The sequence below is a fragment of the Nyctereutes procyonoides genome, unplaced genomic scaffold (genome assembly GCF_905146905.1).
Source record: "Nyctereutes procyonoides isolate TBG_1078 unplaced genomic scaffold, NYPRO_anot_genome, whole genome shotgun sequence".
NCBI classification, from domain to species: domain Eukaryota; kingdom Metazoa; phylum Chordata; class Mammalia; order Carnivora; family Canidae; genus Nyctereutes; species Nyctereutes procyonoides.
This window is the reverse complement of record NW_026575125.1, coordinates 1,743,005-1,815,093: the sequence shown is the minus strand read 5'-3', so window position 1 is coordinate 1,815,093 and position 72,089 is coordinate 1,743,005. Positions and strand designations below refer to the sequence as shown.

The 72,089-nt window shown below is 48.9% G+C and overlaps 1 protein-coding gene across 1 annotated transcript; it reads left to right on the top strand.

Annotated features, from left to right (window-relative positions):
• Positions 1-42,384: 42,384 nt before the first annotated feature.
• Positions 42,385-68,800, top strand: MXRA5 (matrix remodeling associated 5). The gene is made up of 7 exons (XM_055337848.1): positions 42,385-42,548; positions 44,547-44,762; positions 50,067-50,196; positions 50,428-50,818; positions 52,945-57,909; positions 60,648-61,548; positions 65,707-68,800. Exons 2-7 carry the CDS (start codon positions 44,557-44,559, stop codon positions 67,613-67,615), a joined length of 8,502 nt encoding a protein of 2,833 aa, XP_055193823.1. The 5' UTR covers positions 42,385-42,548; positions 44,547-44,556; the 3' UTR covers positions 67,616-68,800.
• Positions 68,801-72,089: the final 3,289 nt, after the last annotated feature.

The following is a 72,089-nucleotide window of genomic DNA, read 5'->3' as shown; positions in this document are numbered from 1 at the left end:
TATCTATCTATGTATCTATGTATCTATCTATCTATCCATCATCCATCTATCTTACTAGGGTCTTCTTTTGTCTTGTTTTGTTTTACTTCACGTGTTAATGTTCACGCTGCTGACAAATTTCAGGCTGTGGAATTCCTAAACTGATGTTTCCTCTCTGGCTTTATTCTTCTCCATGGCCTTAGAGTGCAAGCATTCCTGGCACTGCAGTAAAGCTCACAACATTCCCCACGCGGTGCTTGGGACCTCCACAGACACCATACATGGACCGTTCCAGAACAATCCGATTTCTCCCACACAGTGGCCCATGATGCCTTGTGCTCCGCCTTCCCCATCGTCTATAAGGTGTCACCTGCCCAGGGCCTCTGGGGATTTATGTCACCCCTTTCAAATAGCTTATCAGAATATGCTTGTCACAATCCCTTTCTTTTTAGAATTCCAACCAGGAACCCCAAGCAGGGCTGAACAAACATGGCAAAGCAAGTCAAGTTGGACATGGAGCTACTTTGACATTCTCATCCTCCTGTTAATGTAGCTAGAGTCCTGAGAACATCATCCTTGTCGGTTAGGGTGGCCACCTTCAAATCACCTTTCCTTGGCAATGAACTTTCTCAAACATTTGCTATCATCACAATATAATAACTCTTTTTTTGGAAAAACCCCAAAACCCACTTATGAAAATCAAGACATTCTCATGCATAGATTCTAGATTCTTCTGGTGACCCAACTTATCCTGAGGACCTATAACAGGTTGGACAGGTGAGAAGCAGAACATGTATATCATCTCAAGTAATCCTAAAAACAATGGATCAGGCTGGCTACTGCTGACAGACTCCCCCTGGATTCCTGAAAAGCAGAGCCTGGTGCAAGGGTTACGTACTAACCCTTTGGGAGTCCATACTTCCTTATATGGCTGGACCCAAGCATTCCAATTCACTAGAATTCCTTCTCCTGTTGTTTCTTTTATTTTTTTAAAGATTTTATTTATTTATTCATGAGACACACAGAGAGAGGCAGAGACACACACAGAGAGAGAAGCAGAGTCCCTGCGGGGAATCTGATGTAGGACTCGATCCCAGGACCCCAGAATCATGACATGAGCTGAAGGCAGACACTCAACCACTGAGCCACCCAGGTGTCCCTCCTGTTGTTAAGTTCTTAACATACTTGTAGCTCCCTCCATATGTGCATCCCCTTTTCTCTCCAGGACCCCATAGCACCCACTTTTCAATCTCTAAAGCCACCCCAAGTTAAACTGGTCTTCCCTTTGTCGGCAGCACACCGTGAAGTGCCCGCTTCCTGTCCTGCCATGCAGAGGGGAGTCCCGTGCCCTCTTCTCCCCTGAATCAAGCAACGAATCCCAAATGCACAACGGCTGATGTGATAAACTCATGATATTGTACATATTCTTGCTGAGTCTCAGTTCTCCCTCCATTCTGACAACAGACCTAGATTGCAGTGGTTCCCTAAGGAAAGAGTGACAGCTAGCATTCACTTAGGACACACCGTGCACTTGGATTTTAGGAGCTGCCTTTTGTATTACCCCAATCAGGAGTCTCAACAAAGCTCTGTTAAAGCAAATTCAATATTTATTTCACACACACACACACACACACACACACACACACACACACACACAGTGAAGGTCCAGGAACTTGGGGAAAAAAATCAGTAAGAGAAGAGCAGAGATGGAAATTCATGTGACAGCAAGCCTACTGTAGAGACACTAGGGTGACCTTAATTCAGGCCCTATAAAGTGACTTGAGAACAAAATATACTACAGAGAAATCACCTACTTTAATTCCATAGGATTCAACACTACAAAATCTTAGTGATTCTCCCAATCCTGAGCTTATCAATTGCCGGTGGTTTTTAATGCAAAAAGAAACACTCTTTATGGAGCCAGGGTGTCTTGAGTTAGGCAGACTCTGAGCTTACTTTTCATCCTGTGTTCTCCATTTAACTTCTAATGATTTGGGTAGATAAAGAAAACTCACTCAGATTGGAAGAAAATGACCCAGGCACCCAGCTTGTCTCCCCAAGGGGCTGCTGATATGAGCGCCAGCTTTGTTCTGCATTTATGTTGAGATGCAAGAGCCACTTGGGTTGATGTTTTTTCCTTCCCCTTGAAGGTTTTTGACCTTGTTCCATCTTCTACTCTGTCCGGGAGGGATATTTTGGAGGCCTATTCATGCCCACCGGTGTCCCCTTTGCAGAACTTTGGAGAGTCCCATTGTCCTCCCAGTCAACACAGTCCATACAGGTGGTCACCATGAATGCTGGAAGCCCATTAATCTCCCCTCCTGGAGACGTCAGCAAATGCCCAGCCGCCTTGCTAGTTTGGGAGAACGTGTGTCCTCCAGAAATTACAGGGCTCTCTTCCATCACTAGCACGGGAGAGTGGAAACAATTCCATGGCGAAGCTTTCGTATTTGAAGCATGGAAGCTCGTGAAGGAAGATTTAAAGCACGCCGTGCCACAAAACAACACTAACCCCGTTTCAACCTGGACTCCTCGGGCTTCGTCCTTCCTCTCCCTGGACAGAGTCTGGAGTTACTTTGTGGTTTTCAGAACCACAGGATAGTGTGTTTATAATATAATATCCCATTACACAAATTATATTACCGATGAGCACTGACATTTTGGTGGAAACACACAACGAAAACGATGCTGTGGGTGGTTGTTGCTTCCAGGGTATGTCTTTCATAATATCCAATGTCAGTGCCAAGGTAAGAGAAAAAAGGCATCCGAATAATCATTTTATGTTGCTCCTGGTTTCTGCTAAGAGTAGGCTTTTTTTTTTTCTTCAAGGCTCTTCTCACTTTACCCTTTACATTTTAATGCTTTATTTAATACCCAAATCTAAAGTATAAGCATTGATTAAATATCTAAGTATATTCATATATTAAATTATAGGTGATCATTTTTAAATATTACACATGTATATAACTTATATAGTCAATATGTATATCCACAAATATTAATAGAACCATATCTTGGGGCACCTGGCTGGCTCAATCAGTAGAGCATGTGATTCTTGATCTGAAGGTCCTGAGTTCCAGCCCCACATTGAGGGTAGTTTATGTTAAAAACGAAAACAAAACAAAGAAACCCTCCAAAACAACATGAGGCACCTGGTGGCTCAGTCAGTTAAGCATTTGTGCTCAGCTCAGGTCATGATCTCAGGGTCCTGGGATGGAGCCCCATGTCCAGCTCCCTGCTCAGTGGGGAATCTGCTTCTCCCTCTCTCTACCCCTCCCCTCACCACTTGTGTTTTTTCTTTCTCAAATGAATAAATAAAATCTTTTAAAAAAAAAACCATCACGGGGATCCCTGGGTGGCACAGCGGTTTGGCACCTGCCTTTGGCCCAGGGGACGATCCTGGAGACCCGGGATCAAATCCCACGTCGGGCTCAGGCTCCCGGTGCATGAAGCCTGCTTCTCTCTCTCTCTCTCTCTGTGACTATCATAAATAAATAAATAAACAAACAAATAAATAAATAAATAACCCATCACAAAAAAAAAACCACATAAGCATACCTTAAGCTATAAATCCGTTTAGCAGATCATTGATGTTAAGGATCCAGATACACATATCTGGCATTATCTATCAAACTCATTTTCTTAAGAATCTATTTCTCTAGTCGTACAGGGAAATTCCTGTCATATTTAAAGGTTTTCATGAGCTATCTCTGACTCTTTACTCATGCAACAATGTGCTGGTGTTACTCTCAGGTAAGTGTCTGTGAAAGATGCCCATTTGGCATCATTAAGTGGGTGCATCACAAGTTTGTATTTGCAATACACCGAGATGAAGGAGGTTGTTAGACATTCCCATTCTACTTTGGAGGGAGTTTCAAATAATTTTATGTGTAAAGAGCATGCAAAACTGCTTTTCTTCAGTTTTCAGGAAAATGCTGTTGACTGTGCATTATTGACTGTGCATAAACCCAAAGGTTTATACTTGGAAAAGCAAACAGTACAGGTCATAAAAGTCCACCAGGTGGTTTGTCCTAAAGAAAGAGAATCAGCCAAAAATACAGTGATGTCTAGGACTTGATCCTTTACTTGGTTCATTGCTATGCTCGTGGCCTCCTAACCTCGTGAATCTGGAACTACCAACTTCTCCACCTTGCAATCCTGTCTGATATATTTTGTGCAGAATAAAATACGCTGAGAAGCACGGTTCAAACACATGCCAGAATAGGGAAGACAAAAACGGGAAAATATGGGTACTTTCTACCCAGATTCAGCCTACCATATTCACCTACAGTATCACCCAAGGGAAGAGAATGCATTTTCATCAGTAACAGAAGAGAGCAAGTTTTGGCTTTTGATTCCAGCCTACTTTTCCACCATTTATAAAAGCCATAACACTCCCTGCATACGTATTATGTTTTCCCCCCCAATAAATGATTTATTTTACTACCGTAACCCATATATTCGTTGGTTCTGATTCTTCTTTGCTCTCATTCTGATATTTTTGCATAGGAGATGGGCTCTTATTTCTGTTTCTCCCTAAAGACATTTTTTTTCTTTATTTATTTTTTTTATTTATTTATGATAGCCACAGAGAGAGAGAGAGAGGCAGAGACACAGGCAGAGGGAGAAGCAGGCTCCATGCAGGCAGCCCGACGTGGGATTCGATCCCAGGTCTCCAGGATCGCGCCCTGGGCCAAAGGCAGGCGCCAAACCACTGCGCCACCCAGGGATCCCCATTTTTTTTCTTTAAATAACATATTTTTTTAAAACCAGGGGGTGGATTGACTAGAAGATATTCTATTCATTTAGATTATCTTGGAAATATTTCAATTGAAGTTGCAAAGTAGAATTTTATTCTAAACGTGGCAGTTTTGCATGTGGCATGGCAGCCGCTGCTGTTGGGGGTGTTTTAAGCATTGAGAGGTAAAAGTAATGAATGCAAGTGTCATCTTTAAAAATCTCCAAAAACCTCTCAACCTTATCGGCTACTATTTTGATGATCAGTCTATGGCGTGGATAAGGCAATGAGAGAAGATGACAGTGAAGCTTACTTAAGATTTTGTGCCAGTTGAGTGTGGCCATGGGATTAGAACACACATATCCACTATGTCAAGAAAACAAACTCTTCCCTGCATCACATCATTAAACTCTATTCTACTTAAATCTCAGAACTTCTTGACCCTTTTTCTTTTTTGCACAGAAGAGAGTTGACATAGAGGTGGTAGGAAAATACAGACGTGGAGACAGACGTCTTGGTAGATAAATTCTTACTCCCTCTGAGGGTAAGTGTGAAATAACTCCTGCATTCAATTATGATCTCTCATGACATAAATCCTTTAAAAATGAACCTGCAAGTTACCAGATCATCTGTTAAATGGTATTGGAGGTGGAGGGTGATGGGCATGAGTGCCATGGTGACGTTGGGCTCTTCATGAAAATTGCCTCAGGGTGGTTTTCAAGGGATCTTGGCTTATTTTTTCCCAGTGAGAAAATAGCTATTTCAAATACACGAAGCAGCCAAAAAGAACATAGAACGTGTTCGGATCGTACATGTTGCTTCATGCCAAAATTTCAGCCACAGGAGATGCTTGCAGATTGAATTTTCATAAATGGGGATTGATAGCAGACCTCAAATGGGCAGACAACATACACAAGAATGGATAGGATTCTCTGGAAGTAAAGGAACGAGAAGAGGCATACTGGAATAATTACGAGAAGAACTGAAATTGCCTCTACATTAAACTATATCCCTCTTTAAACACTGGCTTCTCCCATATGTGTATGGCCACCTGTATAGTAAGCCGAATACCACCTTTAATAAAACCTTGATTTTGACTTAGGGTCCATAGATTTTGAGAAACAATAAATTTTCTATGAAGGGAAGAGAGGATTAACATATTCTTTTGCTCAACTGTAAGTGAGGGAACAGAATTCTGGAGTCCCTGATACAAATATTCAGAATTATATAATCATAAACTTTACGCCATTAAAACATCTTCTACAAAGAAGCATTTTGGTGCAAGTTAATTTAGAATATTTAGTGCGGTAGAATGACCATATGATCTAGCAGTTCCATGAGTGGATATTTATCTAAAAGAATTGAAGGCAGGAACTTAAGAGACATTTGTACGCCTGCATTCACAGAAGAAGGATTCACAATGGCCAAGAAGTGGAAGTCTCCAAGGATCCATGGATGGATAGATATGATGGATGGATGGGTGGGTGGGTGGATGGATGGATGGATGGATGGATGGATGGGTGGATGGGTCGACGGGTCGATGGATGGATGGATGGATAAATAGCATGTGGTCCATGCACACAGTGGAGTATGATGCAGCCTTGAAAAGAAAAGATGTGCACTGGCTATGATGTGGATGGACCTTGAGGACATGGCGTTCAGTGACATAAACCAGACACAGAAGGACAGATCCTGTGTGACTCCACATATATGGGGTCCATAGAGGAGTGTCATCCATAGAGAAAAAGTAGAAGGGTGGGTGCCAGGGACTGAGGACAGGGATGGGAAGCTAGAGTTTAATAGGGACAGAGCTTCAGTTTGGGGAGATGGAAAGTTCTGGAGACAGATGGTTGGAGGGGACGACTGAGCAACGAGGTAAATGTGCTTAATGCTACTGAGCTCTTAAAAGTGGGTAACATAACTGGGTGACGGGCACTTGGGGGGCACTTGATGGGATGAGCACTGGGTGTTATTCTATATGTTGGCAAATTGAACACCAATAAGAAATAAATTTATAAAAATAAATAAATAAATAAATAAATTTATTAAAAAAGTGGGTAACATGGTCAGCTTCATGTTCTATAATTTTCCCACAATAAAAAAATACATCATACAAAATAAATATGAAATGAGATAAAATTAAAAAAAAATCAAAACCATAAGGTGAATTCCTTTCTTACCAAGTAAGTATTATCGCTGCACCTTCACCTGGGTGTTTGTGGGGCTCTGAAAGTCGTTCGTCAAAACTGAAAGGAAATCCCATTTCCATTGAGATGCACCCCAAGCCAAGTCTCTGCAAGCCCTTGACAAGCAGAGTTTAACATGTGACATCTTCAAATATTTTTCCTCATTAGCACAGATCCCTGCTGACACGTTGCACAACTAATTGACAGCCCCATATCGTGTAGCCTCTCCACATGGGACTTGCAGCCAGGCCCCTTAGGACTCGCTGCCAGTTTGCGATCTGTGCACGATGCTCCCCTCTTCTCTTGTCACCCAGTGAAAAACATCTTTGAAATACCTCAAACACAAGGGCTCTTTTTGCTTCTTACCCCGGCACTCCTGAGCCAGCTTTGGCTCACGTCCCCCCACAGGCAATGGCGAAACTTACCACTTAGGAAAACCTCAGACTAAAACTATCTTTTAAGCTCCCTTCTCCCAGTTTTGACGGAGCAATCTGGCCAGGACGTTTGGGCGGTTATAGAGAGAGAATAATACTCCCATTCCCCCACGGGGCATCAAAACTTTACTGAGCACGTTATCACGTTCTGAAATCAGTAACCCCCCCCCCAGGAAAGGATTTTATTATCACCATCCCCATTTGGGGAGTTGCAGCTTTGATACTGCAGCCCTAGCAGACTAATCCACCACCCACCATCTGTGGTCCAGCACAGACGGCTTTGCCTTGTGTAGAACAAGACTGTGTGGGGTCCCTACACGGAAGAGCAGCAGACAGCTTCAAGCTCCCACCGGACTCACTCTGTGGCCCCAACGTTGACGGCAGATCTCCAGAGACAGTGTCTGATGCGGGCAATGGTCCAGGCTGGTTCTGCGTTTGGTGTCCATACATGCACGGCTGGGTGGAAGATGGGTAGGAGAAAAGAGGATGTGTCTTGCGGGGTCTACCTGGGGCATCTTAGGTGGACAGGGCTCCCCGTTAAGTGCCTCTGAGCACCTCAAGGATCATCGGTGACTACACTGGCAGGATTTCCAGTCCCATTGAGATGTAACTACCAGGAGGAAATATTTACCACGATTAAATTCCTAATAACACTTCATTTGGACCATATCAGCTCCCAAAGACCGAGGTGATACATCGACTGTAGAGTCTCCATACAAATGGCCTTGTGATTCATACGCTCCTGCCTTTTTCTCCTCTTGTGTAAAAAACACTCTGAAAGAGACAGTATTTCTCTAAGAACTGGATTTGTCGAAGGCATGTGCCTTTATTTATTGCAAACGGAGTCCAAATGGTAAATTTTCATCATCCCCTTCAAACTTTTTATTTATTCATTTATTTATTTTAACTTTTGGCTTGATGGACCTCCCCCCGCCACTTTTAGTTCTGAAGGCACATCCAAAAGGTACACACAGAAAACAATTTAACGAATTTTCTCTTCCTAGAGTATTTTGGTGAGCTCCGATGTCACCGCCGTCATCCTAAATTTATGTATTTTCACAAAGAAAAATATATCGTCTTACAGGCACATAAAGATAGACTTACAGTCAAATAAAAAAAAAAAAGGCGACCTGACCCAAACGCCAGAGGAATGAAGAAAACAGACTCTCCTCTTTCTCTGGCCACTTAGAAATGTGTTCAGTTATTTTTATGGCTTCCTTGAGCCAACTTACAATGATGGAATGCAAATGATATTCGAGTTGGATAATGACAACCCTAATACTTGTGAAGTCTGTGAAATTCACGTGTGTCTTTGCTCTAGTGCATCCCAAGTATTGTTCCCCTTCGGCTCTCTCAAGACCTTTTTCTTTTTTTTTCAAGACCTTTTTTTTTTTTGGCAGTCACGTGATGTTGGTCATCCCCAGTCATGTCTGAAGTACTGGCTTCCAGAACGCACGTCTTCAAGCTCGGGTCTGGGTCATTCCTTCTAGGCTCCTCTTTGTATGTCATCCGGTTCCTAATACATGGACCAATGTGCTTTTATTTCCACCCCTTGTGTTCAATTGCATGGTTGAGAGCTCTGATCACCACCTTGCAAACATCCTTAGCTCAGAAATCCTTGCTCTGACGATAGGACCTGATAGTCACCCTCCTTAAACCCACTCTGGAAATGCAGCTGAGCTGGGTGTGGCTGGAGGAAGAAACCGCACCCTTGCACCATTTTCTGTGTGGTACCACTCCCTGCACACTGCTGCCTCAGGACACTTCTCATCGCACTTCCTAAAATCATTATTTTCCATCTTGTCTGCTTTCCCGTAATAGTCCAGCATGCCTGCTGCAGTCTAAGTCAATGATCTCGCCTTAAACCTTATGGAAAACATAAATTCCTCCAGCAGGCATCAAGCACGCCTTCCCTTTATCGAATGCACCGTTCCCCCTGCTATGGCATTTACCTTCTCTCTGTTGCCTCCAGTTCAAAAGGAAGAAGTGTCCGAGATGACTGATGCTGACATTTCCATCTATATCTCCTACCCCCGGAAACTCCCACAGGGCTGGTGCACACTGTCCATGGAGCATCTCCTTGGTGACTCCCGACTCCAGGGTCAGAAAACACCTCCTTTTCCATCGTGGAGAGCAAAACCCTCATCATTTCTCTGAAACTGAGAAAAGGTTCACCTCAAAGACAAAGATAAATCTTTCCTTGAGGCCTAATGAGAACTAGGAGCCAGACACCATCCAACCTTCCTCCGCCCACCCCTACCTCTAATCCCTGGTAACCGCTTTTCTACTGTTTCTATGAGTCTCATTGTATTTATTTATTTAGATTTTATTTATTTATTCATGAGAGACACAGAGAGAGAGAGGCAGAGACACAGGCAGAGGGAGAAGCAGGCTCCATGCCGGGAGCCCGACGTGGGGCTTGACCCCGGGACTCCAGGATCATGCCCTGGGCCGAAGGCAGGCCCTAAACCACTGAGCCACCCAGGGATCCCCTCTCATTTTATTTAGATTCCACATGTAAGCAATACCATCCCCTATGTGTCTTTTTATGTCTGACTTAACAAAACGTCCTCAAGTTTCATCCATGTTGTCACAAACAGCAGGATTTCCTTCTTTATCACAGCTCAGTGATATTCCACACGGTCTTCACTCATTCTTCCACTGATGAACACTTAAGTTGCTTCCAGGTCTTGGCTCTTGTCAGTAATGTGGCAGTGAGCATGTAAGTGAGATGCCTCTTTGACATACCATTTCTGTTTCCTTTGGATACAGTTCCAAAGGATAAAATACCTGTAAGTGGAATTACTGGATTGTATGGTATTTCTATTTTTTTTAATTTTTACTTATTTATTATTCTTTAAAGATTTTATGTATTTAGTCATGAGAGCACAGAGAGAGGGAGAGAAACACAGACAGAGGGGGAGCCAGGCTCCCTGTGGGGAGCCCGATGTGGGACTCGATCCCAGGACCCTGGGGTCACCACCTGAGCCAAAGGCAGATACTCAACCGCTGAGCTACCCAGGCATCCCAATATTTCTATTTTTAACTTTTTGAGGAACCTCCACACTGTTTTCCAGAGTGGCTGCAGCAGTTTGCTTTCCCACCACCAGCGCATGAGGGTTCCTTTTGTCTCCACATCCTCTCCATCACCTATATTTCTTGTGTTGCTGATTTGAGTCATTCTGACAGACGTGAGCAGATATCTCACTGTAGTTTTGATTGGCATTTCCCGGATGCCAACTCATATGGAACATCTTTCCATGGGTCTGTTGTCCATCCAGGTATCTTTGGAGAAATGCCTGTTCATGTCTTCCGCCCATTTTTTTAGTTGGGTTGTTTACTTTTTCGCTCCGAAGTTGTGTGAGTTCATCTCATCTTTCTTCAAGCTATTAGTTTTGAAAACCAAAAGTGCAATAGTTTGAGAATGACCTCTTATTAAGTCACCGACAGGGAAGCAGGATGTGAAATGAAGGGTGTCCCAGACACAGGAACTCACAGCTAACCATTCCAGCTCAGGCTTGTCTTGGAGTTCCAACAGGGAATCAGAACATCATGAGCAGAGTTCCCTGATACAGTAATTGATCTCAAATTAAAGATTTAATTGGATCCTGAGAAACTGTTTAAAACTGGCAAACCACTTGGTTGCTATACCTTTGTTAACATACTGGAAATCAAATTAGTTAGCAATGGTCTGTACTCAAAACCTACTTAGCATTTTTTTTAACTTGGATATTGAGTTAATGACAAACCCTTGGCTTAAATTTCTGTTCAAAAAATGCATTGTCTTCTGAAAAGTGGATAGGGTGAGATTCACAAATGCATATATCGTCACAATAATTAGTTGAACAGCCAGAGAATTGGTTTTCCAGATTTCATAACCTGCTAGACAGGAACTCCAAGAAGCAGAGAAAGTCCATATGTGTTTTTATTGTTATGGAATGTTTCTCCTTTTGCAAAGTATTACCAAAGAGCAAAGGAAGCAGAATTAAATGTTTTCGGGGAAACAGGTGTATCTACTATTATACCTTTTTTCATCAACATCTCTCTCTCATGATTGTTCTCACTCTCTGTGGGATTTATGGAGAACTGAAATGAGTTTTACCTCAAGACCACAAAATACACGGCAAAAAGAGGGCTGGATTTTACCAGTTACAAGGATTTCCACACCAGGGGAATCAGTAAAGAAAGTCTCTTTAGGCAAGTGTTAATAGTTTGTTGACCATCTTTTTTAAAAGATTTTATTTATTTGACACACACAGAGAGAGAGAGAGAGAGACCAAGGTCACAAGGAGGCAGGCAGGAAGGGAGAGAGAGAAACAGATTCCCCACTGAGCAGGGAGTCCAATGTGGGGCTCGAATCCAGGACCCTGGGATCATGACCTGAACCAAGGACAGATGCTTAACCGACTGAGCTACCAGGTGCCCTTTTGTTGGCCATCTTAAGTCAGGACATTCTAAGGGCTTAGTGTCTCCCAATGGCGAATCCAGGTGGTATAACCAAACCTAAAACAAAATCACTAACTTGAGAGGTTATATCCCTGTGATGCATCTGACTGGATATTTCCATCTGTGTGTGGGTGTGTGCAGTTGGGTGTGTACATCTGAGTTCTAGGCCAAGGAGATAAATGGAGCAAGGGCAATAATATATATGGTGGAAAAGTTTGTAATTGGCTAAATTGTCATTTCCCATATTCATATGTTGAAGCCCTTGCTCCCAAGACCTCAGAATGGGGCTGTATTCAGGGATGGAGCCTTTAAAGAGGGAATTAAGGCAAAATAAGGTCACTAGGCTGCATTTTAAACCCATAGGACTGGGGTCTTTATAAGAAGAGGGGATGAGGACACAGACTCTCACAAAGGGACGACCATGTTTGGACACAGGGAGAACATGGCGTCTACACACCCAGGAGAGAGGCGTCATGGGGAACCAGCCTCAGCCCACCTTGATCTCTGACTCCCAGCCTCCAGAACCCTGAGAAATTAACATCTGTTATTTAACCACCCAGTTTGTGGTGTTTTGCTATGGCAGCGTTACCAAAACACTACAAAGCTGTAAATGGCTGTTGGAAAACAAACAATGATGCCAAGGAGGATCAGGATCTTGCCGTTAATGAAGGATAGAGAGGAGGAACACCATCCACGTTGTTTCCTGTTTCAGCTTGCCGACATCCTGGGCTCTCAGGGTTAAGCGAAGCAAGTTTTCTGGAGTATTTTGGCTTCACCCTCTGCAGGAGACGTGGTTACAAAAGGAGAATGAGTTGGAGACGGAACATGAGTGAACGAGTAGGAGCAAACAGCCAATGGGAGAGGGGGTGTAGGAGCACAGGATGGCTCTACCATTGTACTGCCTTGCTAGCATTGGCCGATTTCGTTATGTTCCTGTTGCTACATCATTTACACGGAATGCAGAAAAGCAAAAATATATATATATATATATATTTTTTTTCAACATGAAATGCTGATATGCATTGAATGTCCAGGAAAATGACTCAGAGGTCGCTTTCAAAGGGGAGGCGTTGACATTGTACCATCCCCCATTCTCACTTTGGGATGTTCTCTTTATGAGGACTGGCAGCTTGAAAACCTATTTCACTCTCAGAATCTAGTCTGTCCTACCTGGGATAACATTTCATTGAAAAAGAGAAAGGGGGAGAGAGCGAGTGAGAAGAGTGAATTGTGTAGGCAGTAAATAATTGCATGAGGTCACTCACAAACTCATGGACCTGGTGTATACATTGTAACACCGCTCCCTTTGTGGGCCTTGATTCTTTCTTTTAAAATTGGAATTCAAACTTATACGCCGCACAAATATGTAAATCAGAAAATATAAAGCAGCATTGCATATGGTATATTTGACATTGAGGGGAATAATATCCTTGTAAAAGACTATTTTCCACGTTTACTCTCTCATATTAGAAAAGGCTCATTGGAGTTTCCTGATATAACTTTGAAATCCCACCCGCTACTCTCCTGGGTGCAGATTTTTTTTTAATTTTTTTTTTTTATGATAGTCACAGAGAGAGAAAGAGAGAGAGGCAGAGACACAGGCAGAGGGAGAAGCAGGCTCCATGCACCGGGAGCCCAACGTGGGATTCGATCCCGGGTCTCCAGGATCGCGCTCTGGGCCAAAGGCAGGTGCCAAACCGCTGCGCCACCCAGGGATCCCCTGGGTGCAGATTTTTACACTTACAGGTTTGCACGCTTAATTTCTATGAAAAGACAAATACGCATTAAAGAGAATTAAAGGCAGGCTTCGGAAGGTTGGTGATTTACAGACTCACAGTGGCTCAGGAGATGGAAACACACAAACACGAGTGCACACACATGCACACAAACTTAAAGTGAATTAGGATCATGTTCGCTTTGGGGCAAGAGGAGCCCAGCTTTCAGGGCAGATTTGTTTAGTCCCTGGGTCAGAGAGCCCACCACCGGGCAATACTGCCTTACACACACAGGTTTGGCAGGCATATGGGCATGTGCCCTTGCTATGGGAACAAGTCAGCCTTCCCTCAGCAAATCTTGATAAAATTTGAAGGAAATTATAATCAGTTCAAAAAAGAATCCATGGTGTCCATCACGTAAAATAAAATCACGTGATACTGGGGGGACTTCTTTCCCCTGTGTCTTCAGGGTGATTCAGTATCTTGAAGACGCCCTGACGTAAGCACATGATGTGTTTCAGAAGTTGCTTGTGTTCGCGGCCCCAGTGCGGACCCCTGTCCCGGAGCGGATGTGGTACTGGGGAGACTGTCCTGTAAGACGCCAACACCTTGAACTCCGCATTCCTCTTCAGCTCTACAACTTCTCAGTGACACAAGTTGACGGGAGGGTACCATTCAAGCTCTATGGAAAAACCAGTTGAGCAGATGTCCCTCAGACACGCTTTAGCTGGAATTTTTGCTCAACTTTGAGAGGCACAGACTTGCAAGTTGCATGTCCGGCAAGATCCCAGAGTCCAGATGCTGAGAACAAACAAGCTCAGGAAAGTCTCGATTGTGTCTCCGCATGAGCACAGGGGCCCGCGGCAAAGTCTCGTGTCTGATGAATGTCACCCCAGCCTCTCATGGAAGAAGCCTGTGAGACACCTGTGACTGGGACAAAATTCTCCCCAGAAAATGTTTCTACTTTGACACCGACGTCCACACGGTCGTCAAAGCCATAGGACACAGAGTGCCGGCCAACGCTGATTTTCCTGCATGCATTCATCATGCATTTACATTTATTTAACTCATTTATTACTTCATTTCATTCATTTCTTGGCACCCTGTGCCACTGTTTCGCTTTGCCCACAGGGGCTGTCAAGAGAAGTTCACTACTTTCAACACTGAAAATCGAAAACAAACCATCAGAAGTCATCATGCCTTAAAAGCAAACTCAGTGTTCCAGAATGGTTGATTTTACCGGGTCAATGTCTGGGCGGGAAAAAAAAAAAAAATCTCTCTTTGACGAAGATAAAATGACTTGGCAGCTTTCCATCCAACCCGCAGGATTGGAATAGGTACTTGGGCAAGAACAGTCTTGCAGAAGTTTCATGTGAACTGTTGGTGGAACTTTTTTGTTTAAAAATAGTGCTATAAAGCAAAACAGGCTGCTTGTTTTTTAACATATATACTCATTCCAACCTTTTCTTGTAACATGAACCATGTAGGAAGCATCTCTGCAGACATAGGCACACACAGAAGGCAGACACCGGATGTCCGTGGTACGTACACACCCGTAGGTGTGGCCAATCTCGTGTTGGCTCTGATTTTTTTTTAATTTTCTTTTTGTCTAGAACCAATTAGAACCTTGATAGGGTCTGAGTAGATACAGCAGCAAACTTGGGGCATTTCAGTTTTTAGGGTAAAAATCAGGAAAAGTGTACAGCATCCAGCCAATGTTCTGCTCTTCTCCTTCGCCTTCTCCTCCTCCTTCTCTTTCTTCTTCTTCTTCTTCTTCTTCTTCTTCTTCTTCTTCTTCTTCTTCTTCTTCTTCTTCTTCTTCTTCTTCTTCTTCTTCTTCTTCTTCTTCTTCTTCTTATTCTTCTTCTTCTTACTCCTCTTCCTCATCCTCTTGTCTTCTTCTCCTCTTCCTCCTTCTCCTCCTCTTCCTCCTTCTTCCTTTTCTCCTCCTCTTTCTTTTTAAGATTTTGTTTATTTATTTGAGAGAGAGAGAGCACTAGTGGGGAGAGGGGCAGAGGCAGAAGCAGGCTACCCACTGAGCAGGGATCATGATATGGGACTCGACCCCAGAACCCTGGGATCATGACCTGAGCTGAAGGCAGACGCTTCACTGACTAAGCCGCCCAGGTGCCCTGCTCTGCACCTTCTAATAAAGTGATTTTCATCCCATTTGGAAAAGCAGTGAGCAGAAAATTGGAGATGAGCTTTGGGTGTGTGGGTGTTTGTGTCAGCCTTAGCTCACCAGGACCGCCCTTTGATCTCTCTCCTCTGCCCTAGGCTCTCAAATGTCCCCCACGGTGACCCTTTGGCTTTCTTTGCTCCATCTGCTTACTAGGATCAAGTGACTCTGTGCTCCTGAGGAACTCTGTCCTGCAAGGACCACCAAATTGTATATGTGAGGCATCTGCCGATTCCTGTGGTGTTAATTCTAAATAAATAAAATCTTTTTTAAAAAAGATTTCTTTATGACTACAATGCCTGATAAAGTCTACAAACCTCTCCTGCAGCTATGAACCCTTTATTAATCACCTAGTTCACTTATTACAACATTTTTATTTAAAAAATGCCTGCTTGTTGCCTACTCTGATGTGTCTGAATGTTCCTGGTTACACTCAAGACCTTTGTAAAATCTATTCCCCCACGCTTCTGGAAGCAGCCTAAGAAACTAACCCCGCATGCTGTTGCACACTAAAGGTGCACCCACCTATCATGAGATCAAAATTAAATCTGGTATTTCACATCAACGCATCTACTAGCCTCACGGACACTTATTTAAATCCCATTTTTTTATTTTTATTTATTTCTCTTCATTTTTAAAAGATTTTATTTTTTATTCACAAGAGACACACACAGAGAGAGAGAGGCAGAGACACAGGCAGAGGGAGAAGCAGGCTCCCTGAGGGGAGCCAGATGCGGGACTCAATCCTAGGACCCCAGGATCACGACCTGAGCCAAAGGCAGACGCTCAACCACTGAGCCACCTGGGAGTCCCAAACCTCATGTTTTAAAATCAGAAAGCAAATTTATTGTGAGTCCATGTCATTACACACTTGTTCAAACCCATAGACTGTACAACACCAAGGGTGAATCCTAAGGTAAATTGTGGGGGATGTTGATGCGGGGAGGCTGTGCATGTCTTTGGGCTGGACCCTCTGTAGGAAATCTCTACTTTCCTCTTAATGTTGCTGTGAACCTAAAACTGCTCTTGAAAAAAAGTTAAGGGACACCTGTGTGATTCAGTTGGTTAAGCATCTGCCTTCACCTCAGGTCATGATTTCAGGGTCTTGGGATCAAGTGTGGGTCGGGCTTCCTGCTCAGTGGGGAGTCTGCTTCTCCCTCTCCCTCTGCCCATTGCCCTGCTTCTGCTTGTCTCTCTGTGCAAATAAATAAAATCCTTAAAAAATAAGACAAAAAAAAAAAGCTAATTTGCCTCATGCCAATCAAATATTTTTCTCCATTTGTCATGATCTTAGGAATAGTTGTAGAAAGAGTTGAACTTTTCTTTCTCTCTCTCTCTCTTTTTTTTTTTTTTTGTAAGAGTTGACCTTTTCTATTGATTTTTTTTTAAAAGCTTGAATCTTTTAAATAAGCCGAGTTACATCTGCAGCACTGGGTTCTTGACTTGGCTTCTAGATACTGGGTGAATTTTCTTTCCAGCCCTGCTGCCCAAAAGGGAGAACAATCTGGGGCTGCAGACTGTGTCTTTAATATCCACCCAATAAAGCAAGGACTTGCAGGCTGGTCGGCCTCAACTCTTGAGATGTTATCTCTAATCAACCATCTTTGGACTTTGTTGGGCTTTGGACAGGATTCAGACAGATGCCACATGCCAAGGACTTGGCCCAAGGTATGTACACATATTTTCCTCCTATGTGTGTTTCCTAGGGTTTGAGATGGTGCCCACAGCTGGATGAAGTGACTCTACCCTCCCGTCACATAGCGTTGTCCAAACCAAATACACACATCCTCATTTCTCCTAATATTGGTAGAATTCCATATGCAGGTATACATACTCAAACCACCCTTTTTTCTTCATATACTACGTCCTCCAGGGGGGTTCTGAAATACCACCATGGCAACAGTTGGAAAACTTCAATACCGCTGACTCTTGAGCAACACGGATTTGAACGACACGAGCCCAACTATAGAGGAATTTTTTTTTTCGACAAATACAACACAGTCCTATAAATGCAATTTCCTCTCCTTATGATTTTCTTTCTTTTTTTTTTTTTAAAAAGATTGTATTTGTTAATTTGAGAGAAAAAGAGAGACAGAGTGAGAGCATGAGTGGTGGGGAGGAGCAGAGGGAGAGGGAGAAGCAGACTCCCTGTTGAGCAGGGAGCCCAACGCGGAGCTGGGTCCCAGGACCCTGAGATCATGACCTGAGCCAAAGGCAGATGCTCAACCAATGGAGCCACCCAGGCGTCCTTTCCTTATGATTTTCTTTTTTTTAAATTTTTATTTATTTATGATAGTCACAGAGAGAGAGAGAGGGGGGCAGAGACACAGGCAGAGCGAGAAGCAGGCTCCATGCGCCGGGAGCCCGACGTGGGACTCGATCCCGGGTCTCCAGGATCGCGCCCTGGGCCAAAGGCAGGCGCTAAACCACTGCACCACCCAGGGATCCCTCCTTATGATTTTCTTAATGACATTTTCTTTCTTCTAGATTATTTTGTTATAAGACACAGTGTATACTACAGAAAACATACAAAATCTGTGTGAATTGACTATGTACGTTCTTGGTAAGGCTTCCAGTCAACAGTGAGCTGTTGGTAGTTAAGTCTGGAGATAGTTGGGTGGGTTTTCAACTGTCTAGGAGCTGGAGCCCCACACCCCGTGTTGTTCAAGGGCCACTTGTACAAGGAATGCATAAATCAGGAATACAGTCAGCAGTCAATGGTCGATGAAATTTATTTTTCCTTTTCAAATTAATGATCCCATCTGCTCTGCAGAAGGAATGCCACGTGCTGTTTGTTCATAACTAACTGTCTCACTCCCTACCAGGCGTCTTGAACCTGAGTCCTGGCAGCTGGAGAAAACAGATCACAACACGCCTCCCAGCCTGGGGTTGTTGCCCAAACCCAGCAGTTCTGAAGATTAATATGATCTGAGGCAAGAAATGTGTGGTGGAGCGTCCTCACCCTTAGAATCCCAGAGCTTAGAAGAGAAACAAACCTAAGTAGCCGAACGACATTAAATTAAACTCGTTGCCACAAGCTAAATAAGGAACATCTTTGAACGTATTCACGAACTCTGCTGTGTGAGCTACCCAAGTACATTCTTTGCTTTTCAGTATCATCAAGAGGAGCCAGAACAACAACTCCTGAGGGACAGAGCTTCCTGTTTAACTTTCCCGTCCAACACAGGCTTTCTGGTAGCTCAGTCTTTAAATAGCTCGGTAGTGCAGCCCCGTATCCATCTGTTTGCGGGTAGTTGCGGGTTCCCAGCCAGACGCAGAGCTAGGTGACGGGGATTAGGGCCTGAACACGACCAGACAAGTGTGGTCTGGAGGAGGCAGAGAGGAATAAAACAGTCATGACATCATCATGACATGATGGACATCATGACATCATCATGACATGATGGACATCATGACATGTCACGACCATCATGACAAACTACAGTGGGCGCCATGATGGAAACGTAGGTCATCATGGGGAACGTGCGACAGAGGAACTGGGCTGGTCTAGGAGGCCAGAGATGGGTCCTCTGTGCTTCAGGGTCTTCTTGGAAGACATGGCCTATCCAAATGCCTCCAGAAGTGGAGGTGGAGGGAAGCCAGAGTGGCCGCAGGGCACTTGGGATGGGGACACAGGTGAGAAACGGAAGCCGGGAGAGAGAGAGAGGGTCCGAGCATAGAGTCTGTGCCCCATGTCCAGGATAGCATCTGTTGTGAGAGCAATGGCTCGCAGCTGGGAGCTTTAAAGAAGCAGGCTGTCTCTACTGCAGATTTCAGAGATGTCACTGTGGTTGTGGGGTAAGCAGCGTGGATAGGAGCTGGCCCCCCGGGGGTGGCCGCTTAAGGAGCAGATAAGGTGTCCAGGTAAGAGTCGATGCTAGTTTGCACCAGATTGACTATGATGGCCATGCAGAGATGCACACCCTCTGACCCCCCGATGGGTCACACGACGTGGCATGCCAACGGCCGGGTCCCCAGCACTCGGAAGTGGACCTGCCAGGCGGGAACAGAAGTTCCTTTTTTGTTTTGGTCTTGATGAGCTTAATGAGATATAAGAGCCGACATGCTGGAGGGTTTTGACACCTGGAACTAAAATCATCAATATGCACAAATATTAATATGCACATGTCTCCTATTTAATGCTGTGGGCAGTTGCCAAAAGGCAGCCTTTCCCCGCACCCTTTTCTTCTTTTTTTAATATTCCAAAAGTCACTGAATCTAGGGAAAGCAGAACACTGGTCCTGGAAACACGTGTTCCCGAGGGCTGACACGTTCCCCAGGAAGTCAGAGGGCAGATTGGTGATCCTCCCCTCCCCGAAGCCCGCGCAGGGGGATGTGGCTCTGTTTGGCTGGACGGAAATGCATGTTCAGCAAATGTGATTTCCACGCCTAGCCTGCTGACCGACCAGGCTGGACGGCTTAGAAGGCCTGTGTTGTCCAGATGCATCGGCCCCCTTCCTGGGGCGGCCAGTCCCGTTGGGGGCGGTAGATGGAGGGGACAGGGGGCAGGGGACAGCCCACAGGGGCCAGGAAGCCCCACCAGGAGGTGATGCACCCTTCCAAGAAAGAAAACCGGGATGGGATTTGACACCATAGTGTCCCGGTCTGTTGGAGGCCACGGGAAAGGTTCCCAGGGAGAGCTTGGCTGCCGCCCGGAGGGAGCAACTTTCTGGAGAGGAAACTGGAAGCTGGCCTCCTACGCAGTGGACAGAGCCCTGAGCGGGAGGAGCAGCAGCTCCAAGATGAGCTGAGGCCACGGGCCTAGAGGCCAGCGGGGAGGGCCGAGCTGCAAGCGAAGCGGTCAGGGTGGCCACGGTGCTCCCTGCCTTCCTCTCCCTGCTGCACCTTCCTGGGCCCTCGGCCTCCTCCTCCCCACTCCCTCCTCCCACACTGTTTCCTCCCCTCTCCTCCCACCATCTGCAGCTGACACTCCATTGTCTTGTCTCCAGGGCACGTTGCCCTTACATCCAAGACCGCTGGACCCTGCACACAGGAGTATCTGCCCTGCATCCTTCCAGACGGGAGAGATGAGCACAGTGTTGATCTGAAGAGATGTTCTGGGGGTCTTGATGGGGCCATGCAGGTGGCCCCCCAACTCCCCCAGACCCAGGGTGGGCCTCCCTGCAACGTGGACTCATGTAGGCAGATTTCTACAGTGAGATGGATACAGCTGCTCCCACAGGTCGATAAAAGGTTACGAGGATGAGATGATGAATCCTTTCAGAGCGAGAGCCAGGGCTCAGAGAGCCGGACTCAGTGAGTAATCTATCTCAGGGCTTAGGACTTGGCTCCAAACGCCCACGTCCATCTGTGTGCTAGTGTCTTAGGGCTGCCATAATGGAGCAACTTTTTCATCTTCTACCAACGGCAGACTGGGGGGGTGGTGGATTACACAGCAGATATTTCTTTCCCACCGTCCTGGAGGCTGGGAGTCAGATATCCAGGAGGGGCTGAGGCTGGTTCCTCCTGAGGCCTCTCCCCTGGGTGCGTTGATGACCATCTCTCCGTCGCACCCCTCATACCTGTCCTCAGCGTCCACACACTTGGGCTGGACCGTGTCCATCTTTCCAGGTCTTTCAGTGTCACTGAGAACCAGGGAAGCTTCCTTCAAGCTGTTGCTCTCATGCTTTGTTCTTCCCCACTTTCCGGCTTAGATTCAGGATCTTTATCTTGTTTAAAAAAATTTTTTTATTTTAATTCCACTGCAGTTACAAACAAGATAAATTCACAACGCATCAACGTCTATGTGAGACCTGAAACTGTAAAAACCCTACAAGAGAGCACAGGCCATAATTTCTCTGACATTGCCATAGCAACATTTTTTCTGGATGTGTCTCCCGAGGCGATGGAAATGAAAGCAAAAATAAACTATTGGGGTTTTATCAAGATTAAAAGCTTCTACACAGCAAATAGTCAACAGAAGTAAAAGACAACCTACCCAATGGGAGAAGATGTTTGCAAACGACACGACTCATAAAAGGTCAGTATCTGAAATACATAAAGAATGTATACAACTGAACACCAAAAAAAAAAAAAAACAAACAAACAAACAAAAAAAAAAAAAACCCTCCACCCCAAATAATCCAATCAAAATGAGCAGAAGACATGCTTTTTAAATCATGTAAAGCTTTATTTTAAAACATTGGCTTATAAGGTTTTCGAAAGTTCAGCCCAGAGAGTTCATGCAGTGAGTTTCAATTTTTAAAGATTCTTGGATTTTTGTGTATCTTTTTTTTCCATTAGCAATAAAAGCTGCCATTCGTTAGTAACTTGTAACAAACATTCATTGAACCAAGTCCTAGTAATAACGACCATGCAGTCACTTACAGGCTTCCAGAGTAAATCAGAAAGGAAATCAAGAAGTAGGACTCCCTCGAATAGGTTCATGGAAACTCATAAGTCATGAGCCCTTTGGGTTTTTTGTTTGTTTGTTTTTGTTTTTTAAGATTTTACTTATTTACTCATGGAACACACACACAGAGGCAGAGACACAGGCAGAGGGAGAAGCAGGCCCTGTGCGGGGAGCCCAATGCGGAACTCGATCCCAGGACCCCGGGATGATGACCTAAGCCAGAGGCAGATGCTCGACCACCACCCAGGCGACCCCAGGAGCCCTTTTGATACACAAACAACACAAACACGAGAAGGTGGCATTTTTAGAGCGTCCTCCTAAAGTGCAAAATCAACCGAGTTCAAGCCCTACCCATATTCACATTTTTGTCAAATTTGCCCAACCACGGAAATAGGGTGAAATGTTTATTACGGCCAGCGCCAAAAAGCCAATAAGGAACGCACATAGGACAACACAGACACACACAGACACACACGCAGAGGCCTCTGTTGCTCCGGGGGGGGCGGGGGGCGGCCATTTCAGATCGCAAAGAATATCCCGGTCGTGGAATGATGTTTCCTGCTTCAAAAGAAGCCATTGTCAGTTGGATCCCAGTGTCTCCCGGAGGTGAGATATGGCGGGCGTCATCTGGCACCCTACGTTTGCAGCTGGCATCCCTACAAAGATTCCATGCTTGGGTCTAATCGGCAGATTATCTCCGTGTCTAGACAGTGAGTTAGGCCTGGCAAGGGGTTGGCTTCGCTCATGCAGATCGAGGGGGCTGGTGAAATCGGCCCAAGGTCTCTGAGTACAGAGCCCGGGGTTGCTCATGTGGACCCGCACATGCACGGCCTTTCTGAATTCCAATGGGCGAACTGGCTATCTCCAACAAGAAACCTCCCACGCATTATTTACCTAAAACCCTGCTTGCTGAGATCATTTTTTTGGCAAGAGTGATGGATTGTGATAAATTCTTATTTCCTGGTGTTCGCATTACTGGTCATTTTTGTTTGCGTGTGTTATCCTACCGTTCCCCCGGGGGGGGGGGGGGCTGCTTTCCTATCCTAATAACGGCCTACCTCCTTCATGAAAAATATCTTAGATTATCTCAGGGCTCCAGCATCTTGTTTGTAGGTCTCGTTCGCATGTCTGGGAGAGTAAGACCTGAAAGAAAGAGCTAATTGTCCGCTTGGTAAAAAGAAAAAAATAATAATAATAGTAACAATAAAAAGTTAAAAATCAGGAGAAACACATGAACCGACTCCCCCGTTGTAAAAAAGCAGAAGTGCTATCAAAGCATCACGATGATATCGGTTGAATGGTGTCTGTGTGCTAAGCCCTGAGCTAATTGCTTCACAGACATTATCTTTCTGGGACCAGTGAGTCAGGAGGATGGTGATTACCCAAGTGGGAGCTGGAGTCTGAACTCAGCCGTTTTGGCTTCGGCCTTTGCGTTCTTAACCGCAAGTCTACACAACAGAGCATTTCAGGGCTCCGCATAATCATTATATGTGGGTTTTATTCTCCTTTTCACATCAGGATCTTGGAGTTCTTTCAAAGTATAAATAAATGGGGATTTTTCTGTGTGTGTGTGCGTGTGTGTGAAACAGGGACTTTTCGCTAGAAAAAGAAACTTTTTTTGCGTGCTTTTCCTATTTAATCTCTGTCCAAGCAGAAGATTATAAGTCAGGAAAAATGGTGAACCCGCGCAAGCTCAAATAGCTTATTATGCGTAAGAAGATACTGAAAACCCTTGCGACTTTGTTCCAACACAAACCGGGAGCTCGGCTGTAGGGGAAACCAGTTCTCAGCCACCCCCTCCTCTGAATTTGGATTTGATGAGTTCTGTCGAGGTATGTTTCACTGGCGGTTTCTGGAAGGGGCCAACAGATTTTTCTCAACACGGAACTTCTTGACAGGGGAAACTGGGCAAATCTGTTTCTCATGTTCTCCCGAAGCCCTCATAGCTGTGAAAGTTTGCTTCTAGAAATCCAGAATTCGGGGCAGTCCTGTGTTTTCCTCGCGTTGCTCAGTTGCAAAGAGGCAACACGGGTTGCAGCTCTGACAAATGTGCCCCCTCTTGCTGACGCCCTGGCGAGGAAGGCTGTGTGGTTGAAGGTAGCTTTGGGCCCAGTGTGGGTTTTTTTTGTTTGTTTGTTTTTTATTTTTATTTTTATTTTTATTTTTATTTTTTTTAGGAAATCGGTTTTGAAAAAAGAAAGGACATTTTTATTTCATTTTTTGAAATAAACTTATTATTTATTTATTTATTAAAATAAATTTATTTTTTATTTGCGAAAGGACATTTTTAGAAGTAATGAGAGTGTGTTTCCGACGAAGTGGAGTGGGTGTGTCAGGAAAGGCAGATATGTGGTAGAAGGAATGGTGGCGTCATCCCAGTGGACACCGACGTGACTTTGTAGGGGTATTTCTCTCACAGGCTGGAGCCCACTTGACCTCTGGCCAAGTGCTTCTTCCATCTCTCACGTCCCCTATTATCTCCTGGTTTGCGACGACAATGCCTCCTTCTCCAGGCATGAAGAAGGGCCTCTTCCCACTTGACAAGCAACCTCAACATCGAAGAAGTCATGCAGAGAATACACTGGTGGTCGAATGTCTTCCGAGTGGACCCCTTTCCACCATGAGAATTTGGTTTTTGTTTCGTTTTGATCACTCAAACTTGTTCCGATCACAGACGCTACGGTGGTGGACAATCCGGTGCCCGAAGCTGGGATGCAGGGGAGCACGTGGTGGCTCCCTGAGTCCACTCTGTGCTTACGCGAATAGGGTGTTGTGAGTCCTAAGGCCACTCGGTCTCATGCAACTCTTTTAGGAAAACCCAGGCGTCCGTGTCAAATCTGCCGTTTTCGATCCTGACTGCGTATCAGAGTGACCTGGGGAGCTCAAGGACCCCATCCGGGGCCAGGACGGCTTCATGGTTCTGCTTCTCAGAGTGTGGTCCCTGGTCCAAAGCATCGATTCTGCAAATACAGAATTTGGGGGCACACCGCAAACCTGCTAGCGGGAGCCAGAATCTGCGCTGTAACAACATCCCGGGGTGATTCATATGCACATTAATGTGTTATAAGCACTGGTCCGAAAGGATTTCTCACATCCTCACATTTTGGTTCTTCCCACTGCAAACCAGTACACGCAATACCATTTTATTCCGAAATTGGAATTTTTGTTTATATGAAAAACCCTTGACCAGGCTTCCATGAAACACATTCGCCCCCGAACGCTCCACATACCCCCATATCGCATCTACACGTTATAAACTCTTTCCTGAAAGATTTCTTTAACCGAGATCTGCCCTCACCGTCCTTTAACTTAATGCAGGATAAATTATGAGCCAAAACCGAATCTTAAACCGCTTTCAAAGTCAACAGTGTTGAGAAACAGTCCTACAATGGCTCATCTGTTTTCCCCCCCCTAAACCAAAGCTAAACCCCAAAAGAGCATCTGCTCCAATTCCAGGGCACCATGTGGAATCTTAGAAACAAATTATATGTTAACAATTTGCAACCACAAATTCCCAGATGATCAGTAACCGGGGGAGTTACTTACAAAGAAATAAAAAAAAAAAAAAAAAAAAAAAGAAAGAAAGAAAGAAAAAAGAAAAGAAAAAGGAGACGCTCTTCCGGCTCAGGCTTTATTTTTTAATTTGGAAATTGGCTTCTTTTTTACGTTTGCCTTCCAAGATGTGGAGCAACTTAACGGATGGGCCACTTGCCATGTGCTTCATTCAATTTGAAACGCCTCTGATCAGATTATTTTTTTGACCACCACGTCTTCCTCCTTTTAATCTACCTGCTTACTGACAGTTAAAATGTGCATGTGCTGGAGATGGCTGCAATTTTCAAGGCTTTTGCCAAAATTATATAAGTAGATGCAGTTGCTTCTCTTTATTAAGCTAAAAAAATTTATTTTTCCTCTTCAGGCACCGGCGTGCCATAGATCTTGGTTTATCCTCCTTTTCGTTAATCTGCCTTCCACGTGTAATGGATATTCACCATTCAGTGAACAGCCCGTTACATTTTGCATTTGACGGTTTGTTTTGTTATCGCAAAATCCTGGTAGCTTTTTATCTTTTATTTTTTTTTTCTGGGCTGTAGTCTCTATAAGAAGTGAAAATTTCTAAAAAAATGCCAACGGATTTGCCCCCCCCACCCCCAATTTTGGATGTAGTTGGATTAAAGATTCAAAGGGGTTTGAATATCATCAAAGGTTCTTTCTGACTCCAGCACCAGGATGAAGTTCCAGTCCTTTGAACTGATGTCACTTTTATTTTCGAAGGCTGGTCACGTAATTGTTTGCAAATGTGAGGAACGTCCTTCAGAAACACCCAGAAGGCAGGAGGCGGCTGTGATCAAAGAGGAGTAGGATTAATACTTGAGTATCACATATGGAGATGAATTTTCAAAAATACATTCCGTCTGCATTTCGAGTTTCAAAGAAAATGCTCTACGTCCCCGGGGTATGATGGTTCATCATTGACTGCGAGCATCCCGACCTTGAGGAGGAATCTGAGGGCTGACAACAGGACTCCGCAAGTAGGTTGGGGACCTCAGTGGTCCCTACCATGCTGTGATTCCAGGCAAACGGAGAAGTCCTCCCACCCAAAGCAACCAACGTAATAACAAGAAGAAATAATACTACTGATGATCCGCTGATGATCAAGAGCCAGATTTTTAATCTAATACCAACCTACTTATCTTTTACTTCTCAACATGCAAATGGCCGGGAGTGGGGATTTGCCCAGATTCAGCAAAGAGAAAATAGGAGAATATCCAGTGAAAGGATCATTTCAGATGAACAAGGCACAATTATTTAGTCTAAGTATGACCCATGAAATACGTAGGATATACTTACACTAAAAAAAAAAAAACAAAAACAAAACAACAACAACAACAACAAAAAACTATTCATCAGAAAACCAAACCAAATGGAACTGAAGTCTTGTAGTTAATAGAGCAACAAGGAAAGTGAAGGGCATTCTGGGAAACTGTGTCCCATCCATCACTTGGTCCTCATGTCACATCTATTCTCAATGATAAAATTTCAATTTTAATCTATTATTCTTGACTGCAGAAACCATTACATTCATTTTCTTCATTTTTTTTTTTTTTTTTTGGAGAAGTAGAGATAATGCTGCCCCAGAACATTGACGAGGTCACTGCATCCTGGAAAAGAAGAAGTGGACAAGCAAGCAGTAGTGACATACCTACAAAACTCTTAGCTTAAGAATAATAACTATTCTAGTTGCCATGATCATAATTCAAAATTCTATAGAAGATCCAACCTATCGGAAGGCAGTAGCCCACCACGTCAGATGTCTGGAATCCTCTTCCGTGAGCCACTGTTGCTCCCCCAGCTTCCCGAGAACCCATCCTGCCTGCAGCCCTACCTTCTCCCTTTGCTGAAGATATGGTGGCCATAAAACGAATTTGTGAGGACATCCCAATGTCTGTTGGGGGCTCCAAAGAACAAATGCATATTGACAAGTTTATACCTGGATGTTCCAAGTCCTCCATCCCCTAATCCGTCCTTGAGAGCAGATTATCCTTTCCTCGGTCATCCAATCTTGCCCCACCAACCCGGGCTCTTCATGCTCTTGGTGACTGAGCAAAATAAAGCTTAAAGGGAAAAATGAAAAGTCTTCCATCCTGGCAGACACACACTGTCTCTCTCCCTGAGTTTTGTTTGGCTTCTCTTTGCCATTCCACGTCGTCTTTCTGCCCTTATCCCACAAAGCTAACACAATGCCAACGTCATGTGGGTCCTAGCTGGCTTTCAGTGGAGAGTTGGGCAATAAGTGCAGGAGGATTTCATACGAAATTGACACACACACACTCCTCCACCGACGTGGAGAATCTCTGATTTACGTGGAGCCCAGAAGTTCGATGTAGACAATGTATTTTATCTTCCTCATGCAATATGTGCAGTATGTGCATTCCATCTTTTTTTTGAATTTTTTTTTTATTTATTTATTATAGTCACACACACAGAGAGAGAGGCAGAGACACAGGCAGAGGGAGAAGCAGGCTCCATGCACCGGGAGCCCGATGTGGGATTCGATCCCGGGTCTCCAGGATCGCACCCTGGGCCAAAGGCAGGCGCCAAACCGCTGCGCCACCCAGGGATCCCCCTGTGCATTCCATTTTAATTGCTATTTATCTTTCCGTCTATATCTATCTATCTGTCATCTGTCAATTATCCATCCATTCATCCTGTCTATACATCCATCCATTGTCGATCTATCTATCTATCTATCATCTATCTATCTATCATCTATCCATTATCTACCTATGTATTGTCTATTTATCTATCCATTCATCCATCCATCATCTATGTATCTATCTCACCTATCTATTGATCAGCCAGTGAGCCACCCATCTATCAATCATCCTACCTATTTATCCATCTATCTCTACCCCCACCAACATGGATTAAGATGATTATATCGACCCATTTTAGGTTTCAAGATCCCTATCACTCTCCATTCACAAAAACACACAGAGTCCCAAACCACCCACATATTCTGACCCTATATTATTACCCAATTTTATTTTTCATACAGGCCAGTCCAAGCCCTCTGTTAGTTTGAGATGAGTGGGACCAATATTCCCAACTCATGCCACATCTATTCTCAGTGATAAGATTTCAACTTTAATCGATTATTCTTGACTGCAGAAACCATTACATTCATTTTCTTGTTGTTGTTTTTGTTTTTGTTTTGTTTGTTTGTTTTTGGAGAAGTAGAGATAATGCTGCCCTAGAACATTGACAAGGTCACTGCATCCTGGAAAAGTAGAAGTAGACAAGCAGTAGTGACATACCTACAGGCCCTTAACCTAAGAATAATAACTATTATAGTTTCCATTATCATAATTCAAAATGCTATAGAAGATCCAACCTAAAAAAAAATAAAAAATAAAAAAAAAAGATCCAACCTATCAGAAGACAGTTGCCCACCACGTCAGATGTCTGGAATCTTCTTCTGTGAGCCACTGTTGCTTCCCCAGCTTCCCGAGAACCCATCCTGGCTGGAGGCACTCAACTGTTGAAAGAATCTTTCCAGCTCTTGCATTCCAGAAGGCAGAAGGGAGGGGAAGCCATCCTGGATTGAGGGGCGGGGGGTACACACACATGGATAGTGAACTTTGCCTCTCATCCTCCCGCTGCGGGGCCTTGAGATCATTTGAAATCCTCAGAAGGACCTGCAGGTCCAGCTCCAGTTGCCAGCACTGATGGCTAATGCACTAACGTGTCCTCAAATTGGCTTTGCCTCCTTCTCAGCTCAACCCCCCCCCCCAACACTTCCTGAACTTGTGTTCCTGGCCCTTCATCCCTCAGTAAATGACTTGCACAGAAGCCTTGGCCTCTGACTCTACTCTGAGCGATCCTGTGACGATTTTGTGCCTACAGAATAAACTGTGGGGTGGGGAAGAAAATCAAGTGAATGCACCAACTTGTTCGAAAGAGATCAATGGTGTTTTTCTCACATCGACAAAATGAACATCGTTTTATTTGATGATGATGAACTTTTTGGCAATCTGGCTTTTAAGAACTCCCAGATAAAAGCCATTGGGGAAAAGAAATGGTGTCTCAATGTATCCTGGTGAAGCATTTGCATTCTGAGAAAAAAGGAATATATAAACTAGAGAGAAAGGTACCCCCCTCCACCTACCCACACACAGTATATCAACCTGACAAGGGGTTGATATCTAGACTATGCAAAGGGTGTCTATGAAAGTGAAGGGAAAATCTGATAGAAGACGGGGCAATCAATGGAGATAGATCATTCTTAGAAGGGAAAACACAAATAGTTTCCATGGAAGGAGTAAGTGGAGTATGTCCCCCCACCTACTCCACCCCTGGAGAAGATGCCCATGTCCTGATCCCCAGAACCTGGGAATATGTCCCCTCTCATGCCAACGGGGGATGAAAGTAGCAGATGGAATTCAGGTTGCTGGGAAGCTGACGTTAGAATGAGGAGATGGTCCTGGGTTATCCGGGGGAACGCGATGGTTCTGCAAGGGCTCATGAGAGTGGAAGAGGAAGCAGAAGACAGGGAACCAGAGAGGTGGCAGCTCAGCAAAGTCTGACCCAACATTGGTGGCTCGCTTCCAAGCCAGAAGGGACCATGAGCCAGGAGAATGGACCATGAACCATGGAGAAGTGGCCATGAGCCAAGGAGAAGTGGCCATGAGCCAAGGAGAAGTGGCCATGAGCCAAGATGTGCAAGCCACCCGGAGGGAGCACTCTGTACCATCAGAAGGAAAGAAGAGAGGCCGTAAGGGAGGGAGGAGGGAAAGAAACATTTCCCCTTGCATATTTCATGCCCTCTTATTTACTTACCATTCTCCTTCTTTTGTCTGGGCGGACGTTAATATGGCCACGTGCTCCTGGCACATGACACAGACAAGGCCCATTTCAGCATTTCACACGGAGGACAGGAAACACGGGCAACCCTCGTCGGCTTAGCCACCCGCTGTCCTTAAACTGGGCCCACTGTCTTCAAACCATTCAGTTCCAAGGTTTATCCCTTTATCCTGTCAAATGTTCAGGGACAAACCTACATCGTGTACCTCTACGGCCTGGGGACATTCAGAGATGGCCTGTAGAGAGTTTGCAGACCTCTTCCCACACGGAAGCCACATATTCTTTGCCTGCCCTTCCCTCCGCGATATTTCTTAGCAGAAGAATTATAACCGTGTCGTGTGCTAGTTGCAAAATGCTCACTGGCCACACCCAGCATGTTTCCTTCACGGGGTTCTACAGAAGAGCCGCGGTGCTACTTCTCCCATATTCCTCAGCAGCTCCTTGTGTGTTTTCATGGCGTAGGACACTGGCTGGACACACCGGCTACCCTCATGTGGCATCTGAACTTTTCTTTGCAAGGCCCGTCTTGGGGATATCCCATGATTTTCGAGGTGGCTTTCGGGAATTACATAGAAAAATCGTCACCGTTCCCCTGGGGAGCCAATGGGCAAATACAACCTACCCAGTGACATTTCCTTCACGATGCTCAATTTCCATTACAACTGTGTTGGACCATGCAAATCCTGCCAGTCCCCTTTATGCCTGAACGCGCAGCCAAAAAACTGGGTTGGCTTCAAATAAAAGAAAGTTACATTTTTTTGTTCCCATAAAGCACCACGGATATGTTCTATGTCAGACATATCAAGTAATAGGCTGTATCAGCTGATGGGGAGAGCCAACCGTATTCCCCCTGTGGGCCCACCTGGCTATCCATGAGCGCCAGGTGCTTTGCTTTGGAAGGACGGAGACAAGCGAAGGCCGGTGCAGGTTGTCTCAACCACTACATGCTCAAGCACACATTTATTGTCAAGGAAATAATGCAGAGGAAGCATAGGGATTGATTCTGTAACGTTCAGAAGCCTGCCATGTAGACGTTGGCACAGCCTACCCGGCATTTTGGGGGTGCATCTGTGATCCATGGAAGTTGCAAAGAGATAGGCTTTGGGGTAATGTGGCTCGCCGAATGTGGGGCACACCTGATGTTGAAAAGGCAACGTCATGGGATCCCTGGGTGGCGCAGCGGTTTGGCGCCTGCCTTTGGCCCAGGGCGCGATCCTGGAGACCCAGGATCGAATCCCACGTCAGGCTCCCGGTGCATGGAGCCTGCTTCTCCCTCTGCCTGTGTCTCTGCGCCTCTCTCTCTCTCTCCCTCTGTGACTATCATAAATAAATAAAAATTAAAAAAAATTAAAAAAAAAAAAAGGCAACGTCGTATCACTGGGGGCGGTCGACCAATTAAGCCTGGCCAGGTGCTTGGCAAGGAGGCGACGCTGCAGTGAATGTAGCCACCCACTCGGCGATAAAATCCCGTGGGGAACATGTAAACCAACAGGCAACCGCCCCTGCTGCATTTTCTTTCCTTTGCAAGCCTAGTGATGTCCATTACCTCCTGCGTCCCCGAGGAAAGGCCATCAGCTGTGATTTCTGTTACCTGACACAGCTAATTTAGCAACCGAAGCCAGAGACAGGCGCAGGTCGCCTGACTCCTGGGTTCCCCCCATCAAGGTCATGCGCCGGGGATTGCGAGCGTCCTGAGTTGCCATGAATTCCACCGCCCACATTCCATAGGCAGGTTATTGTTTCCATATGTGCAAAGCCTGTGTATTGTATCTGTGTTCCTTAAAAAAAAAAAATTACAAAAGATATAATTTTCCAGGTATTTAATAGGCGGTTTGGCCCAGAGGTTGACGGTTATGTATCAACATGTTACTCTGCTTTTTAGTTACTTCACAGGCCTGAAATGTTTAGTCTCCTCTGGAAACGGTTACATAACATCCCTGCCCCCATGCATGTCATGGAAGGATCTAGAGTATGCGGCTCAGTAAACAAAACCAGCCTCCCCCCTTCCAAGCTCCTGCAGGACGTGCAGGTGGTTCATTCACAACCCTGGGGCTCGTATTTTAAGATCCCAGATCACGTGCGCTTTGCACTTTTCCTCTGGAACTGGCAGTAGCCTGGGCTCCGATTATGCTGTTAAATTTGTGTGTTTTTGAAAAATACCGGTTCCGCCACCTAACGTGCAGTGAGTGCCTTGAGAAGCACCTGTGTTTTATTTATTTATTTTTTAGAGACGCAGAGAGAGAGCTTGAGCAGAAGACGGGGAGTGGGAGACGGAGAGGGAGACAGAGAATGTCAAGAAGACGCCACACTCAGCACGGAGCCAACGCGAGGCTCGATCTCATGACCCCACGATCATGACCTGAGCCAAAATCAAGAGTCTGACTCTCAAAAAAAAAAAAAAAAAAGGGGGGGGGGTCCAATGCTAAAAAAAAAATCTGAAGTTCAATCCAATGAGCCACTCAGACTCCCCGAGAAGCAACTTTATTTTTTTTTATTTATTTATGATAGTCACACACACACACACTCAGAGAGAGAGAGAGAGAGAGAGAGAGAGAGACAGAGGCAGAGACACAGGCAGAGGGAGAAGCAGGCTCCATGCACCGGGAGCCCGACGTGGGATTCGATCCCGGGTCTCCAGGATCGCGCCCTGGGCCAAAGGCAGGCGCCAAACCGATGCGCCACCCAGGGATCCCCGAGAAGCAACTTTAAAGAATGGAAGTTTGAAGGTAAAGTCACTAAACTGGGGGGCGGGGGTTCAACAATCAGATTTATGTTGATCCGTTGACACTCACTTTAGCAGGAGGGCATTTGTATTTGGACACGGAAGCATGTGACTCCATTTGCATCTCCGGTGGAGACATGTATAGGGTCCGAAAGCAGGTGAGTGGTTGTGGGGACTGGGGGGCTGGAAGGTGAGGATGGGCAGTGATCACCTAATGGGTCCCTTTCAAGGGTCATGCAAACATTTTGGAGCCACCTAGTTCTGGTGGTTGCACAACACTGTGAAGGCGTGAAATGCCCCCCAGGATTTCAGGCTTTCAAGTGGCTTAAAATAGGGACTATTACCTCGGTGATCATTTTCGGGAAGAGCTGAGGCTCACAGAGACCGCACCGTGCCTCATAATTATAACAAAACAACATAAGCAACAACAATGCACACGTATATGCGTCCTTTTGTACCCTTTCTGGCCAGTGTAGGAAGGCTTCATTGCTTTAGAAAGTGCAGAGTCTTACACGATCCTGTGTCCTAAATGACACCGTTTTATAAAAGTTGGGTTTATGTTTGAAGCTGGATAGTTACATCATAGGGAACTTTCTTCGGTGCAAGTTTGTTTTTTATTTTATTTCATATTTTTAAATATTTTATTTATTTATTCATGAGGGACACAGAGAGAGAGAGGCAGAGACACAGGCAGAGGGAGAAGCAGGCTCCATGCCGGGAGCCTGACGTGGGACTCGATCCCGGGACTCCAGGGTCACGCCCTGAGCTGAAGGCAGGTGCCAAACCGCTGAGCCACCCAGGTGTCCCATTCATCACTCTTATACAACACCCAGTGCTCATTACGTCATGGGCCCTTCTTCGTTGCCCGTCACCCAGTAACCTCATCCCCCACCCCCTCCCCTCCAGCAACCGTACTTGTTTCCTAGAGTTAAGAGTCTCTTATGGTTTATCTCCCTGTGATTTCATCTTATTTTATTTTTTCCTGTCTTCCCCTATGTTCATCGGTTTCATTTCTTAAATTCCACACAGGAGTGAGATCATGTGATAATTGCCTTTCTCTGATTGACCTATTTCACTCAACCTCATACCCTCCAGTTCCATCCATGTCATGGCAAGTGGCAAGATTTATTCTCCTTTTCATGGCTGAGTAATATTCCATTCTACAGATATACCACACTTTCTTTATCAAGGACGACCATGTTTGTGCTGGTGCTTGAGCATTTGGAGCCCAAAACAAAGACAAAGAGAATTAGACCAAGACAGAAAAATGCATCCCTCCCACATCAATTTACAGTAAACCAGGAGCCTGTATGTTCTACTAGAAAAACATGATGCTGTTCTATTCCCTTAATGGCAATATTTCCATTATTAGTTCTAAAACATGACATTTTAAAGCAATGAGGTTACTTATTCCTTATATTACCATTGTAAGTGCAACACATTTAACCCTCTTACCAGGTAGTTGGGTAGCGTACGGGGGTGAACGGTGTCCCCTCCAAATGTGTGTCTACCTATAAACATACAAAGTTCCTTATTTGGAAATTAGGCGAGTGCAGATGTAATGAGTTAAGATGAGCTCATCCTGGAGGAGGGAGGCCCTGCATCCAACGACAGGAGTCCTTGGAAGAGATAGAAGAGGAGACACAGACCAGAGGAGGAGCCACGCGAGGATGGAGGTGGAGACGGGAGGGACACGACCACCAACCCAGGGATGCCTGGGGCCCCAGACGCTGGAAGAGGCAGGAGGGACCCTCCCTAGAGCCCGTGGATCTCAGTGGCCCTGCCCACCCTGGAGTTCAGCATCTCTGCTCCACAGAGCTGGGAGGGGATGGATTCCTTTGCCAGGTTTTTAAGACTCCTGCTTTATGGTACTAATTTGTTAAGGCCGCCCCAGGAAACTCAACGCGGGTCGTACCCGAGTTTGAGGCCTAATTAGAAATTGTTACCACACGACACAGTTTCTGCTTCAGCTAAATATTTTCTTAGCCTTTATCTCCTTGGTAAGCACTCACTGCCTCGTGTGGGAGTGTCATCATAAATCTCCATGATTTACAATCATTCGAGTCATGCCCTCCTTCCACTTTATGCCTCGGTGAATTCTATTTACATCTTTAAAGACCACATTCCAAAGCTTGTTGATAACTGTGAATTTAGCCTAGAGCTTTGTTTTGTTTTGTTTTGTTTTTGGATGGCTAAGCTGTTCTGCTTACAAACACACACCTGCCTTGACCGGGAAATGAGCACATTCTCTTTCCTGACATGCAGGGTAGACCCAACGGCCACAAGGAGCTCTTCCTACTTGTCTTTTTCCAGAAGGACTCAAGCTCTCCCTCCATAAGGCACCTTCTGTCCGTCAACGAGGCTGCCCCCGAAGGACTCAAGCTCTCCCTCCGTAAGGCACCTTCTGTCCGTCAACGAGGCTGCCCCAGAAGGACTCACTCTCCCTCCGTAAGGCACCTTCTGTCCGTCAACGAGGCTGCCCCAGAAGGACTCAAGCTCTCCCTCCGTAAGGCACCTTCTGTCCGTCAACGAGGCTGCCCCCGAAGGACTCACTCTCCCTCCGTAAGGCACCTTCTGTCCGTCAACGAGGCTGCCCCCGAAGGACTCAAGCTCTCCCTCCGTAAGGCACCTTCTGTCCGTCAACGAGGCTGCCCCAGAAGGACTCAAGCTCTCCCTCCGTAAGGCACCTTCTGTCCGTCAACGAGGCTGCCCCCGAAGGACTCACTCTCCCTCCGTAAGGCACCTTCTGTCCGTCAACGAGGCTGCCCCAGAAGGACTCAAGCTCTCCCTCCGTAAGGCACCTTCTGTCCGTCAACGAGGCTGCCCCAGAAGGACTCAAGCTCTCCCTCCGTAAGGCACCTTCTGTCCGTCAACGAGGCTGCCCCCGAAGGACTCAAGCTCTCCCTCCGTAAGGCACCTTCTGTCCGTCAACGAGGCTGCCCCAGAAGGACTCACTCTCCCTCCGTAAGGCACCTTCTGTCCGTCAACGAGGCTGCCCCAGAAGGACTCAAGCTCTCCCTCCGTAAGGCACCTTCTGTCCGTCAACGAGGCTGCCCCAGAAGGACTCAAGCTCTCCCTCCGTAAGGCACCTTCTGTCCGTCAACGAGGCTGCCCCAGAAGGACTCAAGCTCTCCCTCCGTAAGGCACCTTCTGTCCGTCAACGAGGCTGCCCCAGAAGGACTCAAGCTCTCCCTCCGTAAGGCACCTTCTGTCCGTCAACGAGGCTGCCCCAGAAGGACTCACTCTCCCTCCGTAAGGCACCTTCTGTCCGTCAACGAGGCTGCCCCAGAAGGACTCAAGCTCTCCCTCCGTAAGGCACCTTCTGTCCGTCAACGAGGCTGCCCCAGAAGGACTCAAGCTCTCCCTCCGTAAGGCACCTTCTGTCCGTCAACGAGGCTGCCCCAGAAGGACTCAAGCTCTCCCTCCGTAAGGCACCTTCTGTCCGTCAACGAGGCTGCCCCAGAAGGACTCAAGCTCTCCCTCCGTAAGGCACCTTCTGTCCGTCAACGAGGCTGCCCCCGAAGGACTCAAGCTCTCCCTCCGTAAGGCACCTTCTGTCCGTCAACGAGGCTGCCCCCGAAGGACTCAAGCTCTCCCTCCGTAAGGCACCTTCTGTCCGTCAACGAGGCTGCCCCCGAAGGACTCAAGCTCTCCCTCTGTAAGGCACCTTCTGTCCGTCAATGAGGCTGCCCCCGAAGGACTCACTCTCCCTCCGTAAGGCACCTTCTGTCCGTCAACGAGGCTGCCCCCGAAGGACTCACTCTCCCTCCGTAAGGCACCTTCTGTCCGTCAACGAGGCTGCCCCCGAAGGACTCAAGCTCTCCCTCCGTAAGGCACCTTCTGTCCGTCAACGAGGCTGCCCCCGAAGGACTCAAGCTCTCCCTCCGTAAGGCACCTTCTGTCCGTCAACGAGGCTGCCCCAGAAGGACTCAAGCTCTCCCTCCGTAAGGCACCTTCTGTCCGTCAACGAGGCTGCCCCAGAAGGACTCAAGCTCTACCTCCGTAAGGCACCTTCTGTCCGTCAACGAGGCTGCCCCCGAAGGACTCAAGCTCTCCCTCCGTAAGGCACCTTCTGTCCGTCAACGAGGCTGCCCCAGAAGGACTCAAGCTCTCCCTCTGTAAGGCACCTTCTGTCCATCAACGAGGCTGCTCCTTCTACGTGATGGCACTAATGAATCAGGATCCCTATGAGGGTTCCTGAAGGCGAGGGAACCTCATCTGCAGCTGAGAGGAATCCATTGAGAAATGTCCATGGGGGGACCCAATGAAGAGCTGGGTCCCACCAGCCTTCAGAGCTCAGGAGAACCTTCTTAATGATGCCCTTTCATTGTGGGCTTCTTGGGCAGCTTCCCCTCAGAAACGCCCTGGAAGCTACTGGGTTTCCATTTCCAGACTCAGCTCAGCTCACTTGTGACAAGCAGACTCAGCATGACTGCAAGCCAAAGTGAGTTGGCCGAAAAAAGAAAAAGAAAAAAGTCTTCACAACACATTTTTAGAATTCTGAATGTTCCTCATGTCAAGGACATCCTTCTCCAATGGAGATGTTCATGTTGAATTTCAGACCTTCTGCAGTCTTTGTTTCGAAAAGCGAGATGGATCTTGTTTTCTGCCAGGTGGCCATCCAGAGCCGAGGTCTTCGAGGGGATGCTTGAGCAGACGTGCTGACATCTTGCCTGCTGCCCCTGCCTGCCTCTGCCACCAGCCTGCGAGGTGCAAATGCAGCTCGGAGGAATGATTCCGTGACGTCATCCCCCCCCCCCCCGCCGTGGTTTTCCACAAGCCACAGTGAAGGAGCATGTATGTGCCCATGACTTTTCTTGTTCTAGATGCTTCTGCTCAGCTAAGGAGCAGTGATGCATAAATACCCTCCACCTTGCCCAGAAACCCCTTTTGTCGCCTCCCGCCAATGATGGGGCCTGACGGACCTCACATCTACACACATGATGCTTTTTCTGAATGGTGCTTCCCTACTAGCTGACAAGTGTCTCCGGCCTATTTTGCAAAGATATTTTGCAGTGTGCTCGGCGGGTCTGCAGAGCGGCTCCGACGTGCACCTTTTATTCCTTCTGCACGCCATGCCACTCTAAATGACGCCGTTGAGAAAAATCTGGAAGCATTTTAGTCTGTGCAATCGAGCAGATTTCCGACGGCGCTATGAACGAAGGAACAGAGCAAAAATCCGCCCCCCCTCGTGTCCGGCAAGATTGCTGGTAGCCCATATTATCACCGAAGGTTTACCCTAGATGCACGCGGGCAACTTTCCCACGGAACATTCCTCAGAGTCTGTTTCTGCTCAAATCAAGATTCATCCCCACCACCGATCCGTGCACCCCATGAGACTTCCCAGCTATGCAAGTAGACATTTCCTGTGTAGACTGGTTTCTCTGTCTCCGGGTCAGCCCACAGGATTCAGGGTCAGCCCTTCTCCGGATTAGGGAGCCCGGCAGCGGCGGGGAGGGCCGTCACGTGGCTCCGGAGTGACTTTAAAAATCGCTGCTAAGCAAAGAGCCACGTCATTCCTTGGTAATCCGCGGCCCCGCTTAGAATATTAAACTCTCTTGGTCACCAGCCACAGCCCTTTGAGAGCTTCACCTCGTCCAAGAAGCAGCCAGTCGATCCCCCAGAGAGCATGCCTTGGGAGAAGGGGTCGGGGAAGGAGCACAAAAGCCACAAAAATGCACCGAAACCAAATGAGGACGGTTTGGCCCGATGGTAGGGCCTAAGCACAGAGACGGTGCAGCTCGTGCAGTGTCTGTAGACCCCATCCGCGTGCCTCGTCACCCTCCCCTGACAGGTGGGCGTCCCTGTCCTTAGTTTGCCTTTGGAAAAGCTGACTTCAGGAAGGGCAGTTGGCATGCCGTGGGCTTCCCAGCCAAGAAAGAGCTGGCAGGAGGAAGGGGTGGCTCGCGCCCAGCCGTCTGACTCAGTTACCAATTGCTCTGCCGCTCTCGGCGACCTCCGTACGCTTCTAACCAGAAAAACATTTCTAAGGTTGTCATGCTAACGTTTCAAAAAGCTGCCGGCCGCTGGCGTGCCGCAGGGGCATCTGGGCACCCGGACTCACTGCCCCGGTAAATGGTACCACAGGGCCTGTAAAACTACGTGTTTTGGTGCTAAATGAGGTCTCTTGTAGGCAAGAGGTCGTGACCAAGCACATTGTCTTAGCTTAGGTGTCTGCAACAAAATACCATACGTTGGGGATCTTAGATGCCGAGTTATGTATTCCTCATGAGTTGTGTATTTCTGGAGGCTGGGAACCTGAGGTCAAGGTGCCAGCAGATCTGACCGTCTCCCTGGCTTACAGATGGCTTTCTTCTCTTTGTGACCTGACAACGTGGTGGGGACACACAGGGACCTCTCGTCTCCTCCTCCACTTACAAGAGCGTGAATCCCATCATGGTGGCTCCATCCTCATGACCTCACCGAACCCCAGCCACAACCCAAGGGCCCCACTTCCTAATATCATCCCATGGAGCGGTAGGGCTTCTACATATGACTTTGGAGGGGACACAATCCAGTCCGGAGCATACACATTGTCAGAATTCTGGCGGAAGGTGACAACTGCCACATCATGGGGGAACATAGACAGAAAAAGGACTGCTAAGTCCTTGGGTGCACCATGCATCCCTCAAGGCGCATGGCTCGGTTACGAGGAGGACTCCAATGGACCGCGGCCAATACTGAGGTCAACACCACTCCTCTGCTCCAAGCACATCAGAGGCATCTCCAAGTTCTCCTAGCTTGTTGGCCTGCCCTTCATCTTCTCCCTCCTCAACCCACCCCATAGCCCTCAACGGCGAGCAAACAGGTGACTCTCACTCAACCGACATGCATTTCTAAACCTCCTGTATTCAAGGCACTGTGCTGGCGCTTGTGGAGATTCAACAAATGAATCCTGGTTCCTACCCACGGAGTGAACCACCCAGGAGCAGGCAATGATGCCAAGACCGGTGTCCAGGGCAGCCTGGGTGGCTCAGCAGTTTAGCGCCACCTTCAGTCCAGAGTGTGAGCCTGGGGTCCCGGGATCGAGTCCCGCGTCGGGCTCCCAGCATCGAGCCTGCTTCTCCCTCTGCCTGTGTCTCTGCCTCTCTCTCTGTCTCTCATGGATAAATAAATAAAATCATTAAAAAAGAAAAAAAAAGACCAGTGTCCAAACCAAAGGGCTAAATACACCAAAGTCTTAATTTTTTTAAATCATGGGATCCCTGAGAATCCCTAATGCTATCTTCATGCAGTGGTTGTATAAGTCATGGACTGACCCTCTTAACTTACACATTTTCTAGTAGAATTAAGCCTCATCTGGTCCCTCATTCTGTTCATGCTTTCCATCGAGCACCTAGTGTGTGCAAACTCTGTGCCAATTTCCAGGTTTTGAAATGCTGTTTAGTTAGAAACGAGTAAGTAATTGGCCATAACACAAGTGAAGGGCCACCCAGATGGGCAGGAATGTTGGGACCTGGTATGACGTGGATGTTGCGGGGGAGATTATCAAGGTAGGGCCATCAAAGAATGGACTCAAACGAGGACCTCAAGATGAGACCATGCACGGACACGGGGAAGAGAAGATGGTGGGATGTCCACCAATTCCTCAAAACCAGGCGTGCCAACAGTTGCAAGGTCGTTGAGGCAGTCTGGGAAGACCATGACGTGTCATGTGCCACCCATGGCATCTCCAGAGCTTGTTTTGAGGATGACGGCAACCCTCCCAGTTTGGGTGACTCCCTGGAGATTTAGTAAAGAAGGACCTGGTGGAGCAGGAGGCCAGTAGAGGTGCCAGGAGGGTAGACATGCATGCTCCTACCAGGGCAGCAAGAGAGCTGGATGTGGGGACCCCAACCGTCCTTCAGAGTCAGGATGCACTTGGCGACCAATTGCGGGGTCCCACAGAAGAGACATATGGGGAGGATGACGTAAGTTTCCAGGTCAGCTGTCCAGGGGGATGGCAGTGCCATTAATAAACATCGGAGGAGGGCAGCCCAGGTGGCTCAGCCCAGGGCGTGATCCTGGAGTCCCGGGATCAAGTCCCAGTCGGGCTACCTGCGTGGAGCCTGCTTCTCCCTCTGCCTGTGACTCTGCCTCTCTCTCTCTCTGTCTCTCATGAATAAATAAATAAAATCTTTAAAAAAAAATAATAAGCATCAGAGGATGATCTGGGGCCAGAATTTTTAATAAATTCAATGCCTGAGCTCGGGGCAGTCCCAGGAGAACCCTGAAAAATAGGTCAACACGCGTAGTTGGAAGCGAAAGCATTGCAACAAGTGAGTCAATCCATCTATGAACCTGTGCCTACTGATGGCCTGCCCTGTGGACGCCACTGTGGGCCAGGAGCAGAGCGGAATTCCTGGACACTGGGCTTCTTAGGAGAAACTGAGGCAGGCCAGAGTGCATGCATCAGAAGGAACCCAGCTGTAGGCACGTTGGGGGCCACCTCCTAACAGCCTCTGTCTGAGCGCTGGGCATGCAGCAGGATGTACCAGGACCTCCTGGCGAGGGGGGCGGGGGGGGCAGTTGGACCCTCAGGTATTTCCTGTTCCCAGTGGGTCTGTCCTTCTGTCCCAGAGGTGGAGGGAAGGGGGAGGGGTCTCAGCTGACTGCGCTCCGCGACCCCTTCCTGCTTTTGTCCTGTCGGATTCCCTCTGCGAGGCTCAGGGCCTTCCCTTCGCTCCCCTTCGGGGTTAGCCCCTGGCCCTGTGCCCTGGTGGTTCCCACGTCCCGCAGCTGGCACCCCAGGCTCCGCGCCGTCCCCGCCCAGGCCCGGCCCCCGAGGAGCGCAGTCCCACCTTTTTGGCAGGAGGGCCCGGGCGGCGGGAGGGAGGCGGGCGTCCGGGAGCCCCGGGAGAGGCTCGAGGGCGTGGCCGCGGGTCTCACGTTGCAGCCGGGGGCTCCCGCGCGCGCTCGGGGCCAGAGGAGCGGCCCGCCCGCCCGGAGCAGCGCAAGCCCCGCTGCTCTGCCTTCCCCGGAGCCGAGCGAGGGAAGCCTCCCCGCGCCGGGCTGCGAGGCGCGCTCGGGGCGCGCGGACCGTGTGCCTCCCCGGGCCCCTGGTCCCCGGACTCCCTCCGGGGCCGGGAACTGCGTGTCCCCAAGCCGCTCTTGCAGCCGGAGCCGGCGGGGCGCGCCCTCCCGGGCCGAGGCGCGATGAAGAGGCGCGAGGAGGGCTGAGCGCGCAACGCGCGCGGCCAGGGTCCCTGGGCTCGGGCCCGCGCCCCGTCTCCCCGGGGTGGGGCAGGGCAGGGTGGGGGTGGGCCGAGGCGTGGACTCGGGGACGCGAATAAAAGGGAGCCGGCTCGCCGCGCCGAGCTGGGAAGCCTCGCCGCCTCGCCCCCGGCCCGGGAAGGGCATGGCCCCGGCGGACCCCCGGCGGTGACTCGCGCGCCCCGGCCCCGCGGAGGCTCAGGGCGCCCCGCTCCCGTGCGTCGCGGCTTCCGAACGACAGGTGAGGACCAAGGGCAGCCTGGGCGCCCGGGGGGCGCGCGCTCTGCTGCAGGGGTGGACTTGGGGGTCGGCCAAGGGCAAGGCTGGGCAGGGACAAATGGCACTGTCCGTGGCTCCGGGGCCCAGGGGCCAGCTCTCTCTTGCGGGAGGATCCCCGGCTCCCTTCCCCCTTGCCTCCTTGCACCTAAGCATCCCCGGTTTCCAGGGAGGCGCCCATGGGACGCCCCCCAAGTGAAAGCGAGTGCACCCTGCGTTGGAGGCGCCAGCAGAGCTCGGCGCTCAAGTCCCCCCTCCTCCTCTTCCCCTGGAAAAGGGGAGCCCCTCGGCCTGCTGGGGTGGAGCAGACATTGCAGAGGTCACCATCCGGGAGAGCCGGCTCCTGGTGTGCGGGGCTCCAGCAGCGCGTACCTCCAGGGGCTCCCCCGAGCTGCGTTCCGGGGAAAGCCCATATTTTCCTTGGAGCGGCGCTGGAAGTGGGCCAGGGCGCAGTGCCGCCGCGCCAGCCAGTCCGCCGCCCCCCCCCCCCCCCGCCACCCCGGGCGCCGGCCCGGGAGGCCCTGGGCGCTCAGGGCGCCTCCCCGCGCCACGCCTGGGGCGCGCGCTCCCTGGGTCCCAGGAACCGAGTTTGCGGAGGAGGCGTCACCACTCCCGGGCCCCGGGCCACCCTCCGGCGGCACAGCGCGCGTTCCCGGGCCGAGGCCAAGCGCGCGGGCGGCCGGGAGGTGCAGGAACCCGCTGGCTCCCGAGCGCAGAGCTGGAGCCGAGCCTCCCTCTGCAAGGGCCGCCTGCCCGGACGCGCAGCAACCAGAGAAGACGCGCGCGGGCTTTAGGGCACCATCTATTTCGAGGTAAAAGACTGGAAAGCTCTGGGTTTGGGATGCCCCCAGCGTGTGAGCGCCTGGGTTTTATATCAGCACTGAGCGCTGCCCCCGGGGCGGGCGCGTTTCTGGGCCGCGCGCTTTGCTTTCCAGGTGCATTCCTATTTTCAAGTCCACTTCATTCAGGAGATGACAAACACGTGAGATGATGAGGTGATGGCCAGTGCATGAAAAAAAAAAAAAAGTAGATACATGACCACTGGTATTCTAAACGACACGGCTGATGCAGCCCCAATTATGTGAAATATCGAAGCATTTCGATTTTTGTGTGTATGACTGCACTGATCGGTTCCCTTTGCCTCAACCTACGTCATCGGGGAACTCCTTTCCTCCTCCTTTAAGGTCAGATTTTAACAAACTGCGTCCCCGATGAACAGCCGTGCTGCACCATTGCAACCCTGTGGCTCTTGCTAGCAAAAAATTAAGAATAGTACAAACCCACGAATAATGGAATACGTTTGGGTTTGGCAAACGCGAAGCCTTTAAACACTTTCAGAAGATACACCGAAAACGTAAAGAAGGTCATTAAAAAGGGGAATACTCCTAATAACGACCCTCTTGAGCAGCTTTGCGTTTTTTTTCTTTTTAATTCAAATATGTACAGTATATAATAGCTCGGAATTAACATCCGGAGGCGGACACGGAGTATTTTAATTACTAGAGAAGTTTTGTTTTTTCTTTCTAAATTCAAATTCGTACGGTGTATAAAGGCTCGGAGTTAACATCAGAGGCACATAGTCATTTTAATTGCTTTATTTTAAGCATCAATGTCTCTCCTTTTTCTCTCATGTACATACAAACGCTGCGTGAATACGCATGTAGGAACACACATGTATGTATTTTTGTGCGTGCCCGTGTGTCTGTTCCATACCCTCGCTCTCCGCGCAGGGAGACTCCCAAATCGTAGTGTCCGAGGCGGCCATTCCGATCCCATTCTACAGAAGGATCAAGCTTCGCCCGGAAAGGTCAGAAAAACAAGTTTCGAGCTTCTTGGCTCACAAGTGTTAGGACCGTACGACGGCTTGGGAAGCTCCACACCACCGTGCACGCTTGAAACCACGTTCGCCCAACGTAAGTGTTACCTGGCCATAAACGGATGTCACTTTGTGGTTCCCCGACAGGTGTCCAGGGATGAGGCACCCCGACAAGATGCCAACGCGGGCGCACTGGCGAGCGCTGTCCGTGGTGCTGATTCTGCTCTGGGGACATCCACGACCCGCGCTGTCCTGTCCTCACCCTTGCGCCTGCTACGTTCCTAGCGAGGTCCACTGCACGTTTCGCTCCTTGCCTTCTGTGCCCGCTGGGATTTCTAAACATGTGGAAAGAATCAATTTGGGGTTTGTACCACATTCTTACCGAACGATTTCAGCCTCTTTGCTTGCGTGTTTGTTTTTTCTTTGAACGTATATGTGCATTGACGTCACTGCAAAGGCATATTTCTTTCCGTGTCGCTCTATCTAGCGATGCGTACGGCCATATGGGCAGAATGGCGGGAGATGGATTTTTTTTTTTTTTGAGGGTGATGGATTTTAACGATACTACGTGCGGTCCTTCGGGGGCAATTATCTGAATGTATCCATCAACTGCAACCACTATCATAAGCCTTAATACCCAAGCATCCTGAACAACTTCAGTGTGTCGAGAGATTTCCCTTGATAACCATCATTTACTACATATGAGATACAAATGTATCAGACACGCATGTAGATAGATAAATACTACTCAGACTTCAGAAGCTATTAAAAATAATTTTAAAATAAATCGGACATTTCTGACATTCTCAGTTATCTGGAGGTTGTGATTGTGACCCTTGGGGAAATAAAAGAGTTCTTGCAGATTTTGCCTCTCTAAAAATACGACTCAGAAGATACACTGAAAACGCATTTTTAACTATTTTTAGTTAGTATTTTGGCTATTTGTCAAAATAGTTTGACAAGTATTTTGACTATTTTTAAAGAGGCATTTTTGTGCGGCATCTAAGATAGAATTTTTATATTTTAAATCTTTGTTTCATTGACATGAGCGCTTCCTATACGTAAATATTAGCTGCTATGAATTATAGGTACTCACGTGCAACCTTTTAAACAATTATTTGGATTTCCCCAGGAGAATACATAAGCCATTTTCTATGACCTACAACACAACAAAAATAATTTAAGATTTGATGACTGGCCACCGATGGGACATTTTAGTAAAATGCAATGGCCAAACCTGAGTCAATGAGCACATAATTATGCATGTGCCTGCACGTCTTAGAGCGCAGAATTAAAAAATATATATATATCTTCTTGCATTTGTAAAGGCCACTAGGAGTAGAAGAAGACAATGGGAAGTAAAGACGGCACGATAGGAAGTTCCCTAATCTAAGGGAGTGGATCATTCCCTAGTTTTCTCCATAAAGTCTTGAGAGACCTGATGATTTGATTATCTGAAAATCCAACCACAATGAGGATAGCTGAGTAGGGGAAACCGTTCGTCTTTGCCAGAAGAGGGGATATTAATACTTAACCCAATTTCCCTTTTACAAACTTACAGTTTAATTAGGACGCATCGCCCGCCGAATGGGAGAGAGAAAAGGAAGATCGTCTCCCACCGGTTTGAATCAGGGTAGGATGTGCCGTGCTAGTGGTGCATTTGCAGAGCTCGTCCCTGATTCCTCTCACTTCTTGCACCTCCGGGTGTGCAAAATGGTTCTGTCTCGGGGCCGTTGTTGCTCTCGTGAACCACCGTCAGGGTATTGTCCCATACTGCCTGACCCCTTGGCAGAGCACATAGTCAGAGGTACTGTCATAGAGGCCTTTGTGGCATCCCCGAGGAAAGTGTGAAAATGGGGGAGGTGAAGGAGAAACAGTTTTCTGCTGGCTTCCTGCCTAGAAGGCGCCAATGTGCCACCTGTTGCGTGTTGAGGGTCTGGGGTGTCCGTGTTTTCCCTACTGGCCGTCAGGTTGGAGTGCACGGTGGAGAAGATGCCACATGCCTCCTGACTATGTGGTGGCTTTATACTTGGCCACACCAGTAGACTGTGGCTCATCAAGCTGTCTATACCTCACTTAGAATTTCTGTGCTGTTTTCCCTCCACTCGTCTTTACGTTGAAACAGTTCACGCAGGGGAAACAATTTCTGAGTTAGAACTTACTTTCTGCTGGTTGCATTTTTAAGCAACTTTACGTGGTAAAGACAACGAATTAGGGTCTCCCCAGATTTTTGCCACTGGAGTAGAACACAGATATCAAGATCTTCTCTTTTCCTATCGGTGGCAGTAGTATTTTGAGACGTCATTGCATCACATTAAAAAAAAAAAAAAAAAAAAGGAAAAAGGTTAAGGAGGAGCTTCCCGGCACCAACATATGTTACTTGCATCTGCCTTAATTGGTAACATGAGTCAATATGGCATGTTTTCATTTCCATCAATAAGACCACTCATATCTCAGCACTTTCTCTGAAAATCGGTCTCAAACTAGATTAATGAGACTGTCATCGTGCATGTTGTTGGTGGGGGGAGGGAAGAAAGAACGGGAATGTCTATACAGATCGGACTCAGGGTCTGATTTGTCTTCTAGTCATCTGGAAGGAGTAGGAAACTCTCAAAGAATGAGGGATTATTGGCAAGGCACTAATGAAATCTTTCATTCCCACACAGATGTTTTCAGGGTCCTCAGCACGGAAGGAGAGAGATCCGCTGTTTCCTGTTTGCACAGCCCTAGAGCTTTTGCAAAAATTGCTTTCCAAGTATTTTCGAGTAAACAAACAACAACAAAAGAATCATCCACTTAGCGTCATGTTCATAGATCTTTAAAGAATTCATCCCTCCGATGAAAAGACTAGCTTTCACGACCTCTTTCTGAGTCTCCCCAAAGCCCACACAGCCCTTTTTAATTTTAAAATTGGTTTTGCAAATACTAACCCGTATCCGTGAAGGCGTCTTACGTGTATTTGTGATATACTAGAAAGCATTTCACTTGAGACGTTATGTAGTCGCTGTCAATCAGGACATTCTGCAAAGGGGGATGGGTGGGTGATCGTGTTGCACAACTGGCCTCCGTGCAGAGTCGTTTCAGTCTCTTCCCTGAGCCCCACAGATTTCCCCATGCCCCTGCTGGATTCTAGATGGGCGCACGGGGATTCATCCCTACGCTTCGGGTCTTCAGAGGGAAGAAAATGCACCAGGTTGATACAGAAAGACACATTCCTGACCCGGTATCTTCCCCATCCAGGACTGGGGGCCGATTTATGCAGGCGTGAGGGAGTCCAAACAGTGCTGTCCCTCTGACCTCAAACACATGCCTTCCCTGCACCTTCTCCACCTTGGCACCCACCATTATGGTTGAATGGCCAGTTGGAAGTGACAATTTTTCCGTGACAAAGACACATAACACTAGTGAGCATAGCGCACACTCTGAGACCAAAAAGTGCCAAAGAAGAGCAACATCTTTCTGACTTGTTCTAGACATTGAGCCTTTGACTCTCACCTCTTCTGTCCCAAGACCTGCCTCCTCTTTCTGGCCTTTCTGTTCTTCTTACCTCCAGGGTCATCTCCGGTGATTATACTTACTCCCTCTACATGCAGTAGAGCATTTGTCGCTTTCACACGTTATCTTAGTTTGTGTCACTCTTTTTCTTAAAACCTTCCGATCATTTCCCATTGACGTTGGAACAAGTGAAACACGCTCCTTCCCACACCCTCCCAGCTCCTAGGCTGCCTGGTTCCTGCCAACCCCACCTACCTCTCCTGATACCATCCTCCTGCTTGTTTACTGTTTCCAGGCAGACCCCAGACACCAAGAAATGGGAAGAAGTTCAGATTCGGCCATCCATTCCCTGAGAGCTTCACCATCCCAGATAGATTTCATTGTAGAATCCTAAACAGTAAGTGACTGAGGCCACGTGTCAGGTCATAGACCATCCCATCTAGGGTTAGACTGCGGTTTTTCAACTTCAGTCTACTTGGTATTTGGGGTGCTATTTCCATTTTGCTTAGGACAGTTCCTTGTTGTGGGGGCTGTCCTGTTTGGATGGTGTTGAGTAGCATTCTTGACCTCTTCCTACGAGATGCCAGTAGCACCTTCCCCCTCTTCCAGTTGTGATTGCCAAAAATGACCCCAGATATTGTCAAATATCCCATGGGGACAAAACTGCCTCCCCCCCATTCGTACCACTACCATAGATAGATGATAGATAGATAGATAGATAGATAGATAGATGATGATAGATAGATAATGGATGGACGAATGGATAGACAGATGATGGATGGATGGATGGATAGATGATAGATGGATAGACCGATGGGTAGGTAGATACATTATGGATGGATGACTGCATGCATAGAGAGATGATAGATGGACAGATGGATAGACAGATGATAGATGGATAGACTGATGGGTAGGTAGATAGATGATGAATGGATGGATGATGGATGGGTGGATGAATAGACCAACAGACAGAGTCTCTTCTGCTTCGTCAGTTTCCAAATCTCAATATTAGGGGCTGAGCCGCTCATTGCGGGAGGCTATCCTGTGCATTGTAGGGTATTTGACAGCACCCTTGGTCTCTACCCACCAGATGCCACTAACACTCCCCCACCCAGTTGTGACACCCAAACATGTGTGCAGATGCTGTCCATATAATCCAGAAGAGGGAACCTCTGTGTAGAGTTGTCTGTTGATTCCATAAGTTAAATGACAAAAAGGAATCGGGATTACATTTTTTTTTTTTTTTTTTTTTTTGCTCTGGGAGATTGTATTTCCTGGAATTTATAGCTGAAAGGTGATGCTTCCTAAAGCTGGCTCTTAGAGGAGTGATTCCCCACATCTTGATTTCAGATTTGGGGTCTGGGTTCAGTCACATTTGTGTTTATGAGAAAATTGGACCTGGCGGCCTGTGCTGTAGGTATGAGCACTTCACCTGCATTTGTCTACAGGATCTGTTTCCTTTTATCTAGACGATAGGGAGAAGTCAGGCTACATGTGTTCTATTTCCGCAGAAACAGTGGCACAAAGTAACTGCCCTCCAATATAGGAGTTTTCATTCATTCCATCTTTACCAATGTTGATGCAAAAACAAAACCCAGAAACATACCAGAATGTTTACAAATAATTCAGGGAATCCATCAGAAATGGCCACTGGTCCTTGTGCCAGTTCAGGAATATTTGCTGGGTACTTTGACTAGGAATCTGCTAATGGAGCTAGAGGCAATTTTAGACAAAGGAGTGGGATTTAGGTTCTAATGGAAGCTGGTCCAGTTGGCCCTTCCTTGGAAAGGTGCACAGGAAAGCGTCAGTAATGATGAATGACACGAGGGTCATTGGCTGCGGAGAATTAGCACGAATGCAAAGAAACAGGCAACTTGGGAAGTAGTTTTGTATTATCACAGAACAAGAGAGAGGAGGGGCTCGGCTCCGGGCTCTCAAGGACCCAACGAGAGAGCTAACCGCCCAACACCAACACCATATTTTCAGCTTTCCTTTGGACCCTGGAAATGGACATGGACACAAACCAACAACTGTGCTTTGGGAACGGCACCGGTAGACCTCAGAGTCAACATTTTGCTAAATTCTTCCTAGGCAGGCTGCAGAATCTGCCCCATATGGGATTTAAGCATTCACTGTTTCTTATTCTTTTTTTTTTTTTTTTTTTTTTTTTAGATTTAATAGTATACAGGCTTTGTCAGAAACCTCGTTTGCGGGACTGACCAAGTTGGAGCTACTTATGATTCACGGCAACGACATCCCCAGCATCCCCGACGGGGCTTTAAGAGACCTCAGCTCCCTCCAGGTAAACCCTGTGCTTTTACGAGCATCGGTAATTGCGGCCTGTACGATCATTAATGAATAGTGGGAAGTGATACAGTGCTCCCTAACGATTAATAAAATTGCAATTTTTTTTTTTTAGGTTAAAAACCGGCTTAATGTCATTATTTCCCTGCCCTTTGTTCTAGTTTCTGTGTCTGTTTGTGGCTTTCTAAATTACTCACAGGACTTTCTGTTCCATCCCCTGTCTTTCTAGGTTTTCAAGATCAGCTACAATAAACTGCGGGTAATCACGGGACAGACCCTGCAGGGGCTCTGGAGCTTAATGAGGCTGCATATGGACCATAACAAGATCGAATTTATCCACCCACAAGCTTTCAAAGGCTTAACATCCCTAAGGCTACTCCACTTAGAGGGAAACCTGCTGCACCAGCTCCACCCCGGCACGTTCTCCACGTTCACGTTTCTGGATTATTTCAGGCTCTCTACCATAAGACACCTCTACCTCGCAGACAACATGATCAGGACCCTTCCCACGGGGATGCTTCAGAACATGCCGCTTCTGGAGAATCTTTACCTGCATGGGAATCCGTGGTCCTGTGACTGCGAGATGAAGTGGTTTCTGGAATGGGATGCCAAATCCAAAGGTAAGAGGAGGGCAGAGGGAAGGAAGGTGGCTCAGCGCGGCACATCCCTTACCCTTCTGGAAAGTTTACGTTCTCTGGTGTTGAGACGTGGCTTTCTCTTGTCAAATCAGTAGGGTGGGAAACACCCGTGCAAAGTGTGCAACTTAGATGTTAAGACGTCTCTGTTCCATCGTGGATGTATCCTTCAGTGAAGTGTAAAGCGGTGATCCTTTAATCAGTTATATACAGTTGACTATGATTGTCTTACATTGAATATCTGGAGTATTACAGGCAGCTTTGGGTAACGTGGAGGATTTTCTGTGCATCCCTGTCCTATGAGGAGGAGTTCAGGAATGCTTAGAAACGAGAAGGCTAGCAGTGGCTATGACATTATTCTCTCAAGAATGGGGGAGAGGGATGTTCTGCAGTGATTCAGAGAACAACAACAACAAAAAAAAAAACAGGAGTGATGTGTAGAACTTGCAAGACAGTAGATTTTGATTCAAAATAAGGAAGGTTTTATTTTTTTTTTTTGTCTTTCTTTTACCCTCTTCCTCGAGCCACACCTTGAACCCCAACCTCGATCCCATTGGGTTTACCATATCCCAGTTCTGTCGGCTCACGTCCATCCTCATAGCCTCCAGCCTGGGTGGAGCTCCTTCTCCCTCTGGGCAGAGAGTCAGGTGTTCTGGGCATTCTGGGCAGGTCTTTGCAGCCTTGGTCACGCCTCCTTCAGTCATCTCCACACAGAGCAGTTGTCAGAACAAATTTTCAGAGGGAGCATGTAGTCCTCCCGCACCCCTGCATAAACGTCCACTGGTTTCCCGTTGCTCTTGGGGTGGAACGCACAGTTCTTACTAGGACTTCCTACACAACCGTGCTCCCACCTACTGCCCTCCTTCTGCCACATGTGGGCCCTCCCCCTTAGTGTCTGGATGGCTCCGTTGGTTAAGCATCTGACTTCACCTCAGGTCATGATCTCGGGCTGCCCACTTGGCAGGGAGTCAACTTTCCTGTCTGCAACTTGTGCTCTCTCTCTCTCTCTCAAATAAATAAATAAAATCTTTAAGAATATTTTAAAAATCACCTTCCTTGAGAGATCTTGCTGTCCTCAATTTCTACTTAGCACCTTGGCCTGTACTCATCTACACACAACTTCCTGCGCACACAACTCATGTCCCACATTCAGCTCCTAGGTGATGGCCCTTTCACTGGTTCATTCCCAGTGGGGATGGAAAGAAGAGGGCAGATATCCAGAGGGCTGTAGTCTTCTCCTTTCCCCAGCTCGAGATAGGGTGGCACCATCTACTGCTGTAGAAAAGGCATCTAGGTCTGGAGCAGAGAGAAAACATAATTTGGTCTTGTAAGTATCAATGAGAGGAGACTTACTTTGTGGTTTGGAAACAGACACATCAAGCAGAAAACTGGGCGAGGAGTTCATAAGATGTGTGTGGACTGGAGAAGCACATATGGCCGCCATCACCGGATAATGGGTGGTGTTGGAAACCTACATGTGGGTGAGGCCATGGATGACGGGGCAGAGCGAGATGGAAGGGGGCCACAGTCCATCGCTAATGAGTCGCTGAGCAGAGAAGGACAAAACAGAGAAAGAGGCAGAGCAGTGTCCAGATTGGGAGAACATTCTGGAAGACTTGATGTCCAGGAAGCCAAGAGGAGACTGTGAATCCAAAATGTAGACGCTCCCCGAAATGAAAGATTATGGCGACAGAAACAATTATAAAAGGGAGATACGATGTGCTTTGTGGCAAAAGTGGGTCCTTCAACCTGGAACTGATTTCCTGGGTTGCATTTCTTTGTCCAGATTCTCCTGGACCTTTGGAGAAGGTAAGTTGTATAATGTGTGAGAAGAGAGTGGTTTCAGAATAAGACTTAAAAATACTTTTGAAAGTAGTTTTTTGTTATCCATGGTCAAGTAGTTCTACAGCGGTGGTGCCTTTCCACAGTCTGTGCTGAATTGATTTAAGGTCATTGGTGAAGTCACAGCAACGAGGGAAGCCTGAAATCATTATGGCCACGAGCCGACGTGATAAAGATGCACACAAAGCCTGTGTCCTCTGGCCGTGTGCAAGGCAGGCCATTCTTGGGTTCGTTAACTCATCGCATGTTTGTTTGCTTGCCTGTTTTAGGGACTCTGAAGTGTAAGAAGGACAAAGCCTACGAAGGTGGCCAGTTATGCGCCATGTGCTCCGCTCCCCAAAAATTGCACAAACAAGAGATTCACAAGCTGAAGGACATTACCTGCCTGAAGCCTTCCATCGAGTCTCCCCTGAGACAGAACCGGAGCAGCAACAGCGAGGAGGAGCAGGGACAAGAAGAGGATAGTGAGGGCCAGCTCTCCCTGGAGGGGTTCCAATTCCCCCCGTGGAACATCTCTTTGAATATGACCGACGAGCACGGGAACACGGTGAACCTGGTCTGTGACATCAAGAAGCCCATGGATGTGTACAAAATTCACTTGAACCAGACGGACCCTCAAGAGATTGATATAAATGCAACGGTTGCCCTGGACTTCGAGTGTCCGATGACACGGGAAAACTACGAGAAGCTGTGGAAACTGATCGCGTATTACAGTGAGGTCCCTGTGAAGCTGAACCAAGAACTCACGCTCAGCAAAGACCCCAAGGTCACCTACCAGTACAGGCAAGACGCCGATGACGATGCCCTTTACTACACGGGCGTCAGAGCCCACGTTCTCGCAGAACCAGAGTGGGTCATGCAGCCGTCCATAGACATCCAACTCAACCGACGTCAGAGTACGGCCAAAAAGGTGCTGCTCTCCTATTATTCCCACCATTCGTTAACGATGCCCGCCAAAGAGGCAGCACGGTCTCGGAGCAGAAGCTGGGTGATGATCGAGCCCAGCAGAGCAGTGCAAAGAGCTCAGACTGTCTTGGAAGGGAGCCCGTGCCAGCTGAGCTGCAACGTGAAGGCCTCTGAAAGTCCGTCCATCTTCTGGGTGCTCCCGGATGGGTCTGTGCTGAAAGCGCCCTTGGAGGACCAGGATGGCAGGTTCTCCATCCTCACCAGCGGCTGGCTGAGGATCAAATCAACGGAGCAGTCGGACTCGGGTTTGTACCAGTGCATTGCTCAGGTGAGGGATGAAATGGACCGGATGGTATACAGGGTCCTTGTGCAACCACCTGCCGCTCAGCCATCTGATAGTCATACAATGACAATTCAGAAGAACCCAGGGGAGCCAGTGGTGTTGCCTTGCAGTGCGCTGGCCATACCCGAGGCCCAGCTCAGCTGGGTTCTTCCAAACAGAAGGATAATTAATAATCTGGCTAACACGTCACACGCCTACATGTTGGCAAATGGAACTCTTTCCATCCCAAAGGTCCAAGTCAGTGACGGCGGTTTCTACAGGTGCGTGGCTGTCAACCAGCAAGGGGCGGATCATTTTACTGTGGGGCTCACGGTGAATAAGAAAGGATCCGGCCGGTCATCCAAAAAGGGCAGACGCCCGGGTGGGAAGACTCTTCCCAGGGTGCCGGGAGACGTCGTGGAGGACGAAGGCGGTTCAGGCATAGGAGATGAAGAGAACGCTCCAAGGAGAGAGCTCCACACAAAGGACCAGGAGCTACTCATCAAGACAAAAGACGATGCCGTCACCGGAGGTAAGAAGACCAAGAAAGGGCGAAGAAAACTCAAACCGTGGAAGAATTCTGAAAAAGAACCAGAGACGAACATCGCGGAAGGTCGCAGAGTGTTTGAGTCCAGACGGAGGATAAATATGGCAAACAAACAGATCAATCCAGAGCATTGGGCAGATATTTTGGCCAGAGTACGTGGGAAAAACCTTCCCAAGGGAACTGAAATAGCCCAGGTGGTCAAAACCACCACTCCTCCATCCGTGAGTCCAGAAGTGACACCTCTTCTGCCTGCCGTTCCGCCTCCCGCAGTATCACCTGCACGGACCACAATCAGTGTCGAAGAAACCTCAGCAGATGCATCTCTGTTTGGTGAGGAAGACCAGGGCTCCAGCACCGTGTCCTCAGCCAGGATGGGACCGGAAAGTGGGCACGGTGGAGGGATTCTTGCTGAACCCCGAGTGACAAGCACACATCTGGGAGAATTCATTGACCACGACTTTTCTAAGAATGAGGATACAACTCCCACTGAGGCTGGGCCACCACCGTGGGCTACAGCCGCCACCCTGAGGGCCACGCCTCTTGAATCCTCTCCTACTGTGCAGCCCCTGGACATGGTCTACGAAGAGCAGGCCGGTGAAAGCACAGCCACAGAGGGCTGGCCTGCAGTAGATGCTGGATCCATGCCGGAGCCCACGTCAAGCGAGTATGAGGCCCCACTGGGTGCCATCTCCTTGGCTGAGTCTGAGACCGTACCATACGTTCAGCCAGATTTGGAGGCCAACCCACAACCAGATGAAGAGAACACGAAAGAGGTCACCTCCACTCACTTTACGCCAACTACCACTTTGTGGGGTGCTGACTCCAGGGCATCCCAACCATTAGCAGGGCTCACGTTAGGGGAGCCAGATGCCCCGTCACGAGGACATCCACGGGGACAAACAGATGACACCCGGCTTGGGAAAGGTGCTATAAGCACTCAAGACAACCCGCGGGTGGAAAAGGGTCCAGAGGAGACTTCTGAGACACTCGGGGGAGAAGATATGCCAGAGAGAGAGCCGACAGACTCCAGGAGTCCTGAAGGAATGGGAAAACGAGTCGAATCGACCACTCGGCTTGACTCTACCCCAGGAGTGGATGGCATCACTCTCTTCACACCTTCCAGGGGAACCACGCTGGGAGCTCTCCTTGACAGAGACGCCCCCACAGTAGCAGCAGTGATGCCGGCGGAAAAGACCACGTCGTCTCCAGGGCTGACCACTCACCCTTCACGAAAGAGACCCAACGGGAGGAGGAGATTACGCCCTCAGAGATTCCGGAACCGCCAGAAGCAAACCCACGCGCCCACGACTTTTGCCCCAACAACGGAGGCGTTCTCTACTCGACCTACTCGAGTACCCGAAACAAAGGCTCCAGGCCACGTGGGGAGCACACCGGCGCCAACATCTCGGGTTGACAGCACAGCTGGTGTCGCCAAGCAGCCGGAGACAGAGAAGCAGGCCGAACCCATATCCAGGGGAACCTCACGAAGGAAACACGGGAAGAGGCCGAATAAACACCGCTACTCCACTTCTCCGGGGAGCCCTCCAGCCTCTGCGTCCGCGCCCGGCCCTTCCCCGGAGAATAAACATAATCATGTCGTTGCCACTTTGGAAGCTGTGCTCTTATCTACGACCGTTTCCCTGACAACCGGGGACCCACGCGGGACGGCTACAGCGAAAGACTCTGCGACAACTGCCACGGAAAGACTCTCGCCACCCAATCAGTTCCAAGAGACAACCGCAGTCACCTATACGCCTGTATCGGAAGGAAGACAAATGGATTATGGCGTCGCAATCACCTTAAATGGCCTTAAAACCAACAGCTCGGGCCCTGACGACTCCTTCACGAGTGCTGCATCACCTTCTGGCTCTGAGGTGGCCACTGTGGGAGAACGTCAAGGAGAATCGGCTCCATCCGGCTTTCCAGAGACCTCACGCTGGAATCCCCCAAGCGCAGCCCAGCCCGGGAGGCTGCAGACGGACACGCCTGTCCCCAGCTCTGTGGAAACCGTTACGGACTCACCCTTTCCTAAACCGTTGGAGGATGTGGGTGTTCCTTCCCAGTTTCCACCACCAGTTGCAGCCTCTACACTGTTTCAACCAGAAGAAGTGGTTGCCTCAACCACTGTGTCGAGCCTAAGAGTAGAGCCGTCTTCAAGTGAGTCAGAAACCCCCGTCCGTGCTCAAGATCATCACGCAACCACTCCAGCTGAAGTTAGACCTCCTGCTCCGATAGCGGAGCCGGCATCCCCATCCCCGGCCACCACTCTTGTGTCCTCGGTTCAGGCCTTCACGGAGCCCACACCTCTTACTTCAGAGTCACTTCCAACATCGACGGATTCCAGGGAAAATGTTCTCTTGAACTACGCGGGGATCCCAGAGGCCAAGGCACCCCCGGTGAATGGTGAGGGAACGCGGCACGTGCTGACGCCGAATGAATTATCCACCCCTTCTTCCAACCAGGATAAGTTTCACTCCGCTCCAAAGCACGAATTGGAAAAGGAAGCATTTGACGGAAAGACCCAAAACAGTCTTCCACGTGGGCCCGATGGTAAGCACCAGGGCGGGAGAGCCCCAGTCTTCCACCAGCCAGCCGGGATTCCTGCCAAACCGATCCCGCCGAGAGGGACGGCGAGGCCACCCCCCACGGCCACGGAAGGCTCCTTCAGATACGTGGTGACTTTCCATCCCCCTCGTCACTGGACCAACAAACCAGAAATAACGGCCTATCCCTCAAGGGTCTTGCCAGACACGAAGCACTCAACGCCGCCAAGACCACCAAGTACGACGACTCCCGTTGTTCCGGCGCCTAAGCCCAAACCTGGCGTCCCCGCGAAGTTTACTGACCAAGGGCCGGACCGATTCAACGCCAACTCCAAAGTATTTGGAAACAACAACATCCCGGATCTCAGAGACCCTATTGGCAAGCTTCCGAGTTCAAGAGTCCCCCATCGCCCCAGTGGAAGATTCCCTTTCTTTTTCAACAGGACTCTGTCTTTCCCGCAGCTGGGAGCTACTCCGAAGCCCCAAATGCCCACGTCTCCTGCCCCCGTGATAAGAGAGAGAAAAGTCAACCCGGGTCCGTACAATAGGATACATTCTCAGGGCATCATCCACGTGGACTTTGGTCCCCCCGCTCCTCCATTGTTGCACCCTCCCCGGGCCACGGGGCCACCCGCCACAAACTCCCAGAACGCCCCTGTCGTCTACTCCACCCGGAGCTCCATCCCCTTCGTGGCATCGTCCGGCCAGCCTTCCAGAAGCTTCCATCAGAGCAGCTCAAAGCTCTTCTCTGCTGGAGGGCCCCCTGCATCCAAGTTCTGGACGGTTGGGGAAAAGCCCCAGATTATCACCAAATCTCCTCAGAGCGTGTCGGTCACCGCGGAGACAGACGCCGTGTTCCCATGTGAGGCAACGGGGAAACCCACGCCCTTCATTACCTGGACAAAGGTTTCTACAGGTGAGGCATTTACATGTCTGCGTTCTAACGGGGCTTGTGTAGAGGGAGGTTCCTTGAGGCTGTGACCTCAGGCAAAACTACAGTCTGGCCTATGGACAGATGGGTGGGATGGGAGGGGACATCTGAGAGCCTGGACCCATCGGGGGACAGGAAGTAGGGAACCAGAGCTCCTACGTGAGCTATGTGAGATTTCATTGGGACCATGACAGCATGTCGTAGGTGGTTTGGGCAGGGAATGACCTAGGCCACGAATATTTCACAAAGGAGCCCCTCTTGTGTCTTCCCAGGGGAGCCCAGCACAAAGGTCGCCCATGTGGGACGGGTAGGAGGAGTGGTGGAGTCCTCCTCTTGGCCTTCCCCTGGCTGCTGGACGTGAATGCGGCTGCTTCTGGGCTCATCAGACATTGCTTTGATTGGCACCTAGAGACGTGGTCGGGTTCATTTGCTGGGGTTGCCCTCACAAAGGACCACAGACTGGCGGCCTCGTAGACAGACCTACACTCTCTCCTGGTCCTGGAGGCTTGGAGTCTGGGATCCCGGTGGGGCCAAGGCTGAGTCCCCCCGAGGCCTCTCTCTTTGTGTCCTCACGTGATTGTCCCTTTGTGCGTGTCTGTCTCCATCCCCTCTTCCTATATGGACACTAGTCCCCTTGGACTATAGCGCACCACGGTGATCTCATTTTAATTTCATGATCTCTTGAAAGACCTCCCCCCACCTCCAAATAGTCATGTTCTGAGATCCCAGGAGACGGGACTTCAACGATTCTGGGGGGAGGACCCAACTCGGCCTATGACAACGGTCTAGACTTGGAACTCTGGGATGCCCCAAAGGGCACCTGGTTGTGTAAAAAATGACCATCTGCTTTGAACCGCAAAACAATCGCCAGGTGACAGGAAAGGGCCATCTGAGCATGAAAGACCTACCTCGCCCCCTTTCCCTTTCTTTCTCTCTCAACACGGCCACATCCTTCAGGCCTGGAGTCTGATCAGAGGTTTTTTTTTTTTTTTCTTCTTCTTCTCCATTTTGACGACAGAGGAATGATTTATGCTAATAGCACTTGAGGGAACTGTGCATTTCTTAGGTTTATCTCACCAGCGTTGGAAATGCTCCAAAGTTCAGCAGAGGCTCTGGGCGCAGGGGGATTACAGACTTCTTTGATCGGCTCAACGTTGATGTCACATGTTTTCGTAATGATTTAATAAGGAATTTTGCTCAAAGTAGCAATGGGGGACGCAGTGCGGCTTTCATGCTAACGGGGTCGTGCCTTGGTTTCTCTACTGGGAAATCCCGTTTGTATTAACCCGTAGGGTCTCCCCTACTTTGTGTGATCCCAGAGCACCCCAGGGCCATGCCTCATCACTCGACGCACGTGTGCACTGATGAATCGGCGTCTCCTGCCGGAGCTTGTCAGAACTAACGGAATAGGGATCCCTGGGTGGTGCAGCAGTTTGGCACCTGCCTTTGGCCCAGGGCGCGATCCTGGAGACCCGGGATCGAATCCCACGTCAGGCTCCCGGTGCATGGAGCCTGCTTCTCCCTCTGCCTGTGTCTCTGCCTCTCTCTCTCTCTGACTATCATAAATTAAAAAAAAAAAAAAAGAACTAACGGAATAGCCGGTGGTGGAAGCAGGACCCAGGAGCCCAGCTGTGTGGGAGACGAAGAGAATGCCATAAGTCAGGGCTTTCCAGGGCTTTCCAGTTTTTAAATATGGGATTTGTTATTCAGAAAATGGTGAGCCAGCACATCAGGAAATGCCTGCCACTGAAGAACCGTTTATTATTCAGTCTCCGCGAGGAGGGGACCACACAGGGAAGGACCGGCGTCTGTCGGCAGGCAGAGGGAGAGGGGAGAATGTGCACAAGAGCCTTTGTTGTGGTTTCTGAAAGAAGAAACAGGCGAGGCAGGGTGAGCAGGCGTAGGGCGGGCTGGCTCGAACGATTATTTCCGTGGGTTCTGGGTCACAGGGGTTCCCTACTTGTCTGGTACCTGCCCTGTGACTGAGGCAGGTGAGTGGTGGCCTGGGCATGCGAGAAAAGAGGGTGGCCCTGTGGGCTCTGAATTGCTTGCTTTGCACTTAAAAGGTGAATTGTCTGCTAATTTTAGGGACTGGCTAGGCCTTGGAAGGGGCCTTCCTCCCAGCAGGGTCAGCACGACCCCGGATGCCAAAGCATCAGGAGCACGTGGTTAATGCAGATCCTCACGGTGGCCCAGCCCCAAGAGGATGTGACATAAAACGTAGGGGGTCTGCGGTGGGGGAGGGAGAGAGACACGTGTCCCCGATTGTAGCAGCGCGTAGTAGTAGTAGTAGCGACCCGCCCTCTGTGGCTCAGGAGTGTGGCCGGGGTGCAGGCGGATGCTGGTGGCACGTCTGGGGACTTGAGGAGCTCAGCGTCTCTGTGGGTGAAGCAAGCCTGCGTCTGTAGGAGCTCAAGTGACAGGGAGGTCCCCTGGGCACGACCTGGGTCTCACGGCTGCTTCCAGAACGTTCTACGAGCCCCGTGCTGGCTGGCTGCCCTTTGCTTGGGGGCCGCATATGCCTTGATTCTGGAATTGGGGTAAGAGTCAAAAACGGTGAAACAGGATGTTCTATTTTCTCCATATCGGACGTGCGGTCTGGTCTTCTGTTGCTTGGGACCTAAAGGGAAGAATTCGGCTAATCAAGCAATAATCCCCCTTATTGGTTTAGACGGAGACGGTGTGTTTGCGTGCAAGCTGACCGTATCTGTTCTGATTGCCAGGTGCTCTCATGACCCCGAACACCAGAGTACAACGGTTCGAGGTCCTGAAGAATGGCACGTTTGTCATCCGAAAGGTACAGGTGCAGGACCGGGGCCAGTACATGTGCACCGCCAAAAACCTGCACGGGGTGGACAGGATGGTGGTCCTGCTGTCCGTGACGGTCCAGCAGCCCCAAATCCTAGCCTCCCACTACCAGGACGTCACGGTGTACCTGGGAGACACGATCGCCATGGAGTGTCTGGCCAAGGGAACCCCAGCCCCGCAAATCTCCTGGATTTTCCCCGACCGGAGGGTGTGGCAGACGGTGTCCCCCGTGGAGGGCAGGGTCACGCTGCACGAAAACCGGACCCTGTCCATCAAAGAGGCCTCCTTCTCGGACAGAGGAGTCTACAAGTGCGTGGCCAGCAACGCGGCGGGCGCCGACAGCCTGGCCATCCGCCTCCACGTGGCGGCCCTGCCGCCCGTCATCCACCAGGAGAAGCTGGAGAACATCTCGCTGCCCCCGGGGCTCAGCATCCACATCCACTGCACCGCCAAGGCGGCGCCCCTGCCCAGCGTGCGCTGGGTGCTGTGGGATGGGACCCAGATCCGGCCGTCGCAGTTCATCAACGGGAACTTGTTCGTCTTCCCCAACGGCACCCTGTACATCCGCAACCTGGCGCCCAAGGACAGCGGCCGCTACGAATGTGTGGCCGCCAACCTGGTGGGCTCCGCACGCAGGACGGTGCAGCTGACCGTGCAGCGGGCGGCGGCCAATGCGCGCATCACGGGCACCTCCCCGCAGAGGACGGACGTGCGCTATGGGGCCACCCTGCGCCTGGACTGCAGCGCCTCGGGGGACCCCTGGCCGCGCATCCTCTGGCGGCTGCCGTCCAAGCGCATGATGGACTCGCTCTTCAGGTACGTGTCCACTCTGGCTTCGCCGTCCATCACTGCGCTCCTGCACCTGCGTCCCCTTTGGGCGCTGGGGACCGAGTCCTGGGCTATGCTGGGGCCATCCTGGGAGCCCTCTCCATGGGGCCGGGCACAGAAGGGAATGACTCTGCGTCCGGGATGGACATGAGCAGACCTGACTCCCTGTGTGCGCCGCCCCGCGCGGAAGGGGCATTTCTTTTCCACCCAATGCGATCTTGCCTTTAGAAACCAGGATGGAGAAGAAACATCTGGACTTTCTCCTTCTCCTTTCCTACCCCTTCCCCTCCAAAGGGGAAAAAAAAAATGAACCAAAAACCTTTTCTTTTAATGGTTATATTTTATCCCTGTGTTAAGCGATAATATTAGATACAACACTTACGTGACCTTCTATGTGTGTTGTATGATTTCGACAAAACGCATAGAAGCTGAACGGTGTGAGCACAAAAAACATTTGAGGCATGAATAGGGCACCAGGTTGGCACACCTAGAATTCTAACAGTTTACTTTTTTGGCTGCAAAGAAAGTGCCCTTCTCATCCAGCGTCTTCAGGTCCCACATGTGTGTGTGAACATAGAGCACTGGTTTGCAACCGTCGGGCAATGCTTGGGGGCATTTTTGGGTGACATGACTCAGGAAATGGGGGTGTCACTGGCATCCAGTGAGTGGAGACCAGGGACGCTGCTTAAAGCTGTGCAGTGCCCAGGACGCTCCGCAGCGGAGGGTCAGCCACCCCAGATGTCAGCGGTGCCCGGGCTGAGATGCTCTGACCTTGTATGAAAGACAACTGAACCATCATCTGTCTAGCCATCCATCCATCGTTTCTGTGTATCCATCATGTCTGTCTATCCATCCTATCTATGTATCTATCCATCCATCATACTTATCTCTGTCTATCTATCCATCCATCCATCCATCCATCCATCCAATCTATGTATCCATCCATCATATCTATCTATGTATCTATCTATGTCTATCCATCCATCCATGGTATCTAAGTATCCCTCCATCCATCTTCTCTATCTATGCATCCTATCTATGTAGTCATCCATCTATCATATCTATTTATCCATTCATCCATATCTATCTCTATCAACCCATCCATCATATCTATGCATTCATCCATCCCTCCATGCATCCATCCATCATGTCTATCTTTCCATCCACCATATCTATCCATCCATCATATCTATCTATCTATCTATCTATCTATCTATCTATGTCTATCCATCCATCCATGTATCTAGCATCCCTCCATCCATCCATGGTATCTAGGCATCCCTCCATCCATCCTATCTATCTATCCATCCTATCTATGTAGCCACCGTCTATCGCATCTATTTATCCATTCATCCATCATATCTATCTCTATCTATCCATCCATTACATCTATGTATCCATCTATCCATCATATAATTTACCCATCTGTCATATCTATTCATCCATCATATCTATCCACCCATCATGTCTATTTATCTATCTACACCCATCAACTATGTATCCATCCATCCAGTGCATCTATGTATTCCTCCATCATATCTACCTATTATCTATCTATCTATCTATCTATCTATCTATCTATCTATCTATGTCTGTCCATCCATCCATGGTATCTAGGCATCCCTCCATCCATCCTATATGTTTATCCATGTTATCTATGTAGCCATCCATCTATCGCATCTATTTATCCATTCATCCATCATATTTATCTCTATCTATCCATCCATTACATCTATGTATCCATCTATCCATCATATAATTTACCCATCTGTCATATCTATCCATCCATCATATCTATCCACCCATCATATCTATCTCCATCAACTATCTATGCATCCATCCATCGCATTTATGTATTCATCCATCATATCTATCTATCTGTCATCTATCACCTATGTCCATCTATCCATCGATCCATCAGACATGTATGTATGTATCCATCTATCGCAGTAGTTTGCAACTAGACAGGTCGAGCCGCCAGGGAACGCCCATCAATGACTGGAGACATTTTTGGTTGTCACACTAGAATGGGTGGAGGCTTCCCGTGGCATCTGGTAGGCAGAGACCAGAGATGCTACTCAGCACCCTGTGGTGCCCAAGACACCCCACCCCAGAGAGTCATCAAACCCCAGATGTCAGCAGTGCCCAGGCTGGGAAACCATCGGCTAGATCCAAAAGAGCCAACGTCCTCAGTACACATCTCAAGATACAGAGCAGAGACCGTGGTTGGCAAAATGAAATGAAGGAAGCATCACTGGTGCCGTGATGGAGAGACCCTGGCTTATGGTGCATTTTTAGCCTCCACAGCCCGTCAGCTCAGGCAGGAATGCATGTGGACGTCGCCCCCCGCCCCCGCCCCAGGATACGAGGAGGGGAGCCAGCACTCAGGGGCTCTGTGCAGCTGCGCCTGGCCTCCCTCGTGTCTTCCCAATGCAGGGAGAAGGAAAACGCGCTTTCTCGCAGGCTGAGTGTTAACTTTAGACAGTTGGGTGGTGCCTCGTGAACCTTGCACCCTCCATCCGCAATACCACGTATGCAGTTTTCCCTGGACTATCTCCCAGCCCAGCAGATGCACTGCCATGTGCAGAAGAACTGTTTTCAGCTCTTTCTGGCATGACTCAGGCAGCGCTGAATGAACGGCAGCAAAAGAATGTGAACCCGCTACGAATGCGAGCCGTTCTACTAGTATCTCCCCATAAATCACCAATCGCTGTCTCTGCGGCTTCCTTCTCACTGAATTTTGTACTAATTACATTCTTAGGAAAGCGCGATTAAGCAACCCATGTGAGTTTTATAAAAGAGCGGGCTCTATGCCTTGCCTACACATTGGGACTATTTAAAAATACAGATATCAGAGCTTTTCTTGAAGCCTGATCCCCAGGGATGCGTAGGCATGTATATGCTTCTCAGTCACTCCGTGGGTCGCGATTACGACCAAGGCTGCCAGTCACCGCTTCCCAGTTCCCAAATGCTGGCAAAAATGAGCTACTGTACAGAGTTTTAGATTCTAAACTCACGACACATTGAAATTTCTTTGTCTGCTCCCCGTCCTACTGATTTATGTTGGCCTCATTCACACTCGCAGCCAACAAAACACTTTATTTGGTCTTTGTTAGTAGTTGTATTTTATTCCCAATAATCCAGTCGACTCAACCATAGGCAGACTTTTTTTTTTTTTTTTGGTAGCTCTACAATACAGTTCCACACACGCTGTCCAAATAATGCAATGTTTAGGAAATATTTACGGATTTAAATGCCACCCCCACCTTCCCCCAATGCCACCGTTACAAATTATGTGTAACTGAGATTTTTTCAATCTGGACGCTCTTAAAGGAAGAATGTCTCAAGTGTTTGCACCTCTCGTTCGAAACATGAGTTTTGAAAAGCTTTTGAACTATTAACCCAGAGGTGTGTGGGCCTAGGTCCAGCGTTATCATTTCACACGGGGGAATGCAACGCCGGCTTATGGAGCTAGCTGGGGAATGTCATCCAGCTTTAGGTTCAGGGTCTAGGGAAGAAGACGTCACATCGATGTTGCCATGTTCTGATGAACCCAATGTTACCATTAAAAGTCCAGGAATAGCCAGGAATAACCCCAATTACACGGTGCATGGAGTAGCCCTTTGGCAGCCTCTTGCCTCGTAACGGGATATGATATAATACAGGATTGTCAAGGGTAATCGTTGTGTCTGGAACATTTTATTCAGGAAGAACTGCACCTCTTCACGGAGTTCACTCAGGTTCATTGTCTCCGCGGCTGTCGCATTTTACCCGATTTTATCATAAGCAGACGCTGTGCCCTGACCGCCACGCGAATGCGTGATGCGCATTACACCCACGGGGACAGGGCGGAGGTCTTTGGCTGCCTTTCACTTCCTTGAATCAGTGGCCAGGCCAGCCAAAGGTCAGACTCTACCGAGTCAGAGTTCTTATTTGAGGTAGATCAATCATTTCCGCCTGTGAACGCAGTCCCCTCCAGGCTGCAAAAGCCGCGTGACATTTTGCAGTAAGTAGCAGCCGTGTGCCCAGATACTTCCCAGAACCACATGTTTTCATTTCATTCTGGTGACCTAAAGCCAGGACAGAGCATATGGGACACTGACATCCTTCTTCTTTCCTTTCCTTTCTTTTTTTTTTCCCGGTCAGCTTTGACGCCAGAATCAAGGTGTTTGCCAACGGGACCCTGGTGGTGAAATCCGTCACAGACAAAGACGCGGGGGATTACCTGTGCGTTGCCCGGAATAAGGTTGGTGATGACTTTGTCATGCTCAAGGTGAATGTGGTCATGAAACCGGCCAAGATCGAGCACAAGGAGGAGAATGACCACAAGGTCTTCTACGGGGGTGACCTGAAAGTGGACTGTGTGGCCACCGGGCTTCCCAACCCTGAGATCTCCTGGAGCCTCCCAGATGGCAGCCTGGTCAACTCCTTCATGCAGTCCGACGACGGCGGCGGCCGGACCAAGCGCTACGTGGTTTTCAACAACGGGACCCTCTACTTCAACGAGGTGGGCATGCGCGAGGAAGGGGATTATACCTGCTTTGCCGAAAACCAGGTTGGCAAGGATGAGATGAGGGTGCGGGTCAAGGTGGTGTCCGAGCCCGCCGCCATCCGGAACAAGACGTACTCCGTGGTGCAGGTCCCCTACGGTGACGTGGTCACCGTCGCGTGCGAAGCCAAAGGGGAGCCCACACCCAGGGTGACGTGGCTTTCTCCAACCAACCGGCTGATCCCGGCCTCCTCCGAGAAGTACCAGATATATCAGGATGGCACTCTCCTCATTCAGAAAGCCCAGCGCTCAGACAGTGGCAACTACACCTGTGTGGTCAGGAACAGCGCCGGGGAAGACAGGAAGACGGTCTGGATTCACGTCAACGTCCGGTCGCCCACCATCAACGGGAACCCCAACGCCATCACCACCGTGCGGGAGATCGCTGCGGGCGGGAGTCGCAAACTCATTGACTGCCACGCGGAAGGCATCCCCACGCCGAGAGTCTTGTGGGCCTTTCCCGAGGGCGTGGTTCTCCCGGCCCCGTACTACGGGAACCGGATCACCATCCACCGCAACGGCACGCTGGACATTCGGAGTCTCAGGAAGAGCGACTCCGTGCAGCTGGCGTGCATCGGCCGCAACGAGGGCGGGGAGGCCAGGCTCATCGTGCAGCTCACTGTCTTGGAGCCCGTGGAGAAGCCCATCTTCCACGACCCGGTCAGCGAGAAGATCACGGCCATGGCCGGCCACACCATCAGCCTCAACTGCTCGGCCGCGGGGACCCCGACGCCCACCCTGCTCTGGGTGCTCCCCAACGGGACGGAGCTCCAGAGTGGCCAGCAGCTGCAGAGGTTCTACCATAAGGGGGACGGCATGCTGCACATCAGCAGCCTCTCCTCCGTGGACGCCGGGGCTTACCGTTGCGTGGCCCGGAACTCGGCCGGCTACACGGAGAGGCTGGTGTCTCTGAAGGTGGGGCTGAAACCCGAGACGAGCAACCAGTATCACAACCTGGTGAGCATCATCAACGGGGAGACCTTGCAGCTGCACTGCATCCCTCCGGGGGGCCGGCCGGCTCGCTTGTCTTGGACGCTCCCCAACACCATGCTCTTGGAGGGCCCCCAGACACGGGGGCGCTTCTCCCTCTGGGAAAACGGGACCCTCACGGTGCGCGACGCCTCGGTGTTTGACAGGGGGACCTATGTGTGCAAGGCGGACACCGAGTACGGCCCTTCCGTCATGAACTTCCCAGTTATCGTGATAGCCTATCCTCCCCGGATCACCAGCGAGCCGACGCCCGTCATCTACACGCGGCCCGGGAACACGGTCAAGATGAACTGCATGGCCATGGGCATTCCCAAAGCAGAGATCACCTGGGACCTGCCGGACAAGTCACACCTGACGGCCGGGGCGCAGGCCCGTCTGTACGGGAACAGGTTCCTTCACCCGCAGGGCTCGCTGACCATCCAGCAGGCCACACACAGAGACGCCGGCTTCTACAAATGCACCGCAAAGAACATCCTCGGCACCGACTCAAAGACTACTTATATCCACGTCTACTGAAAACGCCCCCCGCAGCGCACGGACTCCACGGCCATGGCTTGGGAAGCTTGCACAAAGCCCCGTTTGTAAGGAAAGCTGCCGCAGCCGGATGGTCAGAAGCCTTGACTGATCGGTCACGGTGCACGGTGGCCACCCCCCGACCCCCCCCCCCCCCCGCCCCGGCTGGGTTTCAGGTTCATGTTGACTTTGACCTACGCTTGTCCGTGAAGGGAAGCCTTGCAGACACGGGCAGGACGGTTCGGCCTCCCCAGGGACTTGCGTTCATGTTTACAGCCTGTCGCCCGCTCCTGTCTGGCGTTTCACGGGAGCTGGGCACGCGCTCGTGGCGGTGTCTGTCTTGCAGACGCCACGTCTATGCTTTACCGGGCGTCTGTCGCGGACCTAAGGAGCATTCACTGAAAATAAACCGCAGACGTCACCAGTGCCTTGCTACCCCGTTGAAGATGTGTCCCTTAGTTAAACTGCTGCAATCTTAACACGATAGAATGTTCTAGAATGACTGCCCGTCTTTCACTTCCTGCCACGTTAGAGCTCCAGCTTGCCCTAGAAGGGCTTAGAACCACCGCACTGACTGATGTCTTTGCAAACGTACAAGTTTCATACAATACAGCCACCATTTTATACGGGACTCACTTTTTTTTTATATAATGGAACTCACTTTCTCCCTGGAACTCACTTTTTAGATAATGTCTCACATAAAGACATTTTTATATTTTCTCTCCGGTCAGACGATGAGGCCAGAAAGCGAGAAGTGCTCTCTGTCTCATTAAAAATAATAAATTATTGGTCTTTACAAGACTTGGATACATGAGAGCAGGCATGGAAATATAATTGTAAAAAAAGAAAAAAAAATCCTCCAAACTTCCTTGAGCACATTCAGAAACCGCTATTATATTACCTTCCCCGGCAACCCTATGGTGTGGGAGTCGGGGATATTGGATTTCCTTGTTTGTGGATTTATCTTGAGAGCTGAAGTCGGGGGAGAGGGCAGGAGACAGCTAAGCCGTGACCCTGCACAAAGAATCCAGAGCCTCCTGGAAAAGCCCGGAAACGTCTCCTCCACCCAACCCCCCATCAATGTGTGCTCATGGAAAATAAGAGACATGTTCTCCCCATGACTGCTTTACTGTATTTTTAAGGTCAATATAATGTACATTTGATAATAAAATAATATTTTCCAAAGAACTGGGCAGTGATCATAGCGATGCATTCCAGGGCAAGAGCTTTTCAAATATTTCTTTTTATTATTATTATTATTATTATTATTATTTATGATAGTCACAGAGAGAGAGAGAGAGGCAGAGACACAGGCAGAGGGAGAAGCAGGCTCCATGCACCGGGAGCCCGACGTGGGATTCGATCCCGGGTCTCCAGGATCGCGCCCTGGGCCAAAGGCAGGCGCCAAACCTTTGCGCCACCCAGGGATCCCAGGGCAAGAGCTTTTCAAGTGAATTTGCGTGGAAAGCGAAATTCTCGAAAAGCTGCTCTTTTCCACGACATTAGAATTATTCCATTCCCTGCAAGGGTGTAGCAGGTAGGGAAACTGAGTCAAAGGCACTGGCTCCAATGATGTATTTCGCAGGAATGCAGGGTGACACCCCCTCAGTCCCAGGGGGTGACAGCTCCGATATGAAGCAGGGCAGTCTGGGGGTGGGGACGTGGTGCCTTAGCAATGAAATATAGTGAAATATTCGTTAGGAAAGCCACATCTGGGGAACGCGCGCTAGCCTGCCTCCGACGTGCGACACTCGTTGTTATGCTTCCCCAAAGAGGAGAAACAGGGATCCCTGGGTGGCGCAGCGGTTTGGCGCCTGCCTTTGGCCCAGGGCGCGATCCTGGAGACCCGGGATCGAATCCCACGTCGGGCTCCCGGTGCATGGAGCCTGCTTCTCCCTCTGCCTGTATCTCTGCCTCTCTCTCTCTCTCTGTGACTATCATAAATAAATAAAAATTAAAAAAAAAAAAGAGGAGAAACAAAAGTCAAGGTAAGTACGTGGGAAGGACGTGACAGGCAGCGTGGACGGGAGAGCGCTGCCAGCCTTTAATGAATGGCAGTCACTGAAGCACAGTGCTCGGCTTTTCGTGACCCCGTGGGATGCACAGAGGGCGTCTCGCTCATTAATCCACGCAGTTGCTCACAAATATCCGCACAGCCTTTTACTACGTGCCAGACACTGGGATGGGCCCCGGGAGTAACCAGATGTATAGGAAACACATCCTGCCTCAAGAGTCCGTGCTCCACAGACAAACGTCAGCCAGAGGGCTTTGCAACCTGGGGCTGATGACTCTTGGGTGGGGCGTCCTGTGCCCTGCAGGGTGTTGAGCAGCATCCCTGGTGTTCACTCAACAGACGCGGCAGCTCACCCCACTCCGGGTGTGACAATCAAAAGTTGGCTCCAGATATTGTCAATGCACTTTTTATCACGTAAGACCGAGCTGCAGGCGGGCAGTGTGGTGAGTTTCTGGGCTCCAGGACGACCTGATATTTCTGGAAGGGAAAACCCAAAGGTCATTTTACCTCCATCCTGCATGTCTGGCCCTTCAGCCTTCCTCACAGAGTGAACCTCGTTACGTCCTAAGAGGCCAGCGCTTCTCCTCCTTGGCTTCGTGTTGCGATCACCTGGGGAGATTAAAAATTCCTCATGTCCTATTGTGTTCACTTCTGGGGCCCCGTAACCCATTACCACTAATTAGGGGTGGGAGGTGCTTAAAAGAGTTGAAGTTTACGCTCTCCCCGTTCTGGGGACCAGATGTTTCAGATCCAGGCTGGACACGGGACGGAGATCTAGTGGTGCAGGCTCTCTCCCTCCCAAGGCTCCAAGGGAGGGTCCTTCCCGTCTCTTCCAGCATCTGGGGCCCCAGGCGTCCCCAGGCTGGTGGCCGCGTCCCTCCCGTCTCCGCCTCCATCCTCACGGGGCTCCTCCTCTGTGTCTGTGTGCCCTCTTCTCTCTTCTAAAGACACTTGTCATTGGATTTAGGGTCCACTTGTGTAATCCAGGATGAGCTCAGATAAAACCTAATTATATCTTCCAAATTTATTTGCCTCATAAGGTCCATTCACAGGTTTCAGGGCTCAGGATGTGGACACATCTCTTTTGGGGCCATCATTCAACCCAATACGCCAACCCATATCTTCAAGAATTAAACCAGAATTTTTGAGGGAGAAGCCCCCGTGATTATAATCCGTGTCAAGGCTGCGATGGGGTTAGTAGAGAAAGACATCTGGCCATCTGGCAAATCTATACCGTGACCCATTGTGCATTTCTTTATGATTTAATGCTCTATGGGGCCATCTAACGTGCTCATTTCCACCAGGTTGCAGGGTGCCTCGCCGTATGGACTTCGGAACCTCAGTATGGGTCATTTAAGCTCCTGTGCTTCTGTTTCCAGCCTTGAGCGATAAAGGAAGCTCACTGCACACCCGCCTTATAGGGTCATTGTTAACATAGAAAGTACTGGGCAGCCCGGGTGGCTCAGAGGTTTAGCGCCGCCTTCAGCCTAGGCCCTAATCCTGGGGATCCGGGATCGAGTCCCACATCGGGCTCCCTGCATGGAGCCTACTTCTCCCTCTGCCTGGGTCTCTGCCTCTCTCTCTCTCTCTCTCTCTGTCTCTCTCTCTCTGTGTGTGTGTGTGTGTCTCATGAATAAGTAAATAAAACCTTTTTTAAAAAAGAAAGTACTATGCATAGAACAGAGACTTACCCATTGCATGTGCTTCATACTTAGCGCTTTTATTTCTGGAGCTTTTAAACTAGCTGTGGTGTGCGAAGCACGTTCGCGCACTATATTCCATGTAGGCTTCACAAATGCTCTTGGAAGACATGAATTCTGAGGAAGAGTTCTCAGTGATGGCAATCTGCTCCTACGCCATGAGACTTAGGCTGTGATTTACCCATCCAGACCCATGTAGAAGAACCAGAACCAGAAGCAATCTGTGTCCTGGGTTGGGCTCTGCTCAACCATGAGGTTTATTAGAATAGAGTCGGACAAACACGGCTTTGAATCAATGGGACGTGGGCATGAATTTATGTTCTGCCCCTTAACAGCTGTGGGAACCTAGATGTGATCTATGTGACCTTCTGTTTCTTTGTCTATCAGAGGACAAGGATACCACTCACTTTATGGGATTGTTAGGAAAACCACTGAGATAACATCCCATATGTTTATAGACGGTGGCACAATGGTCAAAAGTCCTATTTCAAAAAAAAAAAAAAATCCTGCAGCTGTGCCTACCACGTACTAGGGGAGCGTAAATCATCTCAAAGAAAATATGCATTTTTTTGTTTAGTTTTATAAACTCCATGACACCTTTCGATTGTGTAAAAGGGAAGTGCCGTCCCAGTTTGGACTGTCAGAGACCCGCTGAGATGTGAAAGCAAAGCAGTGAGGGGATGCAAACAGAAAAACAGAGGGGATAGAGGAGGGTAGATGCATGAAGTATATAATATATAAAAGTATACAATATTTACAAATC

Coding starts and splice junctions, on each gene's coding strand:
- MXRA5 (XM_055337848.1), top strand. CDS start 44,557: ATGAGGCACCCCGACAAGATGCCAACGCGGGCGCACTGGCGAGCGCTG. Junction 57,910..60,647: donor CTGGACAAAGGTTTCTACAG/GTGAGGCATTTA, acceptor TCTGATTGCCAG/GTGCTCTCATGACCCCGAAC. Junction 61,549..65,706: donor ATGATGGACTCGCTCTTCAG/GTACGTGTCCAC, acceptor TTTCCCGGTCAG/CTTTGACGCCAGAATCAAGG.